General features: G+C 39.9%; 2 protein-coding genes and 1 non-coding gene across 3 annotated transcripts; 2 read left to right on the forward strand and 1 right to left on the reverse strand.

The window, feature by feature from the left end:
• Window positions 1-3,844: 3,844 nt before the first annotated feature.
• Window positions 3,845-11,476, forward strand: LOC143618008 (uncharacterized). Its single transcript, XM_077090367.1, has 7 exons — window positions 3,845-4,264; window positions 4,897-4,994; window positions 5,073-5,334; window positions 7,044-7,170; window positions 7,253-7,277; window positions 7,339-7,390; window positions 11,351-11,476. The coding sequence occupies exons 1-7, from the start codon at window positions 4,121-4,123 to the stop codon at window positions 11,474-11,476; spliced, it is 834 nt and encodes a 277-aa protein (XP_076946482.1). The 5' UTR covers window positions 3,845-4,120.
• Window positions 11,477-17,644: 6,168 nt separating this feature from the next.
• Window positions 17,645-17,751, reverse strand: LOC143618010 (small nucleolar RNA R71). The gene has a single exon (XR_013150935.1). It is a non-coding gene; the product is annotated as a small nucleolar RNA R71 (small nucleolar RNA).
• Window positions 17,752-33,468: 15,717 nt separating this feature from the next.
• Window positions 33,469-33,976, forward strand: LOC143618009 (secreted RxLR effector protein 161-like). The gene is made up of 2 exons (XM_077090369.1): window positions 33,469-33,542; window positions 33,640-33,976. Exons 1-2 carry the CDS (start codon window positions 33,469-33,471, stop codon window positions 33,974-33,976), a joined length of 411 nt encoding a protein of 136 aa, XP_076946484.1.
• Window positions 33,977-72,089: the final 38,113 nt, after the last annotated feature.

Genomic DNA, 72,089 nt, shown 5'->3' on the forward strand with positions numbered 1-72,089 from the left:
TAGTTTCTTTTGAAAATATTTTCTTTGAAAAATATTTCATGCGATTCCCCAACGGTTATAGTCTAGGTTAAAACTTCTTTTCCTAGTTCGCTATAACCAGTGCTCTGATACCAATCTGTCACACCCGGCCCTGAGCGGCGGAAACAGCCGGGCGTGCACGAGTGGGGATTGATAATTAAGCACGGGCCATTGCAAAACATTCAAAGATTTTCATTGCGCATGAAATGTTTAATACAAATACATTACATTGTTTAAAGATTACATAAAAACATCCAAGTATAAAAACTGTTGAAGATTTCCACGCCATATCCCCTTTGCGCGGCGGGTACAACCACGCGCATCGAAGGGATAGAACTAAAATCTTCCAAAAAGCTAGTTTTAGATGTTCAGCGTGAGGTGCTCTAAGTGTGACTCCATGCGCTACCTAGTTATCTCCTGAAAGACACGTAAAAATATTTGAATCAGTATAAACTGAGTGAGTTCACAAGTTTTAGTAACTTGATAAATCGTATTGCATCATAATCTTGGTACAAATCATTCTGAAACATAATTCTGATAGCATTATTAAACACATGCTTGGTAAAACATAGTTCTATCAACATATTCTGATAAACTCGTTGCGCGGTTTACGCGCGAACATTTCTGGGAACTGTGCTCGTCTGTGTAAGTGGCGCTGCCACTACGAGCTAAAATAATGTAATACCGTCCCGCGGGTTACGCGCGGACACTTCTGGAAAACTGTGCTCGTCTGTGTAAGTGGCGCTGCCACTACGAGCGAATATTACTGTAATACCGTCCCGCGGGTTACGCGCGGACGTTGTGCCGGAAAACAAGGCGCTCGTCTGCGTAAGAGGAGCGACCTCTACGAGCGGGCTCAAACCCATAGTACTGCCCCATGACCATACTAGGCACTCGTCTGTGTAAGAGGCGCGACCCCTACGAGTGGGCGGATCAAACCAGCAGTCCCTACCCTTAGAGTTCCAATGGTAGAGTGATCACTTACTCGAATCTGGTGCACTAACATTGAAATACCATAGATAACTGTTCGCATTGCTCATCATGAAACATAACTTAAACACGTAATCGTTTGCATAGCTTGTAAGTATACCATGATAAAACATTATTTAAGTACGTGTCCCTCGCCCCGAAAGTAGTTTAAAAACAGTGAAAACAGTGAAAATAGGGGCTGTGAGACTCACCTGAGGTTCTTGTTAAGGGATTTAGTCGAGATTCGGGTTTTCTTGGTGTTGGTCTTTGAATTTGAAGGTCTAGAATACGATGAAATAGCAAGAAGTATATAAGAAATAGGAGAATATAAGGTTTGGAAAGTAGATCTCAAGTTTATAACCTCGGCTTACCTAGTAACTGGAACGGAATCGAAAATAATGGATGCTTGGGAGATGATTAGTGCAAGTTTGCAGTTCTTTGAAGTGTGTTTTGAGTGATGATTTAGGTTACATATTTATAGGCAAACTCAAGGGAACACAGTCCCTTGCTTTAGGGGATTGAAATCTTTTCATATCTAAATGTAATGATGATAAAGTATGGAAGTTATTATTATTTACTTAAGAGTGGAGTGGTGGTTAAAAGATTTTGATTTGATTTGGACAGAACATGCAGGTCTGGGGTTGGTGAGAATAGGGTGGCTGACAGTTGACTTTTCATGTTACAGTGTGCTTTTGTCAGTGTACAGTAAAAAGTGGAAAATCTCTGAAACACGCTACTGTTTCCTTTTCGGGCGGGAGTAATCTCCTTATAACTGGAGAATAGACTAAGTGTTCTGCGCGTATAACTTTGTGCGCATAGCTTTCTGTGTGTAGGACATTTCTTTGCTGCGGGTAGATACGTAACCTTCTCGCAGTTAGGGACATTTGAGTTTCATTTGTAGATTCTCCAGGTGGTCTTGGTATTTCAACATAGTGATCAGTCATGTTGAAGTCAATTCCATCTTGGAGCTTCAGACAAACTAGCTCTCAACGTTCCCGCCATGCGGGTAGGTTAGTTCCCCTCCCGCACGCGCATAATTGGTTTTGGGATGCACCCGCCTTAGCCTTATGCGTGACGGTCAACCCATTTAGACAACATAAAGTTTCATGAAAACATAAGGCCAAAACGTTCACGCATGGCGCATATAACATATGCTCACGCTGGTTCTTAACATGGTGCGCTCGCGCAGGTTGCACATAACAACTGCACGCGCTGACTAACATGGCGCGCTCGCGCAGGGCGCACATAACAAATGCACGCGCTGACTAACATGGCGCGCTCGCGCAGGGCGCACATAACAAATGCACGCGCTTAATATTTACAATTACCTAATTATTAGGTTGATTACTTGGCTTATGGGTTTGGGAATTTACCGGTTGTCACACCTTATCACTAAAACCGCCTATATCAAGGTTCGGGAGAGTTGTTCCAATATTACCAAGTGCAAAAGAGTGGTCCTGCAATTTCCACGATTGAGACCTGGAAGCCACAAATGCATATGCGGAGACATCCTCAGCCGAGAAAATTCCTAAGCCTCCGCAACGCATAGGGAAGGAAGCCAACCTCCACTGGAGGTCCCCAAAATGCGGTCCTCCACACACGACAATATCTTCAATTGCCCCCGCAGGCCCGCATCAAAGATGGACACAGCCTCTTTGACATGTTCAGGTTGACAGGTCCGGAGCCCAAACACTAACTTAGCAACCCCCATGCACGAGCGTAACAAAAGGAGCTCACTTTGGGGGTCCCTCAGGTCCGGCAGACGTTTCATAAGTTCAACCGCCCTCAAAGCTCTTTTAGTTGCCAAAGACCGAATAAACCCTGCATCCCGACTAACCGCTCCCCCCCAAGAGTTTAACTCCCATCGCAGGCCTGCTAATCTCTCCAGGGAATAAACCCGACACTTTCTTCGAATTATCACATGACGGCCAAAAAACCTCTGTTTTTCGAATATTAAGCCTAAGCCCTAGAGACGCCCCCTCTGAGCGAATAATGCCCAACGCTCTAGCGACCTCCTCAGCCTTACCAATAATAGTGCCATCGTCTAAATACCAAGCATGGAAGGGCAAGGAACAGGTCCCCTACACCCTAAGGATGAGCGGATGAAGGACCAACGCAAAAAGAAGAGGGCCAAGGGGGTCCCCTTGCTGCACCCTAGTAAAAGCCCCGATATGAGTATCCCCCACATATAAACGGGCGGGGCGGGCATATAAAAACTGGACCCATGGGAAGATTGATGGACATATGCAGCTAACTTCCCTGAGAAGGGTCGTCCGATCCACCTCGTTGAAGGCGTTAGAAAAATCAACAGTGAACATAGCCAGGGGCTCGTCAGAATGAAACGCGCTCAAAAATCTGTTAGCACTATGCAATACCGCTTCTGCCCCGTTAGGGATCCCAACCCCGAATTGGAAATCCCCTAGATAAGCAGCCACCTTTTTCCCTATTTTACGCATAGCGACTTTCGACACCGATCTTCTCCAAATGGCCCCCACTGCGATGGGTCTAATTCCATTGTCAGGCTTCAACAGGGGGGTTAACGGTGCCGAAGCAATGAACTCCGCTAGAACTTTTGGACAAAGCCCCCCAAGCCACAAGTTGACAACATCAGTGATGGCCTTGTTTTTAGATCGGTTTAAGTCCAAAATCGATCCATACACGAGGGTGTCAGTCATATCATGTTGGCTTGTTGGATTTTTGAACCCGAGCACGACCCATATATATATATATATATATATATATATATATATATATATATATATATATATATATATTCCTATTAAAGACATCAACCCTATTTTGGTCACACTTAATATCGTGCAACTCCAAACTCGACCCGTTTATCTAAATAGGTTGGAAGCTTGCAATAAACGGGTTAAACGTAAAAGGGCAGGCGGTGTTTACTTAAATGGGTTGACAGGTCGACCCGTTTAATAAACGGTTTAAATAGGTCATCTAAAAAACGATCCTTTATTAAACGTGTTTGATATGAAAACCAAAAACCTATTTATTTTCATACCATTCTTAAGATTGACACTCTTAGATTTAGGTGGAACAAGTGCACAAGATATTCAAGTTATGTGGGTCCCCACCGGACGCGTACTGGAAGAACTCAAAGCTTCCTCTTGCACCAATGTTTAAATCACAATGTTGTTATGAAAGCAGTTTAAGACAAAGATTTGAAGAGCTTCCCAAAACCGTGGCGGACCTAATCAATGTACTTCTTTCTGTAGAACCCGAGAACCGTCTCACTGCCAGATCAGCACTTCAAGCCGAGGTACCTAATAATACAAAGGGGCAATTTCACAATTTCACATAATAGTAACCAAATTTCAAAAGTGTTCCAATTAGATGACTCATGATTAAAAAGTGTTCCAATTAAGTCACTATGCTTTATATATAGTATAGATTAATGGTTTTAACATGTTTTTTTTAGCATTTTTCTTTTTTGTTACATAGGAAATCTTTTATATTTTTTTGATGTTGACGTTAAATGAAGACGTGAATTTTATTTTTTATTTTTAAAATTTAATATAATTAACGTTTTTTATAATTCTTAAACTTTACCTACATATATTGCAAATTCCTACCCCCACATATTATCCTAAATTTTTTCCCGAAGCATAAAAATCGGTGAGACTCGATTTGAAGATTTAGTGACCCGATTTGGAGAAAAATTGCACAAGTGATCTAATTGGAACATTTTGCAACTTGGTTACTATTCAATTATATAAAAATTTTATGTTTAGTTTGTAGAATAATGATAACTGTGTATGATATTATGGAAAGATACAACACAATAATTATTAATTACAACGGAAAGAAAATCAAATAATATCAACTAATTTTGAAAGAAATATTTATAATTAACTCTGACTAATATATTCTATGTGATATTTTTATTATCAGTACTTTTATACAAAACCGTATCAATGTGATCCCTCGAGCATGCCTACATACCCGCCCAACAAAGAGATCGATGCAAAGTTCCGTGAGGCAACACGGAGGTCCGCATGTTTTTTTTTTAACTAAAATTTTATGAAAACGATCATCATATGGTTTTTGTTCTGGATAAGTGGTTTCAGAAAACTGGGTCGGGCATGTGAAGGATCAAGGAACACGAGAAAAGTGAATAGTTATAAGCCGGTTGTGGAGGATATGTACTCGTATTTTCTTGGATCCAGAGACACGGTCAACTCAGAAATAGTGACTCCACCAGCCAGGGCATCATTTAGTAGGTTTATGTGGGAGAAAAGAAGGAAAGAGCATTTGCAAAGACATCAACGTCTCATGCAACCAGATTATTTGAATTCTAGTCATGTATACAAGCCCAAGGTTTTATCATATGTAAGTCATTGTTTTATGTTATGCCTACTCTAATAGGAAAAATTAATAATTAGGGACCGAAACCGTAGTATGAGCAAACCACAAGGACTGTTCATGTATTTACTCTTTCGTAGAAATAAAAACCCACCGATTAGGGACAAAACCCGTAATATGAATAAACCACAGGCACTATCCATGTATTTAATACTTTTATAGAATAAAAATAATTAGGGACTAAAACCCATAGGTAGCGTTTGTTATGCAGTAATGACAAGCGAAATGGAATGATTCATTACGTGGAAATGAATTAAGAGGTGTTTGGTTGCACAATGGAATGGAATCATCCATTACACATGAAATCTCATTCTATCAAACCATTCCTTCCTACCTCCCTTTCATTTTTTCATTCAATTCCTCCTTCAACCTACTTTCTCAACAACACTATCATTTAACAACAACCACCGCCAACACCACCACAACCACTACCATAGCCACCACCATCATCTGACCACCACCGCCACCATCACCACCACCACCACCTCCGCCGCCACCACCATCATCTGACCACCACCGCCACCGTCACCACCACCACCACCTCCGCCGCCACCACCGTCGCCGCCACCACCACCTGACCGCCACCGTCGCCATCACCACCACCACCACCACCACCACCTTACCACCCAAGCTACCACCGCCACCATCGTCGCCATAACCACAACAACCATTGTCACCGTCTTCACCCGACCATAACCGCCACCACCACTATCACTGCCTGGCCACCACCACCGTCATCACCACCCTACCACCGCTATCACTACTAATGCTACCATCGCTTGACCACCCTCCCTCCCCCCGCCTGACCGCCACCACCACCACCATTTTCATCTCCAGAGCTACCACCACCGTCGTCATTTCAGGGTTTTTTTTTTTTTTTTTTTTGTAAAAAATTTATATATTTTGAGATAGGAATATTTTAATTATTTATGTTTCATTCATAAATTTTTTTTCAGATACCAAACAACATAACATAATTATTCATTTCATTTTCATATATTAACCAAACAAGACAAAGGAATGGTAATGATCCATTTTATTATCTTGTCCATTTCATTCATTCTCCCATTCCATTCCCCCTTCATTCAATTCCTTTCAACCAAACATACCCATAGTATGACCGAATTCTTTGTGTCCACTTTAATTTAAAGATGGATAGCCCATTTAATAGCAAAGTTGACGTCCATCTAATTCAAGGACCAAGCGTGTTACATTTTTTTTCAAACTAATGGTCTAAATATGTGCTTTCTCAAAATTAGGGGCCAAAACCGTAATATGACCGAAACTGTTATGCAACATTTTAAATAAAGACGGATAGTCGATTTAACAACAAATGTTAACGTTCATCCATTTCACGGGCCAAACGTCTTACGTTTTGTCAAACTAAGAGTCTGAAAATGTACTTTCTCAAGTTAGGGATCAAAACCGTAATAGGGACTATACATGCATTAAAAATATTTATATAATACATAATTGCATATTCCAAAAAGCGAAAAATATGTTATTATTATTATTATTATTATTATTATTATTATTTTTTAAAGGGCCGGTTCAAAGTTTCAAACTACCAAAACCGAAACGTATAAATCTCAAACCAACCAAACCGACTGACTCACTGTTTGTTATGATCAATGTATACTTGCGTGAGATGATATATTGATCTGAACATATGACAGGACCATCAAGAACGAGATATTTCCGGACACACGATACTGTTAGATCAATTGGGTAGTGCTGATGTGAGGCAACTTGAGTATTACATTCGTTCGGGTGTTCATCGATCTCATTCTTCTAATTCTAAAGGTAATTATAAGAATATTGTCTTTTAATTGTTTTAAGGAAAATAAAATGAGGATAGAATCTTAATTCATTTTTGTGTATAAAGATGTAGCAGCCCATGAAAGAGGAGGGTAAGAAGATAAAGGTAGAAGAGACATTTCAATTGAAGGCAAAATACATGAAAATATACAGGGTTGGGTTGATGGTTAAATGCAAAGATGAAATATATGACTCTAGATTTCATGTAAGACTCCAATATACCCCTATTCTTTCGAGCCCCCTGATTTGTTTATCATATGTATTTTTCTTTCTTTTTATAAGTTTTGTATATCTACCTATTTTAATTAAATAAAATAATTATGACACGTATCAGTTTATTATTATACTTTCACAACCTTTTTCCCTTTAAAATTAATAGTATCTTAATTGACCTTAATACATGTCTATATTCACTTTCCTTTTACATTTTATTTATATTATATTTATACATTTTTATAAAAATAAATATTAACATATTATTTTTACTATATATTCCAAATTACTTGGTGAAATTATATTTATACATTTTTATAAAATAAATATTAACATATCTATATCTATACTATATATAATACATAACTTATGGGCAAATTAAGACACTTAGATTTTAAATAATTTACAACTTAACTAACAAATGATACAACTCACATAGCATATTAAATAAGAGTAAAATAGTAAATTTCAATTCTTTAAACATAGTTACAATATTGCTCCATCAACTTTAATAAACTTTTGTAAATTTAAGTAATAATTACAATCTTAGCCCTTTAACTTTTAACTATATATATTCTTTTTAATTTCTCATTTAACCCAACTTCCACCCACGACTTTTAAACAGTGATAATTTTTTTCATTCGTTAATATATATTTTTTTAAAACCGGCACAATAAAAACGAGAATTTTATTCTCTTTAATTTGAGTATGATATTGTCTTAGTTTTCTTAGTTAAAAAAAATTAACATTTACGTAACGGTGTTTACGATCCGGTTTTGATGGTTTTAAATAAACAAATAGTAGCGGTTTTTGATCATATAAATCGAAACGGAACCGTTAAAAATTGAAAACTAACCATTATCAATGTTGGTGTTCTCGCCGCATCGCGCAGGCACCCGTCTAGTTATTTTATTATATATTTCAAACTACTTGGTGAAATCCAAAAATTAACAACAAACCATGATTTTTAAAGATTGAAAAGAATATATAATTTCAAATGTTATCATTAAATATTTTAATACTGTATATTGTTAAATATTATAAAAGAAAAAAACAAAACTTGAATATGATTTCATTTACAAAGTAATTTATTTAATTATTAAATCATAAATCTATTTTTAAAAGTTGATTCATGTTTTTAAAAATCAATCAATTTACCTGTTTTTATTATTATTGTAAATTGTCATATCAATTTATAAATTTAAATATAAGCTTGATATCGATCAATTTATTTTTTCGATTAATTTAGTAAACTATAAATTTTTTCGGTTAATTTAGTAAATATATACCAATCACTTTCATATATAACAAAGTTTATTATATTATATTTTTTTCTTTTTTTATCAAGGATTGTTTCGGGTTTTGTGGAACATAAATTTAGTTTTTACAGTAAAAAATTGGCAAATAGATTATTTGGTACAAGTTAACTACATTTGGGTCAAAATTTGTTATGAGATCAAAAATGAGAAATCTGAGTATTTTTAAAAGTTTGAGAATGCAAATAGATTTATCGTCAAATTTTGATTACGGGTTCAAAGTGTTACTTGAAATGTCATACGGATGAAAGTTATAATTTTAAACATTATTTGGATTTCAAATTTATTTTCAAGAACAATTTTGGAAAAAATCATAAGGTTTGGGATTTGATAAATTGATTATTTTTCCCTCGACTATTAAAATTTAAAAATAGATGTGAACATTTATGACATGCCATCCCCAGGCCTACTAGTGCTTCTAACTTGTATCAATTTTGAAACATTTGTGTCAGCATTAACTTTTTATTCAATGGTGATCCGAACGTTTTATGGGAAGCATGTCATGCAGAACTATGCTCAAACGAAGCAAAGATTAACAAAATTAAATGGGTTAACATGTGATTTTTATGTTATCAAACTTTTCAGAATCTTTTTTATGGTTTATCTCAGAAAAACATAGTTCCTGAAGAACATCCTTCGTTATAATTTAATGTTCTTCTTTTCTTCTATGGGCCGTAAATTCATAAATATATCAATAAAGATAACACTTCTTCGGTATATAGGCTGAATGGTCAGAAATATTATTGTATGACTATTCTATGAGAAGTCTTCTTCCTGAATTCTTTCAATTATACATATATGATATTGACAATGAAAGTTTCTATAAAAGCAGCGTTTTCGGGTAGGTTTTTGCACGTGCATTTTTTTATTAGGTTTATTTAAAAAAAATCATTTTGTGATACAAATAAAATCAATTTATATACACATACTATAGACACAAACATAGATGTAATACATTTTTTCATATACATTATGTCATTACTTTCATTACTTGTAATTTTATAATTTGGATAATCCCGTGTACTACACGGGCTCTAAAACAAGTTTTGTATAATATAAAAAAAAAAAGATGTTCCAGTTAGTTGAGCTTGAGCTCAAAATAAAAACTCAGTTTAGAATTTGAGCTTGAGCCAAATCAACTCGCTTTAAGTTCGAGCCAAGCTCACACTGGTCTTGAATCAAGTTCGGTCCAGCTCATGAATAACCTAATCATGTCCCCATTCCCTTCATAGTGAATTCCTATCCATCTCCAAACCACCCGCACGAATTTGTGTCCGATAGATAAAAAGGGCGAAGATGAGACGCGTTCAGGATTTCCATTATGAGTAAAATATATTCCTGTTGCACCCAAATCATTAAATTATCCATGTGATGTTCATTAAACTGAAATGTAAGATTTATTGGGTTCATTTGTGAGCATATATACAAATTTGATGTTCATTCACCTCAATTATATCAACGGGTTGATAGCGTTAGGTCATAATAGAATCTGAACTCATATAGTTTAGCGATACCAATGTATGTAGTAAAAATATTTCTCAAGTGGTTGATGGCGTTAGGTCATAATAAAATTTATTATATATTTAGGAGTAGGTTTAGAAGAGCGTGAGTTGTTATGAATTTAAATACCAAGTTATAAATTTGATTATAGTATCTAAGGTTCTTGACACCAATTGTAAAGTCAAATTCAAATGAAAAACTAGTTTCACAAACAAGTTTTGGATTTTTTTAAAAAGCATTCCATCTTCGAAAACAATAAATATTTTTGGTTGTAAGAAACATTGCATGTAAATTGGGTTTATATATAGGGTATTGGTTTTTAATGCCCTCGAGTTTCACCCGTTGGATGATAACATTTTCAATTTTTATTTTGGTACTCACCATTTCCAACTTTGACCTTATTTGTTTCTGGCATTCCCGAACATAACGGACCTTAACTCCGTTAATTTTCTTGCTAACATGGTATCTTTTAACACACGTGGCATGCTTATGTGGAAATTAAATACTCATTAAAAGAAACTAACTCCATATAATATACCATCAACCATCTCCACGACCTATGGCCGACCACCACCAACCACCATCGGCCTCCACCGCCACTATTCAAATGTAAATAATTCAATTCAGTTTCCAACATTCAAATGTAATTCCTTATTCTTATCAAAGCATCATTCTCTGATTTAACACCTCACTATCAAGTTTCTTCAACCCACCCCATCATCAACCACCACCACCAATTTCAATTCTACATACTTCAAATTCAAATCCTTGTTAGAACCTTCCAGGACATATGAGGCAGTGCAACAATTTCAGAAACCAATCGAGGCCAGAGCAATAGTTTCAAAAACCGATCGAGGTTGGAGCAACCAGATCCACGTTAATCATGGTCGTTAGATACGTCTGCATATGGAGGTAACACCATTATATCGTTGCAAGGTATTACTTGGTTAATCTGGAATTGATACCTCAACATGAAATTGATTAACAGAATAAGCCCAAACCATATAGTAAATCATCGATTGATCATCATATTTTCTTCAATTTTGATAATTATCTTCAATGTTGAATGTACATCCGATTGTCATCTTGTTGTTGCAATCTATGTACCTATAGATCTAAAATTTGTGTACTTGTAGTTGGTGGTGGAGGCTGTCAATGGTGGAGTCTGGCAGTGGCAGAGGCTGTCGGTGGTGGAGGATGGTGTTGGTGATGAAGGTGGTGGTGAAACTAGGGCTTTCAAAATAAGTGGTATACGAAACTGATGATTGAACTTAGGTCAAGTGGTGGTGGTTGGTGGATGTGGTGGAGGTAGGTGGTAGCCAACCATAGGTGGTGGTTTATATATGGAATTAGTTTCTTTTAAGAGGTATTTAATTTTCACATAAGCATGCCACGTGTGTTAAAAAATGGCACGTCAGCAAGAAAACTAACGAAGTTAGGGTCCGTTAAGTTTGGGAGTGCTAGAAACAAATAAGATCAAAGTTGGGAGTGGTGGGTATCAAAGTGAAAGTTAGAAGTGTTATCATCCAACGAGTGAAACCCCTTATATCTATGTTGGTTAACTCTACAAAACCATACTCGTGACTCCTTTTTGTTTTGTTTGACCAAGAATCTTACCCTAAAACATGTGAAGGAATCTTGGGGTGTAGGATTTGTTTTGTGACTTTTGTCAACTTCAAGTGATATATGCAGGGAATCAAAACATGGGGAATCTTCGAGAATGATTTGATATATCCAAACCTCGTTTCTCCCCAACCCCACCCCACCCCCACTCCCTCGAGTTTACGTTTAGTGGTTAAAGCCCGCAACAGGGTGTTGCAAGTTATATACTTTTACACACAATTAAACAAACGACCTACAAACACAAAATCGTCCCCTAAGCCACCTAAATGTAAAAAAACTTCCAAGTGTAATGTAGTGTATACTGTGTTTTAAATGAAACTTATAATTACTTATTAAGCACTCATGTGGTGTATACTCCTTGTACAATAGCAATTATCAAAAGTTAAAAGTCTACCGAATCTGGTTAGTATGCTTATTTTGAGAACAATTACAATTGAGTGAACATTATTTTTAGATTCCACATGATTAATTTGTTGGAAATAATGGACCAGTTCGAGTAAGTTAACGCGCCCGACCGAGTTATGACTCGTAAGAGTTACACCTTGGACAACGAACATAAAACCACTTAACGAGATTAACTGGTATACACGAACCATTAACGAAACGGATTATGATTATATAATTATCTTTTATATATATATATATATATATATATATATATATATATATATATATATATATATATATATATATATATATAAGACGGTTTATTAATTATAAAAGGTACGAGCTTTTAAACGTGTACTGAAGAGTTTGGACTTTGCGGGCTGAGAAGAAGTTAAGAGGTTATTATATTGATTTAGGTTAATAGTTAATCTAATCATAAGATATATATATATATATATATATATATATATATATATAAAATACTCTCTGCCTCTTTCTCTCGTGCAACACAACAAGAAGAAAAAAAAAAGGCAATAAGCCTTTTGGGAATTACCCAACAGCCACAGACCAATCTTTGTCGGACCAAGCCGTCACCACGTTAGACGCTTCCGTGCTAGTCCACCGTAATCCAGCCTTCGATGCCCCTACTGCCGTATATCACCCGGCTGCCCATTCGAACATGCAGTCTTCAGAATAAGAGTCTAATGAGTTGACCATTCCTCCACCCCACAATAAGACTCAGCGAGTGAACTAGGATTGTGATTCTCAGCGATTCGGTTGGTATGCTATTGATATAGATTAAAGACTGAACCTTTCTGTGAAAGCATGACGGAAAAGATCTACCTTTTGAATTTTGATCTTGACATGTCGGTGGTTTTAAACCGTAGCCTTCTTGCCCTAACCGAAGTCCAGGAACGGATCCTTTTTCCTGGAATGACTGAGGTCAAATGACACATTAGGGGGTAGCCATTCAAAATCCCAAGAGAGGATGCCCTAGTTCGATACCTGATGAATTGCCCTACTTTTTGTCTAAACCGGTTGATTGAATGTCTGAGGTAGGGCCTTCTTTGCCAAAGTAATGGGCCCTTCCAACAGGAAGAAGGACGCTGAGACAAGGAACTCCTCTTAAGAATCGAAGGGCTAGGCCCCCGGGAGGGCTTTCAAGGATTGGGTAGGGTGCATTGTAGAGCTAGGGGCTAAGGTTTGTCCATTGGGATTGGGCATGGACGACTGGGCCAGCATTGATGAAAAATGACAAAAGAAAAACTTCTCCCATTGCATCATTAACCGGTGTAGGATTAAAGATCAGGTCCAGGATTCGAGTCAAATCGACCTTCCCTCTCATCTCAGGGTGAGGCAAGGAATTCAAGAAAATATTCATTCTCATCCCTCGGTTGCTCAATAAGTTGGACTAGCTGCTCCTCCGACCCGGAGTGGATTCTAGTGGAAGGGCAGAGCAAAGCCTTGCAGTAAGAAGGTGTTCGTTGCTGGGACAGGTTCAAACTGGACTGAACGGAGGAGGAATTCAATAGTCCTCTCTTCCTGGGGATTCATCACTGGCTAGGGCTTTCGAAACTAAGCATGGGCATCTGCAACTAAGAGGGAGCAGTAGATCGTCGATGGAGAGCCATGTCATTAAACTTCTAGCAGCAAACTAGAATAAATGTCCCCCGTAGGAGCCGCCAGCCGGATCGACCAACAAATGATAGGCCAAAGGGATGGGCTCCTTCGACTAATCAGTGATCCCCGGACTACCTAACACAGATGTCCCTGAAATAGGGGATTGGTTGATGCTGCCTGTACACCATTGTCGCCGCTCGTTGTTTGGTTTGTGTACTAGCTTCGGTCCGTTGAACCTCGGTGTTTCAACCGGTTATTCATTAACCGAGGTAAAATTAAATATTGTCGATCAAGATTTATATTTAATTTTGGTTGTTTTGATTTGTACTCGTATTGTTTGTAACCGGATCTTGTACAGTTTCGCTAAATGGTGATTACTCGATTTTATTCCACTGCATTTTTGTCAATTGTTAATATGATTAATAACTACGAAACAATTATTAAAACAAGGTTTAATTGTTAAACCATTGACTGATCACCACTGGAACCCAACAGTGGTATCAGAGCCTTGGTTACAACTTACGAGTCGAATCCGGTCTTTTCACCGGATCCACATCATAAACTTCAAGCTAGTTGAAGTTTTTGACCTAGATAAGTTTTGAGGGAAATTTTGGTTTGGTCAAAATTTTATTTATTTTATTTGACCAAAATATAGCCCGATTTTATTTTAATTTTTGTTGAATATGTAAATCGGGCCTGACCTTGTGTGATTGGTTGTTTGCATTTTGGTTTCGGCCATATGGATGGTTCAAAGTTGTATTTTATTTTTCGGTTTTACTTTATGGTTTTTTGGCCACTTTGATGGTTAGTTGTAATAGATATGGTTTGGTTTTTCATTATATGTATTTTACAATATTTAATGAAGATGACCCCTAGTAAAAACGAGGATGAGCTCGCAGAGTTCTTGAAGTTAGTGGGAGTTAACAAAGATGACGGGATGCACCAATAGTCCATCCTTTTGGTTGTTTTGTGTTATGACCTCTTGACCCGATTGGTCTTGCTAATAGGCTCTAGTAAGATCAATCACCTATTTTGGCCATTTAAGATTTACATATTCTTGTTTGCTATCGTGGTTGCTTGCTTTATTATAATAGGTTATAATACCACTAACCTAATACCAAATATATTAAAATAAATTTTAATTAACCAATTATGTTTTGCAAACTTAAACGTTATTTAATTTCCAAAGACTTAAATTTAATAGATTTTCTATTAACTTAAAACTGGTTAGATATATCACGACAAACTTAGTTTTAATAGGTTATTTAAAAGTAAGTGCCCTGAGAGATGAAAGGGTTCATCATGTTGTCCCGATTAATATAGTAAAATGGACTTTTACTCTATTCGGTAAATTCTAAAATTAATCCCAGTGATGTGTTGTAAAACATACTTATTTTTCGCACATTTTATTATCATTTTAACCACTTAATTATCTAATAAATAATGATTTTTAACTTGTTTTGACGTGATCTTACGAAGTTATATTTCGTTCGTAGGTTGCGGGTTTTAAAGAGAAAAAGAGCTGGGCTTTTGAAGACTTAAAATGCTTTTATGATCAATTTTTGAAGAACCAGGTTAAAGCCTGGCCCGAGTCCATTTGTATGAAGCCTAGCATGTGTGATACTATATTATAACATAAACTTTAAAAACACTAGCATCTAAATTTTGTTCTTCCGTGCGGCAAGAGTAGAATCAAGAAAACAAAAAACCTATTAACTTCTTGGTTGGTGGTCCAAGTTGGCGGCTCATAAAGATATTAAATAAGAATATACAATTTAGATCTTTGGGCTGCATAGGAGATAACGGCCAGCAGGAAATCAAAGGAAAATAATAAAAAAGCTTGGGAAGCACCTCAAAACAAAAAGTTCCGATCGAACAACAAGCATAGAAAATATTTTTTTTTGGTTTCTTTTGAAGCTAAGGAAAAAGAAGGCAGCTAGGGGGTGTCGGGACAACAACCGCAACAGGGAACATTATTTTTCTTCAAAGTGGTTTGCATTATTTATTTTATAAGTTCATCTCTATATTTCTTGATATGATGATTATGACTTTTGAATCTGTTACGTTTTCGTTTGTCATGATTATTGGCTAAATCCTTTGTACTACCTAGGTTGAGATGATTATTGACATTGTTTGACGGTTTATTTGGTTTTGATTAATCACATGACGTATTATTATTGAAAGACTTTATTTAATTTGATCTTTGGTGTGTTAAAATATTGTTTTTATATAATTTTTGCATGTGATTCCCCTTATTGCCTTGATTGGTTGGTTTTGTGTCATTCGATTAGGGGTTATTCAGTTAGGTCTTAGAATTGGTGTTTTTGATCTATTTGTGGTTAGCACGGCCATAGGAATCTTGAGTGCGATTAATTATTAAAATTCAATAGGTTCACCTTCCTTGTGGACGAGAGGTAATAGGGAGTCGGTTTGTCTCGCGTCTTTATTCGGTTAGGTTAGAATTGTGCGAGAGCGAGTTTTGGTCGTATCCGGTTAGTTTTGCGTGCAAATATGTGTCTTAGATCGAGTTAGATTTTGTTACCTCTTTATCCCTAGAATTGCTAGTACCAATTTTAAGCGGGTTTTGTGTCGTTGAGTCTAAGAGGAGATGCGCCATTAGGGTACCTTAGTAATCTTTATCCCGGTGCATTTATTCAATATTCTTAGATTTGTGAGGGTTAGTTGGTGAGACCGATTGGTGATCTAGCGAACTTTAATGAGCCTTAGTTGATTATTTTAAGATCCCGGTGTCGTGTGATTAGTTAATCCGTTAGCCGTTGAACTGTCAATAGGATTCTTGCCTAAGTAGTCGTTTCTCCATATTCGTTGAACACCGTTAAGTTTTCCAGTTAGTTTCATTAAGTTAAGTTAAGTTAACTTAAGTTAAATTAAGTTAGTTTAAATTAATTCAAAAGAAAATAAAATAAAATCAATTAATATTATTAGGTAAGACTTGGATTAGGGTTTATAATCTGAGCCGTTCTCACGTGTCTTCGAGTTCGATATCCGGAATTTCCTTTTCTTTGCTATACGCGACCGGTACACTTGTCGTTTGTGTGAACTAGGATAGGTTGTTTGGTTTTTTAAAGCTTAGTTGTGATTCGTGTTTTATTTATATATATATATTTTTGCACGTCAAGTTTTTGGCGCCGTTGCCGGGACACGGTTTTAGGCGATTAGAGAACGACCCGAGTTTGGGGACTTACCTGTTTCTTTTTTACTTGCTTATTTTTTTTTATTATCTTTAGTTTAATTTTAGTCTAGTTAATTTTAGTTTTTATTTTTTTGTCGTATGCGTTATACCCGCTCACAAGGACCTCCGAAGCTTGAAACGTCTGACGATAACGAGAAAGTCCAGCCCGAGAGAGAGCGTTCTGTATCACCGACAGGTTCTGATTCTTCTTCTTATTCTGTTTCTTCCGTGTCTTCTAGGGATAGAAACATGGGTGACCAACCGCCTAGGAGAGTAGTAGCTGACTATGGTAGACCGACTCCGAATCCTCATTCCAGCATCACTTTATCGAACGGTGCCGTCGCTGGCAACTGGTCCACACCTACCCACGTTATGCAACTCATCAAAAACGCACTCCAAATCCAAGGGCTAGAGAGAGAATATCCTTCAAACCACATCGACATGTTTGTTCAAATCTGCGAAAATTTCAATATCGGGAACATAAACGATGAAGCCATCTATCTCCGTCTTTTTCCCTTCGCACTTGTCGGAAAAGCCTACAAATGGTTGAAGTTACTACCTGTTGGATAAATTCATGACCAAATTCTTTCCGCCATATAAATTTGCTCAACTCCGTGAGGAGATTTGTTTCTTCCGCATGAGGTCTGACGAGTATTTCGGGGAAGTTTGGGAAAGACTCAAGGACCTCCTTCTTAGTTGTCCTCATCATGGTTTAGATAAGTGGATGTTTATGGAGAAATTCTATCATAGAGCCACACAACACATGAGAGATATGTTGAACCAGACTGCTAACGGGAACCTCCTCAAGAACAAAGATCCCGATGAGTGCGTCGTCCTTTTTGATGATCTAGCAGCGAGCTAAGAGGGGCACGGGGGTAGAAATTCTTCCACGTCATCGAGAGGAGTACTTCAGGTCGATTCGAACACTAGCATGTAGGCGCAGATTGATGCTTTGAACAATCTCGTTAGAGATCTTACCGTTAACAGAGTCGCGAAGTGTGAGGTTTGCTGAGGAGGTCACGAAACCATTGTCTGTCCTGTTAAGCCGATAGCAATCAGGAGGAGGTTGACTTCGTCAACAACCCCTTGAGATATAAAAAGCCCGCCTTCGGCGGGAACACTATCTGGAGAAATCAGAATAACTATCTAGGGGGACAAGCCAGTGGCTACCAAGCCCAATACCAAACCAGCGTCGAGAGAATCAATTCGAGAAGGGGAGTTCAGGTCAGGAAAGTTCGGAACAAGTGGGGAGAGAGGAGAATAAAGCCTCACTGAAGGAAATGATGGCTGAGATGCTGAAGCAAGATGAGAGGAACCGAGTGACAAATGAGGCGAAATTTGCGGAACACGATGCTATGCTGAAGAACCAAGCCACTTCTCTAGCTAATCTCGAGCGTCACGTTAGAGAGATCGCCAGCCAGCTATCCGAGAGATCGCCAGGCATTAATCCGAGAGAGCGCCAGGTTCACTACCGAGTAATTAAGAGAAAAATCCGAGAGGGTTCGCCAAAGCAATGACTACTAGAAGCGGCGCAATAAGAGAAAGAGAGGCTGATCCTTCGAGAGTTATCTCACCTGCGGTCGATGAAGAGGAACAGGTGGACGAGGAGATCCAGATGGAGCCTCCTCAGGCCGAGGCACACCAAAATACTATTCCAGCAAGTATGAAGCCGGCCTATATACCTTCATCATCATCAAACCCACCTCTCAGAGTCTATAAACCTAAATTGCCTTATCCTGGTAGACTCCGATCGGACAGAGACGATGAGCAAAACTCCAAGTCCCTCGAACTTCTCAAGCAGCTTCACCTGAACATTCCTTTCCTTGAGGCGCTTACTCAAATGCCCAAATATGCCAAATTCTTCAAGGACATTCTTTCCAATAAGGAGAAGTTAGCTGAGGTCTATTATATCCCGTTGAGTGCTGGGTGCTCTGCAGTATTGCAGAGCAAGTTGCCTGAAAAGATGGCCGATCCTGGGAGTTTCACAAATCCCTGCATCTTAGGCGACGATACGGTTCGACATGCTTTGGCCGACCTTGGGGCCAACATCAATCTCATGCCGTATTCTGTGTTCAGTAAGTTGGGTCTTGGCGAACCGAGGCCTACCCGAATGAGTATCCAACTTGCTAATCATTCCATGAAATACCCATGAGGGGTGGTCGAGAACATGCTTGTTCGTATCGACAAGTTCATATTCCCGGTGGACTTTGTCATTCTGGACACGAATGAGGATGATAGTGTCCCGCTCATTTTAGGCCAACCATTCCTTGCCACCGCACATGCGTTGATCGACGTCCGTGAGGGAAAATTGATTCTAAAAGTTAGGGATGATAACGTCACCTTTGATGTAAAACAGTCACTTAAGCACCCCAAGTTGGCGGACGACTCCCTGTATTTCGTTGACACCATCGTATCGCATGTGCTGGAATTTTTCACTGCCATCTGTGGAGGACCTACCTTGGACCCACAGATTCTCGATAGGGAGATTTCAGAGGTCGAGATGGTTGCCATGACTGCTCTACCATTAATGGATGACACCGTGTCACCACCCCTAGATTCAGAGTCATCTGTTGAGATCGTGCGAGACGATCCGAGAGACCGACCTTCCTTTGAGAGCCCTCCTCCTTCCTTAGAACTTAAGGATCTACCTGATCATTTGGAGTATGCATTTCTGGACGAAGAGAGGAAGCTACCCGTCATCATCACGTCTTCCTTGACGGAGGTCTTGAAGTTGAAGTTGTTGAAGGTGCTGAAAGCGCACAAGGAGGCGATATCATGGAAGACTATTGACATCAAAGGGATTAATCCCTCATTCTACACTCATAAAATCCTCATAGAGGATTATTTCAAATCTGTCATTCAGCCTCAACGGAGGCTTAATCCAAAAATGCTAGAGGTCGTTAAGAAAGAAATCATCAAACTCCTTGATGCTGGAATCATTTTTCCCATCTCTAATAGCGCCTGGGTGAGTCCGGTCCAAGTGGTCCCGAAGAAGAGTGCCATGACTGTCGTCACCAATGAAAGGAACGAGCTTATTCCCACTAGGACCGTGATCGGTTGGAGAGTCTGCATCAACTACCGCATACTGAACGATGCCACTAGGAAAGATCACTTTCCTCTACCCTTTATTGATTAGATGCTAGAGCGTTTGGCAGGTCAGCAGTACTATTGTTTTCTGGATGGTTTCTACGGGTATTTCCAAATCCCGATCTCTCCCGATTATGACAAACTGAAAATTTTTCTTACTTTTTCAGACACTCATCGCGACTTGACTCAAATTTTCGAGACGAAAATTCTTTAACATGGGAATGATGTGACACTCGTCAATTTCAGGTTAACTCCGTTAACTCAAACTCCGTCAATTCAAACTTAAGATCACTTGATCTATAACGCACATCTCATTTTATTTAAAATAGAGTTTTAAATGACGCTTGACAATTACTACATGTGTAGTCTTTCGGGATTGCACTGAAACGCAAACGAGTTGACGCAAACCATTGATGAATAAACGAAAAACATCCAAACAATAATTATGTGATAATTATGTGTTAGGCTTATGTGTTATTTGATAATATCATTTAGAACACTAACTCAAGATGCAAACAAGTTATTTTATGCTAGGAAGTTGAGGGGCCTTGATGTAACATATTATTATTTAATAATAACAAACCCTAACTCTCTTTCTCCCTCTCTCTAACCCGATCGGCAGCCCCCCCTCCCCTCTCTCTTGCGATCGGCAGCCACACCCACACCATATCACCTTCGTTTTGATCTTGTTCTTCATAATCGGAGCATCCCACACTCGTTTATAAGCATCTCTCACGTTTCTCTTGGTTGTTTCTGCGTTTTTAAGGTATAAACATGAAACCCTAACTTTGTAAATTATTTATTAAGTGTTTATGTGCTTGATTTTGATTAGAGGATGATTGATTATGCGTTAGTTATTGATTTTGATGATCATATGTGATTTTGAACGGTGAAAGAATGTTAAATCATTGATTACTTGTAAACCCTATAGGGTTACTACTGATTTGTATGATTAATGATGTTTATTGCATGTTGGAGTTATGTCGTATGCTTAGGATGCATGTTAGACGATTGTTTGTGCTTGCTGAGTTTTGACAGCAGAGATTGTTAAACTTGAACGACATGTAACTTGTTAAATATAAAAGCAAAATGAGCTATTTATGAGTCTAAGAGGTAGTACTCTGAGTCTAGTTTCCAGAAAACCCAACCACGCCTAATTTGGAGGTGTTTTGGTTGCTCAAACTATTTAAATGTGATTAAAGGTCAAAACTGGTACTGGACAGATTGTAAGTTATGTTTAGAAAACTGTAACTAAATGTTAATGTGGAAATTGGTCGAGGTTGTTAACACTACAGGGTACTATGTTGAGTCTAGTTTCTATAAAGTCCAAGTTTGTAATTTTTGGTCGAGTAAAAGTTAACTTTTATTATTTTACAAAACTGAAGTGCAAATCTGAATTGTGAGACCTGCTGTTAAGTTGTTTTGTAATTGTCATATCTCATGAACTACAAGGCCAAATGGGTTGTTTCCACTTCTGGAAGTTAACATATTGAGTTAAGAACCTAACCCAATTGGTCTTGCATTAGTTGGATTTTTCATTTAACGGAAATAACAAATAAAATTCGGTTGCGCATGATTTTGACTGCTGTGAGTTTGCTGTAATGTTTTGATCATTGTCAGAAATCTATGTGGAATAAAAATACAATAAAATATGTTCTGGAAACCTAACTCATGTATGCTTTTGTGACGATTTTTGGTGAATTAATTGAGATGCTATGATCTGTTGAATAGAGTAATATTTCAAGTAGAATTCTGTCTTGCTGAAACTAGCTGCTGAACTTTGTGAAAATACATGAAACGTGCTAAGTGCTAGATAATTGTTATGTTTTGACCAAATTGCCCTTGCGGGGAATAATTGTTTGAAATGTACACTATTAATACTTGACACGTAAATAGTTGCTCACACATGTAACGTATCACGAATGTGTTTGTTGAGACACACACAATTCACAAACGAAACACGAAACAAATTTTTATGCATAGGTATTATGTGCCGAGTCTAGAGACTCGATAATAGTTCCAACACTTAGAAAATCTCATTTTTTGTTTTAGAACGCTAGTGAGGATTTTTTTTGTGACGCGCATCTTTTGGTTTACTCGTTTTTTGAATTCTTCGCAAACAGTGAGTTTCACGTTCCCCTTTTAACTCTTTTAAAACGCTTTTCACTTGGGGGAGAATACATACTCCGAAACGCTTTTAGATTTTGTTATTAAATTATATATCACTTGTAAAGGCTAAGTGGCAAACGAAACAACTGAAGTCCTTCAAACATCGAACTGTTTAGTATTGGATAATAGCGAATCACTGTTGAGTTGTACTACTGGGTTTGATAAACCCCACCCAACGCTAAGCTCGACTGAAGGTCGAGTGGGTGTAATTTTGGCTAACACATTACCATGGTCGGGATAGACCTGGTGGCAAGGCACATGATAAACAGTCAGCTTCGGTGTCGAACACTTAGTAATACTTGCTTTATAGGCTAGCTACCTATAGATATATAATTGATTTAACACAATCTGGTAACGCAAAACGCTAAACGCAAAACGCTAAACGCAAACGTAAACGCAAACGCTTTATTGTATATACACTTGTGAACTCACCAACCCCGTGTTGACACTTTTAGTATGTTATTCTCAAGTAGCCGAGGCGGGCGCAGTATAGGATCATGCATTACTTTGAACGCTATTGGTTATGCAAACTGTTTTAATCTATTATTATTTGGGTTTATAAGTCGTCCTGCGTGACGCATCTTTTGGTTAAAGGTTTTACGCTTCCGCATTTATTTACACTCAAATGTTTTCGTGGTTTGAAAACTTTAATTATGGTTTGATTATAACTAATGATTCCGATCCTGGTAGTTCACACCCTCTGACGGTAAAACTCCGTTAGTGGATTTGAGGGTGTGACACCGATGATCAGCAGAAAACCACATTCACCTACCCCTACGACACGTTTGCCTATAAACATATGCCCTTTGGACTCTGTAATGCTCCAGCTATTTTCCAGTGATGTATGGTGGCAATCTTTCACGACATGATCGAGGATTCCATGGAGGTCTTCATGGACGATTTTTCTTTCTTCAGAAATTCTTTCGATCATTGTCTCTCCAACCTTGATAGGATGATGGCTCGTTGTCTCGATACCAACCTAGTCATCAACTGGGAGAAGTGTCACTTTATGGTACGCGGGGGCATCGTTTTAGGACATATAATCTAGAGTGTGGAGATCGAGGTTGATCCAGATAAAATTGAAACCATTTCTAATCTTCCCCCGCCTATTTTATGAGATCCATCCGTAGCTTCTTAGGTCATGCTGGTTTCTATCGCCGATTCATCAAAGATTTCTCGATAATTGCGAGACCGATGACCAAGCTACTTGAGAAAGATGCTCCATTTGTCTTCTCTAAACAATGTATCGAGGCATTTGATCTTCTAAAAGACAAACTCGTTAAAGCCCCTATCATGATTGCTCCCGACTGGTCTTTTCCATTCGAATTGATGTGCGACGCTAGCGACTATGCCGTAGGAGCAGTGCTTGGACAGCGGAAGGAGAAGCACTGCTCAGGAGAATTACACCACCACCGAGAAAGAGTTGTTAGCTGTGGTGTTTGCATTTGATTGATAAGTTTAGGTCCTATCTTGTTCTGTCCAAAATAGTCGTCTACACGAATCATGCAGCCATTCATTATCTTTTCAGCAAGTAGGATGCTAAGCCTCGTTTTATCCGTTGGATCCTGCTATTTCAGGATTTTGATATTGAAATCCATGATAAAAAAGGGGCTGATAATGTAGCGGCCGATCACTTGTCACGTCTTGAGAGAGCCGAGATTGAAGATGCTGGGGTCATCATCAATGACCATTTCCCGATAGAGAATCATGTTTGTCAAAGCTCAGGATGACGGCTACTCGTGGTTTTCTGATATCGCAAACTTCCTCGTCGATGGTTCCCTCCCTAGGAGGATGTCTCACCAGAAAAAGAAGAAATTCTTTCTTGACGTAAAGTTCTACATCTGGAACGACTCTTTTCTTTTTCGTACAGGTGCTGATCAGCTTGTGAGGAGATGTGTGGATGTTGAAGAAGGGTGACGGATTTTTAGCCACTGTCATGAGGGACCGACAGGAGGTCACTATGGTGCTATTCTTACTGATAAGAAGGTCTTCGATTCAGGATTTTATTGGCCTTCGATTTTCAAAGATGCTCATGCGTTCGTTAAAAGCTGTGACCGATGACAGCGTGTCGGTAACATCTCATCCCGAAATGAGATGCCTCAAAATGCTATTCAGGTTTGCGAGGTTTTTGACATTTGGGGTATTGATTTTATGGGCTCGTTCTCGTTATCTAGAGGAACAAGTACATACTTGTGGAAGTTGACTACGTCTCCAAGTGGGTCGAGGCCAGATCCTTGCCCACTAATGACGCCCGAGTTGTAGTGAGATTTCTGAAAAATCTTTTCTCTCGTTTTGGTGTACCGAAAGCCCTGATCAGTGATCGAGGTACTCATTTCTGCAACGCGCAGATGGAGAAGGCGTTGCAAGGCTATGGAGTCACCCATCGACTTGCGACTGCCTACCACCCACAGACTAGTGGACAGGTAGAGGTGAGTAACTGAGGCATAAAATGCATTCTCGAGAAAACGCTCGGAATTAATCGAAAGGATTGGTCCGAAAAATTAGATGATCCTTTGTGAGCTTTTCGTATAGTGTACAAAACTCCGACCGGTTCCACACTGTTTCAGATGATTTATGGGAAAGCCTATCATCTGCCTGTTGAGTTGGAGCATCGTGCTTCTTGGGTGCTTCAAAAGGTTAACCTTGATCTTTCGTCTACTAGAGTTCATCGTTTCCATCAGATACATGAGTTAGAGGAAATTTGCGATCATTCCTATTCACACTCGTACAATTATAAGCAGCGGACAAAGTAACTGCACGATCGCAAGTTGAAAGGAAATAAGCAGTTAAAGTGTGGGGATCGTGTTTTGCTATATAATTCCCAATTACGGTTATTTGCGGGAAAGCTGAATTCCCGATGGTCAGGCCCGTTCACCATTACTGAGGTATTCCCGTATTGCACAATTGAGATTGAAGACGAAAGTGGGAAGTTCAAGGTGAACGGTCATAGGTTGAAGCACTACATAGGAGAGAAGGTTGCAGAGCAGACAGCTGATCAATTCCTTTACTGATGAATAGGCGTGTTGGAGGGGTCGGGCTTAGGACCCGTTAATCCAAGCACTCTCAGGAGGCAGCCCGAGTTTTCGTTTATCTGTTATTATTTTTTGTTACTAAGGATCCTCCCGATTGAAGCTGCTCGTACTCAAACTCTATTCGAGCAGCTGATTTCTGATTTTAAGGGTATTCTATTTTTCTTTATTTATAATATATATATATATATATATATATATATATATATATATATATATAAACCCCAACATAATCCAAAGAAAATTAAAAATCATAAAAATACAAAAATATGTTTATTACTTAACTTTGTTTTAGTTGTGTACTCCGCTATATGTGAGCGATCTTGCAAAGTACATGTTATATCTTTGCACATGGTAGATCTTATGGCGTTTTGGAACTGGTTCTCCCGAGGTTGCGGCCGCGAATGAAATGCTATACAGTCATTCGGTTGATACATGGCTAGTGAAGATTCTACGTATAAACCAGGGGAGTAACTCGTTCTCTGCTTTATTGCTGAAAATTCTAAGTTTTATTTTTATTTTATTTTATTTATTTTTCTTGTTTTCGTCGAGGACGATTTCGTTTTAAGAGTGGGGATGGAAGTTTATTTTACTTAGTTGTAGAAGAAAAAAATATACTCAATTTTTTTTAAATATATTTTTTTCTTTCGTGGAAAATTATGTTGGTTACTCAAGTTTGAGGGACATATACTTTTATATGTTTGATTCTGTTATCTACTTGTAGACATATGAGATAGCCATTTACCTGAAAACTGAAAGTGACTGGGGCGACTATTGTATGTTTTGTTCTTTCGCTGAAAATTATGTCGGCTACTTAAGTTCGAGGGACAAATACTTGTATATGTTTGGTCCCGTTATCTACCTGTAGACATACGGGATAGCCATTGACTTGAAAATTGAAAGTGACTGGGGCGACTGAATTTGAAAAAAAAAGTAAAACGTTTTAAAGAAAAATGTCCCTTAAAATTTGTTTTTCTTCTACGTTAAGCAAGAAATGATATTATTACCGTTGTGTTAACAAGCTCTCAGAACCTTTGAAAAATATAATAATAATAAAAGAAGAGATGGTTTGCATATCTGATTTGGGATGTGTCGGTAGGCCCAACTAGCTTTGATAGTTCTCTTTAATAAATTTTATATATCTAATAATTTGAAAAAGGGTGAAACTGAATTTCGATGCTTAGGGAGGATTACCATAATCTAAAAACTTTGAAATGAAAAGATTTAAATGCACTCAAACCAACACACCACCACATGTCCATCTTTTTACGAGCTTAGAAAATAGTTATACTTATTTAGGTGCAAAAAAAAAAATCTCGCAAAAGCATAAAAAAAGATAAAAAAAGAAAGTACAAATAAAAGATGTAAATAAGCATCCAAAAATAGTAAAAGAGGCTAAAGATGCACCTACTAGACGGGGCTGAGAGTTTACGCGTTGCTAAGGGGATTGTGACTCTAAGGTTATCGCTATTGGGGCTCGAGGTTCTTAGTCAATAAATATCAAATTAAGGATTTATAGGACAAAGTCCAATAATATTTAGGAATAGCTCGTACGGACTCCAAAAGATCATTCATCCATCAATTTTCACCGAGTGCATCTACTTAGTACCATAAACAAGTCCTTGGCTTATAGTGATTTGTCAAATCAGCCTGCTTTGACTCTAGTTTTTCTAGCTCTCTTTGTCTGAGATGGGGTAGGTGTAGCCGTGGATTTTGAACTTAAAACACTTATTGCGATGGGGGGCTTGATCGGTTAGTGGCTGGGTTTAAAGTGGAAAAATATATCGACAATCGCAGTTGATATGTCGAGTTGTTTCTATTGTTTTAATAATGTTTAATAATCTGGGAGTTTGTTACTTTCACTTGGTATGATCCTGTGTAGATTTCTTTTTCAGGGTAGAAAAAGTCTTAAGTGTGAGGATGTTTGATGTGTTGTAAAATACACTTATTTTCCGCACCTTTTATTATCATTTTAACCACTTAATTATCTAATAAATAATGATTTTTAACTTGTTTTGACATGATCTTACAAAGTTATATGTCGTTCGTAGGTTAGAATTTTAAAGAGAAAAAGAACTGTGAATTTCAAGACTTAAAATGCTTTTATGATCAATTTTTGAAGAACCAAGTTAAAGCCCAGACCGAGCCTATTTGTATGAAGCCTAGCATGTGTTATACTATATTATAACATAAACTTTAAAAACCTTAGCAGCTAAATTTTGTTCTTCCGTGCGGCAAGAGTAGAATCAAGAAAACAAAAAACTATTAAATTCTTGATTGGTGGTCCAAGTTGGCGGCTCATAAAGAAATCAAATAAGAATATACAATTTTGATCTTTGGACTGCATAGGAGAGAACGGCCAGCAGGAAATCGAAGGAAAATAATAAAAAAAAGCTTTGGAAGCACCTCAACACAAAATGTTCCGATCAGACAACAAGTATAGAACTTTTTTTTTTTTTGGTTTCTTTTGAAGCTAAGGAAAAGAAGGAAACCAAGGGGAGTCGGGACAAAAACCACAACAGGGAACATTATTTTTTTTCAAAGTGGTTTGCATTATTTATTTTATAAATTCATCTCTATATTTCTTGATATGATGATTATGACTTTTGAATCTGTTAAGTTTTCGTTTGTCATGATTACTGGCTAAATCCTTTGTACTACCTAGGTTGAGATGATTATTTACATTGTTTGACGGTTTATTTGGTTTTGATTAATCACATGACGTATTATTATTGAAAGGATTTATTTATTGATCTTTGGTGTGTTAAAATATTGTTTTTATATAATTTTTGCATGTGATTCCCTTTATTGCCTTGATTGATTGGTTTTGTGTCATTCGGTTAGGGGTTATTCGATTAAGTCTTAGACTTGGTGTTTTTGATCTATTTGTGGCTAGCGCGGCCATAGGAATCTTGAGTGCGATTAATTATTAAAATTCAATAGGTTTACTTTCCTTGTGACCGAGAGGTAATAGGGAGTCGGTTTGTCCCGCGTCATTATTCGGTTAGGTAAGAATTGCGCGAGAGAGAGTTTTGGTCTTATCCGGTTTAGTTTTGCGTGAAAATATGTGTCTTAGATCGAGTTAGATTTTGTTACCCCTTTATCCCTAGAATTGCTAGTACCAATTTTAAGTGGGTTTTGTGCCGTTGAGTCCGAGAGGAGATGCGTTATTAGGGTACCTTAGCAATCTTTATCCCGGTGCATTTATTCAATCTTCTTAGATTTGTGAGTGTTAGTTAGTGAGACCGAGAGGTGATCTAGAGAACTTTAATGAGCCTTAGTTAAATATTTTAAGATGCCGGTGTCGTGTGATCTATTAATACCGTTATCCGTTGAACTGTCAATTGGATTCTTGCCTAGGTAGTTGTTTCTCCATATTCGTTAAAACACCGTTAAGTTTTCCAGTTACTTTCATTACGTTAAGTTAAGTTTAGTTAGTTTAAATTAATTACAAAGTAAATAAAATAAAATCAATTAAATATTATTAGGTAGGACTTGGATTAGGGTTTATAATTTGAGCCATTCTTACGTGTCTTTGAGTTCGATATCTGGACTTTCATTTTGTTTGCTATACGCGACCGATACACTTGTCGTTTGTGTGAACTAGGATAGGTTGTTTGGTTTTTTAAAGCTTAGTTGCGATTCGTGTTTTATTTATATATATTTTTTTCGCACATCACCCATTTTTTAAAATCAATAGTCTATGCCATCCTACTATAAGTCACACTTAAGGCATACTGCGAAACTTTAAGTGTTTGGAGCTACAACACAACACTTGTTTTCAAGCCTATCCCTTCAAGGTGAAAGGTTTCGTTGACACATCCGGCCCTTTCACATGTGACTGTACTTGGGCGACTATTACTGTTACGTACTACATCTGTCTGAAGACTAAAGTGGGCATAAATGAAGCTAAACGTATCTACTTAGGCAATTGTTGTCTTACTAGGCCTCATAACCGAGAGTTGTGCTTTATTCACAATTTGCAATCGTTATCAGTCTGCCTAACAACTTACTAATGTTGTGTGCTACAGCTGCCATTACTAACTGGAAGCCAGATTCTCAAGTCCCTATATTACTAAGGTAAATTGGGTCATTGATAATAGGATTATAACATCGAAAATACTAATTAATTTACTTTTGCTTATTTAGCATATGTCAACTGATAATAACTCCTTATTCACCCTCAAGACTATTCTTGAGAAATAAAAGCTGAATAGCACTAAGGTTGTGTTTGTTTTTGCTTCAAAGGTCTGCAGGAGGGTTATGTCTGCGGGCGCGCAGACATAAGTTCATGAAGACAGTTTGTTTAAAAAAAAGAAAAAGATCTGAAAACTGCTTATATGGTCTTAAATAGAAGCAAATATCCAACATCTTCACACTTCTTATCATCCTACCAACATCCAATGTCCACCACAACCACCACCCACCGTGCGCCACCACCACCACCACCACCCACCGTCCACCACACCACAACCCACCACCTACCGTCCACCACACCACCACCCACCACCTACTGTCCATCGCCACCACCACCACCCACCGTCTGATGCCACCACCACCACCCACCGTCCAACGCCACCACCGTAAACCACCCACCACCACCTACCTTCCGCCACCACCACCGTCAACCACCCACCGTCGACCACAACCCATTACCACCAACCACTTTCTGCAACCACCACCACCACCATCCACCTACACCACCTTCCTCCACCCACACCACCACCGGTCATCACCACCGCAGGCCACAACCACCGTCCACCACCACCACCACCACCACCACCACAGTCCACCACCCACCACCACCGTCCATCACCACCACTACCCACCATCGGCTACCAAAACCTGTCTACTACCACCGTCCACCACCCACCACAACCATCCTTCACCACCGTTCACCGCCTACCATAATCGTCTACCACCAATCATCAACCACCACCCACTTCCATAGTTCGTACACCACCACCCACTTCCATAGTCCATAAACCACCAATTATTTTAGCAGTCTACAAACGTTAAATGACTTCTATCTATTGTGATATATATATGATAGGTTACTAATTTTCAGCTTATGCAGACGATATCCAGTTTATAAAAAAGACAGTATTATATTTTCAGAATGCAGACCTTCAGACCACATCTTCAGTTGCAGACATAAAATCAGTTGAAATCAGATTGTAGACAGTTTTTGTCTTAAAAAACAAACAACACCTAATTTTCTTGAATGGCACCGCAATTTGAGACTTTTTCTCAAAATGGAAAAGAAGATCTATGTTCTTGATGGAACGGTTCCATTAGAGCCATATGTTCCAAAAACAAGCCCGTCAAGAACGCTATGAAACCATGAAACAACTTATCAGCTGCAAAATGGAAAAGGGATCCCCTGTTAGTGCGCATGTTGTCAAGATGAAAGAGTGCATCGACCAACTGAAGAAACTTGATTATCCCCTATCAGATGAAATGGTAGCGGAATTCATCTTGTACTCTCTCCCCAGCTCTTACGACCACTTCGTAATAAATTTCAATATGAATGCCTGGGTGAAGACAGTGTCGGAGCTTCGTGGTACGCTCAAGATGGCTGAGATAAACATTCCTACTAAAAGTAATCAAGTTCTGATGGTTCGATCTGTTGGTATCAAGAAGCCTAAACCAAAGAACCGGGGTTATAACGGTACATGCAAGAAGAAGGTTACTGTTGCTGCCAAGCATGCCACCATCACTAACAAGAGTGTTGCAAATGTACCTCCGCCGCCTCCTAACGAGCGCCAGTGCTACAAGTGCAACAATATTGAGCATTGGAAGTGTAACTGCCCTGAGCATCTAGATAAGCTAGCAAAGAAGAGGGCCAATGGTGAAGGCTCCTCTTAAGGTATTTCCATATATGTTATTGAACTTTTCACCGTTTCTAGCAACACATGGGGATTTGATACCAGATGTGGTTACCACATTGTTAATGTCTCGCAGGAGCCTGAAAACTGGAAGAAACTGAAACACGGCAACATGGAACTCATCGTTGGTGATGGGAAGAAAGTCCCGGTTCTTGCAACTGGAACATATTGTTTTTCTTGTCCGTCTGGCCTTGTAGTTACTTTGAATAATTGTTTGTTTGCACCTGGTTTGACCAAAAACATTATTTTAGTTTTATTACTTTTTGAACAAAGATTTAAGTACGCTTTTAATGGTATTGCTATTTCTGCCTACTTGAATGATGTCTTTTATTTTGAGGCTAAACCTCGAAATGGTATTTATGAGATTGATGTTCAAGTTAACAATAATGTATTTAATCTTTCTAAACATATCAGATCTGGCATCAATGATGCGTTTCTATGGCATTGCCGACTTGGTCACATAAGAAAGGCACGAGTTAAATTCTTGAATCCACAGGACCAGACTCTTTTGACGACCGTGAGTCTTGTTTAGCTGGAAAACTCGCCAAGGACTCATTTAATCATAAAAGTGAAAGAGCAATGGATGTGTTAGGACTTATACATACTGATGTATGCGGCCCTTTCAGAACTATGTCTAGAAATCATGAAAGATACTTAGTTTCTTTTATTGACAATTATAGTCGATATGCTTATGGGTATCTTATGAAACAAAAACCTAAAACTTTTGAAAAGCTCAAAGAGTTTCAAAACGAAGTCGAAACCAACTCAGAAAAACTATTAAAATGCTTCGATCAGATCGAGGTGGAGAGTATCTCAGCTCAGAGTTCATCAATCATCTAAAAGAGCGTGGAATTATTTCACAGCTTACTCCACCCGACACACCCCACCATAATGGTGTGAGCGAGAGGAGAAATCGAACCTTGCTAAAAATGGTCTGATCGATGATGTGTATAACTAACTAACTTTCCTCACTCCTTTTGGAGCTTTGCCCTTATGACCGCCGCTCGCATTGTTAATCTGGCTCCAACTAAAAAGGTTAACAAAACCCCATATGAGATATGGCATGGGCGTAAACCCCACTTGTATTTCCTTAGAGTATAGGGATGTGATGCATATATCACTAGTGATTCTGATGACAAACTCGATCCCCGCGGCATAAAAGTTATTTTCGTCGGGTACTATAACCAAAGCGGATATTATTTCTTCCACCCTGATATAAATCTGATTTCTATCAAATGGAAGGGCCACTTCCTCAAGAAAGAAATTCTCGATCGAGGAACTGGAAATAATATTGTCGATCTTGAAGAAATTCAAGAACCACAATCAACTGCTGTGGAATTTGGAGCGTCTAATCAACAAGATGTTATTGCTGATACATCAGACATAAACACGAGCGTTTGAAGAAGTAGCAGGGATCGCGTACCAATTACTAATTACCTATGGCATTTAGATGGTCCCGAAGTCCTATTAGTAGCTGAGTCAAATGACGAACCTACTAACTATAAATGTGTTGTCTTAGACCTGGAATCTAAGAAATGGCAAGAATCCATAACGCCGAGATGCAATCTATGCATGACAATCAAGTCTGGAACTTGGTTGAGCTAACCCTCGAAGGTCGGGCAGTAGAGAGCAAATGGATTTTCAAAAGAAAAACCGACATGCAGGGAAATGTGCAGACCTATAAAGCACGGCTAGTAGCGAAAGGTTTTACTCAAACTCAAGGGGTTGACTATGATGAAACCTTCTCGTTCGTTGCTATGACTAAGTCAATAAGGATGTTACTTTCCATAGCCACGTATTATGACTACGAGATATGGCAAACGGATGTCAAAACCGCTTTTCTTAATGGAAACCTTTCGGAAGATGTCTATATGGTTCAGCCTGAAGGTTTTCTCGATCCTAAATATCCTAATAGGGTGTGCACACTGCATAAGTCCATTTATGAACACAAACAAGCATCTCTCAGCTGGAATCTACATTTTGATGAGTAAATCAAAGAGTTTGGTTTTATAAAAAATGAGGATGAGCCTTGTGTTTACAGAAAGGCTAGTGGGAGCACTATATCATTCCTCATCCTGTATGTGGATGATATACTGATAATTGGAAACAACATTCCTATGCTTAAGGAAGTTAAGCACTGGTTAGGATCTTGTTTCGCAATGAAAGATCTTGCTGAAGCTGCTTATATTTTGGGGATCTATCGAGATAGGTCTAAGTGGCTTCTAGGGCTAAGTCAAAGTACATACATAGACAAGGTCATGGCATGCTTCTCAATGGACAATTCCAAGAAAGGAGCTATTCCCATTGTTAAAGGAATTGTGCTAAGAAAATCGTAATTTCCGACAACGGACATTGAGACAAAGCACATGCAAGCAATTCCATATGCTTCAGTGATTGGCCTCTATCATGTACGCTATGTTATGCACTAGACTTGAAGTCTCGTATGCTTTAAGCATGACTAGCCGTTTCCAGAAAATTCCTGGTGTTTCCTATTGGACTACAGTAAAGAACATTCAAAGGTACCTGAAAAGGACCAAGGACTTGCTCTTGGTGTTTGGAGGATTGGAAGAAGAGCTCACTGTAAGGTGTTACACTGATGCTAGCTTTCAGACTAACCGATATGATTCTCACTCACTAATAGGATTTGTATTCACTCTCAATGGAGGAGGTATTTACTGGAAAAGTTCCAAGCATAGTGTGGTGGCGGATTCCACCATTGAATCTGAATACATAGCTGCATCAGATGCTGCTAAGGAGGCTGCTTGAATGAAGAATTTCATCACTGACCTCGATGTGGTTTCGAGTATTCATAAACCAATCGATGTGTTCTGATAACACAAGTGCTATTGCTCAGGCCAAAGATCCCATATCTCATCACAGAGCCAAGCACATTCTAAGGAAGTTCCACCTTATACGGGAAATATTGGAACGATGTGACATCATAATAAGAAAAGTAGACACAGATCAAAACCTAGCAGACCGGTTCACTAAGCCGATGACTCAGGACAAGCATGACCAACATAGTGATGCTATCGGTCTTAGATTAGCCTGTCGTTTTTTTATTTAGTATTTGGATGCATGAATATTTAAACAGTTATACTTTGGAATTCACTTTTGATTTAATGGTTAAATGCAAACATTGAATACCAAAACTGGGTTCATTTTTAATACGTTTAATCCATGAATATTGTATTCTAAATTATACGTAGTCGGTCAGACTCGTGGGAATGATTCTGAATTAAGACTATTCTGACTTTAGACTCAAGGAGTTGACTTCCAAAATCATAGGCCTCATTATGAATGACGTTGGATGTAACTCGCATCAAATCATCTTCATGGATCTTAATCATAAGATGTTTTGATATTGGTACACTCATTTAATATCCTTAGACCTGAGATACATATTGGAACTTTCTTTTACTAAAGGCTATTCTTTGATCAGTGTCAACCATTGTCGCATAACTTCCGGATATAAAGGCATTGGTTGGGAATATTCTGAATTTCAATGGGAGTTGTATGTAATCAATATGGTATTGTGTACTCTTACATGATATGTAACAGTTAGATATCTTGGCGCCCTCGTTGATTCAAACTGGTGAAGTGTGAGGCCTCACCCCAACTTATTGTGTGTTTGATTGGACCACTTTGATTCTAGATCGAGAACAGTAATGATTGAACGCCATATGAGATTGGATCTGATACATGTCTCATTGTTCAATTGGTGTCTTATACAAACAGGATATATGGCAATGATTACCATAAGCTCATTATCTTGCAATAGGGTATTCCAATATGTTTTGGTTAATGACTTTAAAATATCATACCTTGTTGGGGGCAGCCATGTGTAGCTCGAGCACCGCTGGCTGTCAACGTTAAGGAGCTTAATCGAAAGTCGTCCAAGTGGAAGACTGTTGGAAATAATGGACCAGTTCGAGTAAGTTAACGCGGCCGACCGAGTTATGACCCGTAAGAGTTACACCTTGGACAAAGAATATAAAACCACTTAACGAGACTAATAGGTATACACGAACCATTAACGAAACGAATTATGATTATATAATTATATTGTATAATTATATATATAAGACGGTTTATTAATTATAAAAGGTAAGGGATTTTAAACGTGTGCTGAAGAGTTTGAACTTTGCGGGCTAAGAAGAAGTTAAGAGGTTATTATCATGATTTAAGTTAATAGTTAACCTAATCATAAGATATATATAAAAACAAAATACTCTCTGCCTCTTTCTCTCATGCAGCACAACAAGAAGAAAAGAAAAAAATGGCAACAAGCCTTTTGGGAATTACCCAACAGCCACAGACCAATCTTCGTCGGACCAAGCCGTCACCGCGTTAGTCGCTGCCACGCAAGTCAGCCGTAGTCCAGCCTCGCTGCCCCTACTGCCGCCGCTACTGCCCGTACGCCACCGTCGCTGCTCGTTGTTCGTTTTGTGTACTAGCTTCGGTTCGTTGAACCTCGGTGTCTCAACCGGTTATTCATTAACCGAGGTAAAATTAAATATTGTTGGTTGAGATTTATATTTAATTTTGGTTGTTTCGATTTTTACTCGTATTGTTTGTAACCGGATCCTCTACGGTTCCGCTAAATGGTGATTACTCGATTTTATTCCGCTGCGTTTTTGTCAATTGTTAATATGATTAATAATTATGAAACGATTATTAAACCGGGTTTAATTGTTAAACCGTTGACTGATCACCACTGGAACCCAACATAATTCAACTCTACTTATTCAAAATCAAGTACTTGCATCCATTTGATTATGTTTAAAGTGAATTATATCTTGCTACTTAGTTTCATCCCTACTCAGACATGTTAATTTCGAAATCCATTCAAACAAGTTTGAACATGGACGTAGCCTTGATCATCTAAAACCAGTTCTACTCAATCACTCGAAACTCTCAAAACAAGCTATGAAACCATGTATAGATGATAAAAGACTGAATGATTGATTAATTAATTCAATAACAATTATAATATATGGAGAGAATCGGGGCTCGATACTAAACCATAAATAGTATAGGCTCCAATATTTTACTCAATTTAAAATAATAATGAATTCACTAAACACTTTCAAACATATAACCCATCATATCTAGTGTTTACTCACTAAGGGGCTGTTTGGTAGCCTCTTTAATAGTCATTAAGAGGCTATCTTTTAATGAGTCATAACCTCTTAATGGTTAAGAAGTAGCCTTAAGTCTGAATGGTTAAGAGGTAACTATTAAGAGGTAACCTCTTAACCATTCAGACTTAAGGTTGTCTCTTAACCATTCGGAGGTTATGGCCCATTAAGAGGTAGCCTCTTAATGACTGTTAAGAGGCTACCTAACAGCCCCTAACCAATTTTAGACTTAGAAGAAAGCTCAATTTCATCCTTTTTCAACCCATAGTTTGGCACCAAAACAATATGAAATTTTAAACAAAAAAGGATGATATATTCAAACAGAAATAATTAGCATCTACTTTTTCAAACACGTTATGGCCCTAAAATCTTACAAAATAATTTGACTAAAATGTTGACAAGTTAACATGACCCGATTTTGACCGTTGTACGATGACCCAACAACCATCAATGTGGTTAGGGCTTTATCATTCATTATGTATATACAAGCGAACGTAAATGGGCCCACCATTACACCTAGTAGCACGGGATGGCTGCAAAATGGAACCCTTGTGCACCCCTCCATGAATAATATGCAATTCGAGTCTCGTAAAACCCTAAACAAATAGTCATTATTAGCAAGGCTAACCCGTTTACTTATAAACGGGTCAAATAAATACGCTTCATAAACTGCTTTACTTTAAAAATAGATTATTATTATTATTGCATCGTTCAAAATTATGTAATCTTATTTAGTACATTATTTGTCTATAAAGTTAAAATAAAATTGACAAAAAAGGGTGTAAACGAGCCTAGCCGCTCGTACACTACTTGAGATTGGCTCATTAAATGTACGAAACGAGTCGGGTTTAAACGTGCTGGAGGCAAATTTACACTTCAACTATAAACATGAGTTAGAGCTAATTTGATAAATGAGGTTAAGGCCGAGCTAATTTGATATACGAGCTCGGGTTATATATTTATATAAATAAAATACTTAAATATTTAATGAGTAATAAACAAGCCGATGATCTCAAACTTGAAAATTTATTAACGATCTAAGCTAAAGCTTGTAAATCATTAGCGGGCCGGACTCAAACTAGAAAAACTATTAACGAGCTGAGCTCAAGTTTGAAAAACTATTAACCAGCCGAGCTCAAGCATGAAATATTGATTTAAGATCCGAGCTCAAGCTTGAAAAATTGATTAATGATCCAAGCTTAAGCTTGAAAATTTATTAGTGAGCCGAGCTCAAGCTTGAGAAACTACTAACGAGGCAAGCTCAAGCTTAAAAACCTACTAACTAGCCAAGCTCAAGTTTGAAAATGTATTAATGAGCCAAGCTCAAGCTTGAAAAGCCATTAACGAGCCAAGCTTAAGCATGAAAAATTATCAACGAGCCGACCCCAAGCTTAAAAGACTATTAACGAACTTCAAGCTTGAAAAACTATCAACGAGCCAAACTCAGGTTAAAAAGCTATTCACGAGCCAATCTCGAGCTTAAAAATAATTAAAGAGCAGAGCCGGGAGCATTAGACATAAAGCTCAGAATGAGGCGAAACCTCTTTTACTGTCTAAGTGCGCCACATGCTGGAACCCGTATTATCTTATGTAATCCATTACTTGTTTGAAAAATTCAAAGCAATATGAACAAACACGAGTGTTAACACCCTAACGGGCCAGTCCCCACACATTGGGGTCGTTAATCGGCCCTGTTGACTTACTGATAAAGTCAGCATAACAATTGACATACCTGGAAGAAAGGTGAGTGTCCCGAGTCCAAACAGACCATACGCTTGGGAAACGTCTCCGCCTATGTGGCCAGTGAAGATGAATAACGAAAGAAGTAAAAGCACACATCCAAACAACAGAAGGAAAAGTGCAAGCCCAACAGATTTCCATGGGATTTTATCCCATGTTTCTTCTGATAAGTCAAACCTTGGGTCAAAAGAGTTTACACTGTCTTCATCAACAGCGAGACGAGTGTAATTAAAGGTACGTCTAGACATCGTATCTTCTGAATTATAGAAAACAAGTTCCGATACACCACAAGCATCCAATGCAAACTCAAACTCACCTGAATTCAACAAATATGTGCATACAGAAACGAATAAACACATGCATATACAGAATAAAAAAAAAACATATTACACCTCTAGTGCATTTATACATACATATACAAATATGTGCATGTTTTATTGTTTTCCAATTTAATTTCTTGTATTAAGTTAGTTTACATCTTTTAGGTAATGGGTCATGTTAGTGTACTAGTGGGTCTAGTTAGTTTCATTGGTTTGTAGCCTATAAAAAGGCGTTTCATTTATGAACGAAGAAGTAGAAAATTGTGAAGTAAAATGTTTTGTTCTTTTTCTTATTTCTTTGGAGCTTGATCCACTCAGGGGATTAACTATCTTGGGAGATTAACCATCTCGAATCGGTTACTATCACAAATACATATAGGCTGTAGCTTTTGACAAGCGAAACGCACGAAGTGAAGAAAAAAGGACGCGCTGGCATTTTCGTAAATATGATGATTACACAACAACAAATTGAAATAGTTTACTTCAATTGCTGTGGTTGTGGAGTAATAGTATTACACTACAGCAAAACTAAAGTAGCGTAATTATCATTATTACATAAGTGTGTTAAGTATTCATTTGTTGAATAGTGTAATTATCATATTTCGTCTTTTTTTCTTCAACTTGTACACTTAGCACAAGAAAAAGTTAATTGTACATGAATAGTGTAATTGCTGTTTGATGTACATATATAAATACACACACAAACAATTGTTGTTTAATACAAGGTAACCGTACGTATTTGTTGTTTCCTTCACCTATATGTACCAATGTTAAATGTCAATCCGCATCAATGCAACAATTATTACGCGCGTGTTACAATTTCATCTCTATCGATGCATGTCCTTTACATACAAATCAAACGGAGGACGAATAACTGAGTAACAAAAAATTGTATGCCAACGACGTTAAACCTATAAAATATCAGGTTTATGAAATAAAAAGGGAGGGAAGGAAGGGAGAAATAGTACCTAACGAATATCGACGGATGACGAATCGAGAAGGAGTGAGATGAGTCGGCAATGGAGGTTTCAGCCTTTTAAACCTGCAAATCCGCATTCCATCGGGTCTAAAAATCTATTTCTTCTTATGCTGCAACAATGGCATCGATCCTATCGTGCTTTTTTCTTTCAGGATTTCATGTCCATATTTAGTAAGTCGTTGGTAACAACCTACTTTTTAATTCATCCTTCTCAAACATATATGTTTTACTAGATAACACATTATTTAATATTTTATTAACAAATAGGCCATGTGTTGTGTGCAGACTACAATTAGCTAGTTAACGTGTCATGTTAATACCACACAGCTAATAGGGCTTTAACTAGCCAACTATTAACTAGCGTTTCATTGGTTTACTAAAATTTAATAACAGTTGGATTGGTTGTTATGGCATAGACCCCACCTACCATTTGGTAAAGATGGCGTTAAGGGGCTACCGCCCCAGCCCTTAATGTCCTCGTTGCTTTACAAGACGTGGTGCTAAGAGCATTTCAAGATTTTCTAATTTTTTTCTCTTATTAGTGAATTTTTCGTTTACTTCATCACAATTTGATTAAACATTTACATAGTTAACATAATTGTACAAGTTATTTTAGTAACACACGTCAGTACGAAGTTTATAACTTGACTAGTTTGAGGTCCGTGTACAACACGAGTAGTTCTTGAAAATACAATATTTAATAAATAATCAGTATACAAGTAACAATAAGCCCGTAAACACTATTAATACAGCCGTTGTACAATAGTCTTTAAAACCATTTTAAAGTAAAAGATAATTATAAATATCAAATGTTTGAAAAAAAAACATGAAGTAAATATTAAATTAACAATTGAAGCATAAATTTTAAGAATGATAACTATTATTTTATTATTATAAATTGTTAAAAAAGTGAGGTTTAATGTAAAAGTGACAAGTGGCAAAACTTATAGCCTTTTATTGGAAAGTATAGATTATGTTAGTTAATTGTTTATGTTTTTCTAGAGTTTATTGTTTTCTATATAGGTCAACGATTACGAAATTGAGTCATTTTATATTTTTATAGAGTTAGCACCCACCTACGTTGGAGTTGCTAAAAAATAGACCCCTCCAATATTTACCGTTCTGTTCATGACTGTTGGGTTAATCTTGATGTTTCGGGTCGGTTCGAGTCGAGTACGGGTTAAGTCGTTTACGGGTCATGCAGATAAAATGGTTCAGCAGAATACTTGGTCCATGTTAACCGAGTTTCTTGGAAGCACACGTTTTATTGAGGTTGAATAGGTTAGGAGTTGTTACAGGTTGTTTAATTCTTTGTTTTGACTAAACATTTTGTGATGCACATTAATGTATTTATAGGCTATTTATAGCCACTAATTATATTGAAGTATAGTACCCCTTCTTTGAAAATAATATCGCATTAAGTTTTATTTTCCCTGCATTTATCTTTCATACATATTACATACATACATGTAACACTCTACTTTTGGTTATAATAATAAAATAAATTTCGTCTATTTATAGTGGGTCATTATCGGTTTAGATAATTAGAATACGAGTTGGGCTAGTGTTGGGTTAAATGGATATGGGTTATGGACTTGGGTTATGAAAGAAAGAAGGAAAGACTATGGGCTTAAGCCCATGATCCATAATTATATAAACCATTAATACCCATTAATCATTCATTTCACACATACTCCATACACCACCAAAACACACACTTGGCTCTCTCTCATCTTTTTCTCTCTCTAAGCCGAAATCACCAAGGAAACTGATCCCGATCCAAGGTAATGATAGTATGATGTTGTATGATGTTAAACCCGTTAGATCTAGTTGTGAAACGACGAGCCGACACCGTTAAACCGTTTAAGTCACGAGATCCGGGTGGAATCGGGTATAAACCAAACCTAAGGTGAGCTTAGGGGTCACCCTAGCTCAGATCTGGATCGAACGGGACGAAAAACGCTGAAAAATGGTGGAGAAACGAAGAGATCTCGTTTTTCCGGCGAGATTTCCGGTTTTCCGGCGACAACGGCGCCGGAAAGGCGGCGCCGCCGGTGAAGGGAATGTTTGAAAGGACATCTGACATTCTGTCAGATGCCCTAAACCCTAGGCGCGTGTAACGAACTGGGCACGCCCATTCGTTAAGGAAAACTAACAAATTAGCCTGATTTGTTATGCATTCGTTACGCAATTCGTCAGACAGTTTGTTACAGGAAATGACGAATGAACCCTCATTCGTTAGAAGGGTCATTCGTTATAAAAGGGGGGTCATTCGTTACCAGGTTCAATTCGTTATAAGCTCCAATTCGTTAAGGTCCAATTCGCTATAAAGACCAGTTCGTTATAAGGTCTGATTCGTTACAAAGGCAGATTCGTTATAATAGTTAATTCGTTATGAACTCCCATTCGTTAAGGACTGATTAACGAATTAGACTTTGAAAGAATTACAAAACAGTCCCTGGACTTATAAAAGAATGATTTAATTACAAAGAAGCCCTTGAAATTTTAAGTAGCAAATTAAATAATGATCCAAAATTCTAATGGAAAATGTGTTAAGATAGTTAATGAAAATAAAATTTTTCCAAGCTGACTTGGCAGCTCGACCCCAGCCAGGGGCTCTGCCCCTTGGACCCTTCTAGGGGCTGCCGCCCCTAGACCTCGCTGCCAGGGGCGCTGCCCCCGGACCCTCGTTCGTTGAGGGTACTAATTAAACTAGAAACGTGATATGGGTAGTGATAGATAATTGATACGTGTAATTGTTATACAGTTAGTCGTGCACATCTCAAGAAAGGAATAACTATAAACGGTGAACGTAACCGACTTCAGGTGAGTTTCTAGCCCCATTCCTTGTTATGTTTTCGGGGCTGTGTGCATACTCGATGCGATTAGTTAATACACTTATCCTAAGCGATAAATGTATGCCATATATGTATTATGTGAAATGTATGAATGATTGCTTGTTGGTACATGAACGATCTTCGGAATTGCATGTACTGCCAGGTAATGGTTTGATGTTATATGTATGTTTCAAGATGAAGAATGAATGATGTATGTACGTAGAAAACTTTACGATTATGTATATAGAAAGTATGCTATGGAGGTATGGAAGAAAGGGTACCAGACCCTAATAATATCCGAGGATGAAGGGTGACCGGATCCTAATAATATTTGAGGATGGAGGATACCGGACCCTAATAATATCCGAGGATGAAGGGTGACCGGACCCTAATAATATCCGAGGATGGAGGGTACCGGACCCTAATAATATCCGAGGTATGTAGGGCGAAATGCTCTTTATAACGTGAGGTTAGTTATGAACATAAATATGAAAGAATGATGGGCATGTTAAGTATGTAATGCGTACCTTCGGGCACGTATATGTGTATGTAAACTAAGTTATGTGATTAATTAGAACTCACTCAGCGTAGTTGACTTTTAGTATGCACGCATGTGAGTAGAATGAGGCAGCTGGCTTGAGCGGGGACACATGGCGGTAGAATAAAGAAGCTGGCATCTGAAGATCTATTTGTTATGTTTTGAACTAAAAGACATGTTTAAGTTATGTTTTAAAGATAAGATTATGAATGTTTGTAACGACTGTTGATGTTTTATATTATTTCGCGAAAGTTTTAATTAACGCTGATATTCAGAATTGTGTTTATGAGTAAATCCAACACAAAAGTAGGGCTACCGGTAACGGGGCCTTACAATACATGTGTGTTGTGTGTGTAATCAAAGGGTTCTGATCCAACATTTGGTATCAGAGCGGGTGAAGACGGAGAGGCCGTTTTGAGAGTCGTTTACAGAACTTGTGATGTAAGGCAACAACCTTGTGATGTAGTCGTCAGAAAGAATGAAGATAATAGGGTTTTGATTAACCCTAAGAAAGAAGGATGAAGAAAGAGACTGACGTCGGTGAAGAACTAGCGAAAGACCACCACCGGAAAGTGAATTCCGGTGGGAGAAGAGAAGACCACCACCACAAAGTGAGTTCCAGTGGGAAATAGACAAGACCGTGAACCGGAGAAGAAGAAATGAAGCCGTGACATACCAAATGCCGAGACTGAGACCGAACCCGTTTTTCTTGCCGGAATGAAAGACCGTAGGCCTGAATTGTGAACCGAAAACTGAGGTGTTCACGTTAAGAAGAGAAAAGACTCTTTATGTATCTCGCTGACGCCTCCGCAATCAAAAGCAATGAAAGAAGCTTGTGTAGATAGGCGATAAAGAAAGACATAGAAAGAAGGTCGTGAAAGAATGAATTGTTTGTTTCTCATTCGATTTAGAGGAAGAAAGAAAAATAAGAAAGTTGAAGCAAGGATCATTAACTCATAGAAAGTAAGTAGAAATTTTGGATTAAGAAAGAAAGATAGGAAGAGACCAGTGGTTTTGCAAGAAAGTAATAAGATAGCAAGCCACAAGAAAGAAAGAACGGGAGTCGATCAGAAAGTAAAAAAACGACAGCCCGAAGAAAGAAAACCAAAATTTAGCAAGTGATCGGACCAATGTGGTTCGTGTAGCTAGAACCAAGTCAGGTGTCGCTCATAACAAGTAGCAAGACAGAACCTTTGTGGTTCGAATAACAAGTCAGCAAGGAGAATATTTGAACTAAAGTAAACAAACAAGTGAGTACGAATCAAGAAAGAGTCTAGCAAGATTAGCAAGAACAAGCAAGTTCGGTACGATTCCATTGAAAAAAATAGCTAGCAAGACCACATCAAGGTTAAGGGGGTGAATGTTGGGTTAATATTGATGTTTTGGGTCGGTTCGGGTCGAGTACGGGTTAAGTCATTTACGGGTCATGCAGATAAAATGGGTTAGCAGAATACTTGGTCCATGTTGACCGAGTTTCTTGGAAGCGCACGTTTGATTGAGGTTGAATAGGTTAGGAGTTGTTACATGTTGTTTAATTCTTTGTTTTGACTCCACATTTTGTGATGCACGTTTATGTATTTGTAGGCTATTTATAGCCACTAGTTTTATTGAAGTATAGTACCCCTTCTTTAATAATAATATAACATTAAGTTTTATTTTCTCTGCATTTATCTTTCATACATATTACATACATGTGTGTGTTGTGTGTGTAATCAAAGGGGCCTGATACAACAATGACTCCTTTCCTTTAAACCATGATTTCATTTAGGATGCTTAACATTTTCGTCATATCATTAGGTAAGAAACTAAACAATACATCGTGTTGTTCATTTTATGGTAAATTGATAGGACGTTTAACTGATTTAATCATTTAAACTTGGGTAAATGATCAAAATGGCTTTTTAAGCAACTTCCTTGACTAACCCCTCAAACTAAGAATACCCAAAATGGTCCATTTTTAAACGGTAGGATCCACCGGAATAATACAATCGGGGATGACCGTTTAGTTATGGCGCCCACCGTTTATTAAACAGTCGGTCTCGCGATTTAGAAAATTTCAAACAGTCAGCCCGATTGTTTAATAAGCGGTCGGCCAACGGATCTATCCGTTAAACCTTCATATCTACACCATCGACAAACAAATCTATTCTGATGGCCTTCGTATCTATTCCGTCGGGTCTTTATGTCTATTTACTTTGGGCCTTCATATCTTTATGTTTAAATTTATTAAATAATTAATAATAAAAAAACAATGAATCCAAATAATCAAAACGCTATTTTATAATTTGTTTTTAAGGGCTAAGGGTAACAGTACATACATTTGGTGGATCGTAAAATTAGAAAGGTACATATTTGAGCGGGTTGTGACAATACGCATAACCTCAACTTGGCTAACACTCATGCCTATTGTTTGATGATATTCGTTTTCAGTTATGATTTATGCTTCATTCCATATCATGTAACCGTTGGTGAGAATGTTGTTGTAATACCTAAAAATGTTAGATGTTTTTGTTCTTATATCACGCGACTTCGTGGCAAGTTGGTGACTGGTTCGGACAACCAGTGGCGGACCCACATCAAAGGTGTAGGTGTTGGCTAACCCGGTGAATTTTTTTTAAAGGCACATATATGTTAATTCTGAATAGACCCCTATGAAACTTTGACACCGACCATCTTTCGACCCTTGTGAGATTTTTTCTGGGTCTGCCACTGCGGACAACCACTCAGTTTCATTTGCTTCTTCAACAGCAAAGTGTCGACTCTAATATGGTGTATCCTGCCATTTAGAAAGTGACCATTTTGATTATTTTAAGTTTGGGAGGCTAGTAAGGATTTTGTTCGGTCAAAAAGGCCATTTTGATCTTTTTATGCATGAATTTGATTGCATGGATTTACTATTTTTTGACTGAATCATACTTTTCTTTTAAATATTCTAAAACTCGTATGTTATCATTAAAGCTAATCTTGGGTTTTCCGTTCAGCACAACCCGATGATACTTTTAGACATGTGATTGAGACTATCAAATTAACAATAATGTGTATCGCACGCCCAAAAACTAAAGACATCAGTAAAGGTATTGTCTAGATAATAAACCAATATAACGAATGCTGACTTGGTTTGATATAGAGTTAAGATTTTGCAACATGGCACATGCTAATCTAAACAATGCCGATGAAAGCCTAAATTATGAGCTTGCTTAGGATATGGGCTCACGATGAGACCTTCAACATCATGGTCATGGTGGTGTTCTTTGTGCACATTTATTTTGCTTATTCTAGTAGACTTCTCTCAGTTGTACATTGAGTAACCCCTACGTGGCAATTCGACTACATGCGGACTATCCACCACATGTTTTATGATGAAAAGACAAGAATGATTGATATATACAAACGGGAAAATTAAGTAAATTGCATCTGCTTATACTATTAAAGCAATATGCATTTTGGATAAATGACATCTACCTATTAGTTCATCATTATAGTTTTCATATATACTAAGTCTTCTTAAATTTTCTTGGTGATTAAATAATTTTAAAGTAAATAATATTATTCAAAAGTAAACAATGCAATTCATTTTTTGATGGACCCATTTACTATATGAATCAAACTAGGTTATTGTATAACATCCTACTTTTAATAATAATAATAATAATAATAATAATAATAAATAAAGAATTTTGTTTACTTAATGGTGTGCTTATTTAGTTAAGTTAAATAATAATAATAGGGTGTGAGGTTGGACAATAAACGATGGAATAAGGGATAGTGATGAGTCTTAGGTCCTTGGGATTGGGGGTATTTAAGCACCTTTAAACCTACCTAAAACCCTAAAAACCCTCATTCCATCACATCCTCTATACACACACACTCAAAAAACACACACAAACACTCCTCCTTCCATTTCCGGATTCAAATCCAAGCTAAAGGAGAGTAGGTTTCGAGTCTTGCATCGTCGAGCAACAAGAATCATAGTCAGATTCGAGTGCCGAACCAGATCCGAAGCAAGAGGCATGTTCAAATATGAATCTAAGCTTGAACCCAAAACCAAAAGAGGTAAGTTTTAGCTTAGAGGTTGTGTATTTTATACCGTTTGGCAAATCACTTTGGTAGGGTGAGAAATCGGACTATAGGGTGTAAAAAAAACAAAAACTTTTTAATAAACAAATTGGTTGGAATGAGTCAAGACAAACTAGTGACGTTCAGATCGTATTAAAGTAAGGAAATGAAGGTGTTATGAACCATAACCCGTTATATTGGTAACACACTCATATAGGATTGAAAGAGAGCGTTTATGGCCGGAAGGCATGGAATAGCAGATTCGAATCGAGTAAGAAAACTCGATTCGTTTGGAAGATAAATTGAATCGAAAAACGAAACGAAACAAATCAAATCGAATGAAAAATCGTTTCGATTTTATGAATACTCGATTCTATTAGAATGAAACTCGATTAGAATGAATACTCGATTCGATTGGAATGAAACTTGATTAAAATGAGACTCGAGTCAATGAAACTTGATTTGACTGGTTTAGTGAAAACTCGATTAGTTTGAAGATACAGTTTTCAAATGATTTTTTAGTAAAGACTTATTAATAAAAAAAAAGTTTTTAGCTCGACCCTAGCCAGGGGCTCTTCCCCTTGGAACCCACTAGGGGCTGCTGCCCCTAGAACCCTGCTGCCAGAGGCGCTTCCCCCGAACCCCCGTTCGTTAAAGGTTTCACTTACTTAGAATGTGATCCAATTAGGAGTAGTTAATTGATACTTATAACTGTTACATAGTTATCCGTGCACAACTAAGGATAGATGTTACACTCAACTCCGAGAGAAATAGGATCCAAGTGAGCTTTTAGCCCTTTTCCTCTTATTTTTTTGGAGATGTGTGCATACTCTATGTGATAGGTTATTACACTAACTTATATATAGTAAGTGTATGATTGTGAATGCTGTATGTGTATAGGAAAGTTAAGATTATGTGATGGTATGAATATATATAGAAATGTATATATATAAATGGATGTGTGGTTGTGTGGTACGAAAAAAGGAACCGGGCCCTATTAGTATCCGAGGTATGTAGGTACCGGACCCTAATATTATCCGAGGTATGTAGGGACCGGACCCTAGTAATATCCGAGGAAGGAGGGACCGGAACCTAATAATATCCGAGGAAGTAGAGACCAGACCCTAATAACATCCGATGAAGTAGGGCAAAATGCTCTTTATAACATACAGATAATTATGTATGTATTAGTAAGTTAAACAAGAAAGTAAGAAAGTATGAAATTATGAAAGTATGAAAGTATGAAATTATGAAAGTATGAACGTACGTACGTACGTATGAATGAAAGGTAAGCAGGTAAGTATGTAATATGTATCTTTGGATGCGTGTATGTAAGTATCACTACTAGAAAACTGATAGTGTTGTGATGCCCAATTGCGTCGGAAATGCGTCACAATTGAGCGATTACGACGCATTTCCGACGCAATTTGCGAGTCAGAAAAAACCTCGTCAGAAATTCGTTTGTGACGCTTTTCTGATGCAAAATTTGACAAAATTCCGACACATCATTTTTTCATAATTTTTCGGCACTTTTTTGACACCTTTAAAAAACTTATAATAATTATAATTATTGTTATAAATATATTAATTTATGGTTATCAATACCTAATAAAGATTAGCTTTCTTTCCAAGTTTTCTTACCCTATATATACATCTCATTGTACTTCTTTGTAATATACACATAATTAATAAAATCTCTTCCTTTCTCCATACATGTCTTCTCTCATTCTTTGGCTATTAGGCTTGTTTCACAACACATTATCCGCACAAAACTTCAACCATTTATTTGTGATGGTTCCATCAAAAGTTTTGTTGTCATCATGATAATTGAAGAGACGTGGATCGACTCACTGGTAGACGATCTACTTTCCTCGGGTGTGATTAGGTTATTTCACCGATAGTTCTCTTGGATCTGTTTTCTTTCACCTACAAAATGAACAGCACCGTCAACTTACCCCTCAGAAAGGGACAGAGGGGTCCTCTTTGGGGTAACCCTCCGGTGTGAGAATAAGTATTTGTGGGAGAAGATAATAATGCGTGAGTAAGGAAATATGAAGAGTATTGCTTAATAGCTGAATACTCTGTAATTTGCTGTGATTGTGAGTGTTACTGACTGTAACTGTCTGTGAGTGAATGTAATTGAATCTGCTTGAATGTGAATGAATGAATGTCTCTCCTTGTGGAGTTGATGCTGTATTTATAGTGCTAGGGTTTCCACTGATTGGGCTCAGCCTTGTTGGCCTCCTCCAATTGCTCTGCGCCACGTGTCCTCTGGGACACCTGGTGCTTTCTCATTGGTTGTAATCACGTGGTAGCACATGTGTCATGCTGAGTTGTCCACCTTTCATTTGGCAGCTGTCAACATCAGCATATTCTTATTCCTTAAAAAGATACCTTCTGGAAGGTTGTCTGACGTGCACAATCAAGGTTGCCCTAATCCTGATTTGGATAAGGATGAGGTTGATTATGTGCATGTGTGATACGCGCCTATCCTGAGGATGCGCGAGGTCTTCTCTTTATTCTCACGCGCAGATGTTTCATGCTCAGATGTGATATGCACGAGCATGTGATATGCGCCACGCGCGGATGCGCCACGCGCATATGTGATATGCGTGAGCATATGTGATGCCTGAGCATCTGTGGTGCCTGGGCATATGATGCCTGAGCATGTGTGGTGCCTGGGCATATGATGCCTGAGCATGTGTGATATGCGCCATGCGCATAGGTTTTGGCTTTGTGCCTTCGTAATGTCTTGATTTCAAGCCTCTTGTCTATATCTTGTGGGTTGACCCGCCTTGCTCGGTGTTGAGGCGGGTACATACCTCTTCAAGCCCCCCCAGTCTAATGTGTGTCTTGTCTCGCGCGAGCAAGGCAAGATAGATGTTAGACTTAACAGTTTGCTCTTTTTAGTAGGGGTTTTGTCTTTTTCTTCTTATTAGTCGTCATTGCGCGGAATTCTATCCTTTTGGTTGAAAACGAATCGTCTATGTACGTGATGGAGACGTGTCAGACCTTTCGTGTGCTCGAGGTGCTACAGTTGCCTTTCGTGTCCCCTCACAGAGTGTCAGGAACACGTGTCGCGCTCGCATTGGTCATTCCTGCGAGTGGCGGCGCGTGAACTCTGGCAACAGCTGTATTATTTCTTTTCGTGTCCCCTCACACAGTGTGATTTACACGTGTCGCGCTTCCGTTGGCTTACACCTGCGAGTGGGGGCGCGTGAAGTCCGATCAGCACCCATATTTCTCTCTCCTGGGCCTATAAAAGCCAGCCCTTAGAGTTTTTTTTTTATCCTTCATCTTCTTGTTTATCATTCAGAGCTCTTTCTTTCATTCTATTACTTTTCTTCTGCTTCCAGATTTCTGTTGTTCAGAATCATCGTTTGTTTGTTGTCACAGTTGTATGTCTGATAGCTCAGACAACACAATCTCCCCCATCCATTGCCGTAGAAAATCGTTAGTAATGTCTACATTGAAGAAGACCGGAAAGGGGAAGAAGGCTGCTGAGGGCTCATCGGAGGAGGTAGGGAGGACCAAGGCGGTGAAGAGGTGGAATGAAATCCCCTGCAAATTGAGGCAGGCTGATCTTGACAGCCTTATCGCCTCTCAGGGGTTTCTCCCTGTGTTTGGCTCCATGTTGCCTGGGGCCGGGCAAACGGCGGCGGACCCGCCCACCGGCTATATATCCCTTTATAGCCATTTTTTCACCCACTGCAACCTTCGTCTCCCGATGACAAGGTTTGTGGGTGCACTGCTTAAATTCTATGGGATTCATATATCCCAAGTCCATCCGTTTGGACTTGTGCGCATGACTCATTTTGAGTTTATGTGCAAATCTCAGCGCGAGGAGCCCACCCCTCGGCGCTTTCAATTTTTTTACAAGCCCAAGATCCAAGACTCTTGGTTCTCCTTCATTCCTCGCAGTCAGAAGGTGAAGTGCTCCACTGTTTCATTCAAGAGCCTTCATGACTATTCTGAGAGGTTTTTTTACATCAGGGCTGGTGTGATCCCCATCCGCATGACGATGCGCGCGATCACATCTGCGCCTGCGGATGTGGGTGTCCTCAAGAACCCAACTGGCGCCTGGGTTAATAAGCTGACCGCTGAACCATCCCCCGCCAAGAACATTTGTGAGGAGGCGCTGGTGGGGGTTGGTATGAGCAAGAGGTGGGCGGACAGCGCGCTTGAGCCCGTTATCCAAGTCGACGGGTTATGTAAGTTAATCTCATCGCTTTACTTCTGCGTGAATATAATTCTTTTTGCTGATATCATTTGACTTGTTTTGTGCAGTCACCAAGGAGTATATCCATGCCGCCTATGATAAGCACATGGAGGGTGGATCCGTCGCGCTGGGCGCTGGGGAGGTTGGCTTCCCCGATCGCTTTGATGACATGTTCATCCCTGTTGATCTGGGATTTCTGTTTGACAGCGATGCGCCTGGTAAGCCTTTGTACTTATGCATTTTTCCTTATAATACCAAATTTTGCTAACACTTCTGTTGCGTGTATTATAGATGCGCTCGAAAACTACGAGCTGGAGCTCGCGGAAGAGGAGGAGGAAGAGGAGCCGCCCCAACTAAAGCGTAAAGCTAAGGGGAAAACTGGCGCAGGGGCCAGTAAGAAACAGAAGAAGGATGATGCCCCTGTTGTTCAGGATCCTCCTACCCAGGCGGGGGGATTTGGGAAAACCCAGGAATTTACCACCAAGGTTTCCTTGGCTTCCCTGCCTCAAAAAGTGGGCAGGCCTCCTGTCCACTTGAGGTATGGTGGCGCTACCTCCTCCCTTCCCGCGGCGGAAAAGGGAAGCGGTGTTGCGCCCTCGACAGGTATACTTTCCTTATCCTTTGCTTATCTTTTATGGTTCTATGAGCGCGATTCTTATAGAATTACTAATGAATCTTGTCTTGCTCAAATGTTTGTAGAGCCGGCGACAGCGCAACAAGATGCCGAGGCTGCGCCGGAGGTCGCTTCGAAGTCCCCTGTTTTACCTTCAAAGAAGGGTAGAATGGACTTCATGGCGATGTTTGCTTCGCGAACGGAGTTGCGCCAAGGTACGTATTGCGCTCTTTTTTTCTGACTTTCTTTTAGATCAAGTCATGAACCATTTGTTGTTGTTGATTTTTTCATAGAAGCCGTAGCTGGCGTACAAGCTTCTGGCGGCACTCCTGGCGCTGGCGCCAGCGCCGTTGGCTCTGCTCCTGCTCCTGCAAGCGATGAATCTCCCCTCATTGGGATTACTAAGGAGCAGGAGGCCGTTTTGTGCGCCGACCTGGCGGCGCCGAGACCTCCCTCACCTCCTCCTGCGCACAGCCCTCCTCGCGAGACCGATTTTGATTCTAGGTCGCAGGAGAAGAGGCCTATTTCAGAGGAGGATGAGGAGGTTCATGCTGAAGACTCCGATGGCGCCCGCGCCAGCCCTGCAGCGCCATGAGTTTTCGCGGCGGAGCCTTCTCGTGGGGCTGGCGCTGACTTTTCTGCTTCATCCCCACAGGTATAGGTTCTTTTTTTGTTCCGCTGCGCGGGCTTCCATCTTAGTGTTTTGATGACTTAGATAATTTCTTTGTTTTTGCAGGAAACCGATCACATATACCGCCCGAGATGGAATATAACTGAAGACAGCACCTTTCAGTCCATGGGTGTGTGTGCGGAATTCTGGGCTCATGCTGTGCCTCCATCTGAAAGGAGGTTCCAGGAGGACCGCGCTCGCGACGACCTGCTCAACGATCATATGTTTGCTGGGTCGGCCTTCTTTGCTGCCTCCCAAGAGCTTCGCTCTGATTACGTAAAAGTACGTGATGCTCTTGCGGAAGCCAAGCAAGAGGCTAAGGTGTCTGCTTGGCATCTTTCTGATGCTCGCGAGAGAGCTGAATAGCTCCAAGCCGAGCTCAGTGAGAACAGAGCAAGTGCCAACAGCGCCTTCGTGAAGCGCGGGCATGAGCTTCAGGCGGCGCGGGAGAAGCTGCAGGCGGCGGAGGCGGATGCGGCCAAGTACGCGCGCAGAGCGCGCGACTTGGAGCTGGAGGCGGAGGCGCGTGACCAAGCTCTTGTCCAGTCTATCACTGAAAAATCATCACTGGAGAGTGAGGTTGCGCGCCTGAAGAGGGAGCTGGCTGCCGCGCAGGCCGATAAAGATGAAGCCCTGGCGACGGCAGCGTCTAGCCAGGAAGCACTTGATGCTGCGCGGGCGGAAAAAGAAGAAATCTTGGCGGCAGCAGCGTCCGACAAAGAGGAGCTAAAAAAGACTAAGGAAACTGTTGAGTTATTAAACTCTCAGGTTCCTGCCCTCGAGACGTCTGTTGCTGGCCTCGCGCAGGATCACCACTGGCTAGTCTCACAGGGCATGACTCGTTGCGCTTTCGCGATGAAATACTCAGACGAGTTTCAGGCCCTTGTGATGGACTGCAACGCTGCCGCGCGCTTGGTGGGGCGAGCTGAAGGGTTTACGGATGGCTATGAATATGGCATGCTGAAGAAGAACCCATCCGAGTACCCTTATCAGAGCTCCGTTGCCTGCGCGGACATGGCCGCGATGGGGGAGAAGTATATGAATACTCCCATTCCCATCCTTGCGCAGGTATTTTAACTTTAATGAGGTTACTTTGATTTATTTTCCAAGTATCTTTGTACTCATATTTTCGCTTATGATTTGCAGATATCCGCGCTTGCTGACCAGCCCGATCTCGTCGCGCTAAAGAAATTACTTGACGAGTGCGAGGGGGCTGGCGGCGGCGATGATGGCGCGGCGAATGCTGGCGTTGCTAGCGGCTCTGGCGTGGCCAAAGGATCCGCTCCTGACACTGTTGTGCTAGAAGACTCCATTCAAGACGAAGAACTTGACTATGGTCAGTTTGGAGATGACGAGGAGCAGGATGCGCCAGATGCCAAGGGCGATGATGAGGATGATGAAGAGGCTGATGTCAACGTGGAGACTTGAGAAGCCCTTCATGTTTTTTTTTTTTTTTTTTTTTTTTTTTTTTTTTTGTAGTTTGTATCTCATCTTGTAAACTTGTAAATTTCAATGCTTTGGAATGAAATTTTGTTTTTCCCTTCTTCGCATCTTGCGCATTCCCATTCATCTCTTTATATCGCATGTTTGCTTGTCGAATATAAGATATGCTTGCACGTTGGAATAAGAACAAGGTTGTAAGGAATTGATTATACTTAACCCTTGTCATATTGTAAGTGATTTTGCCATATCTTGATTATGTTGACACGTGTCTTGGCGCTTTCATTATTCCTCTTTTGCGCGACGTTATCGCGCGTTTATGGAATTATGAGTTTTTTAGCCTTTACGCGTCAATGTGTTACTCAGATATCCACTACAATTTCATGCGCGACCCCAACCTGAGACCTTAACAACTATGTTTTGGCATATGCTTTGCCTTAGTTGTGTTTAGGTGTTTTATGGTCAGGCTGCGCAGTATGTAGGATGGATGTTGTGAGTGATTTGAGCTAAGGCTCACATTATTGGGCTAAGGCCCTAACGTTTTAGAGTTAAGACTCGTTAACGCGTTTGAGCTTGAAGCTCGCGCATGTATGTTTTACTTCGTTTTATTTCATTTTGATGTCCATATTGCTCAAAATTAATAAAGGGAAGTGTGAAACATGTATGCAAAAGGTAGTAGAATTGGGCTAAGGCCCTGACGTTTTAGAGTTAAGACTCGTTAACGCGTTTGAGCTTGAGGCTCGCGCATGTATGTTTTACTTCGTTTTATTTCATTTCGATGTCAATACAATGTTGTCATATTGCTCAAAACTTAATAAAGGGAAGTGTGAAACATGTATGCAAAAGGTAATAGAATCCACATTAAGAGAAGATAGCGCGTATCATTATTCATAATGTCTTAAAACGCCTTGATTACAAACTTGACATTTTTTACATGAAACATTTTCTAAGCTGTGCCGCGTTCCATGCGCGCGGGATCTTCTTTCCATTCAAATCTTTTAAAGCATATGCGCCTTTCCCCAATTCTTCTGAGATTTGATAAGGTCCCTCCCAATTGGGGGACATTTTTCCCGGGGGTATCGCGCGGCTAGCTTCATTATTTCGAAGGACAAAGTCATTTTTCTTGAAGTGGCATTCTTTCACGCGCTGGTTGTAATATTTTTCCAGCTTTTTCTTGTATTTGGCTTCACTGATGATAGCCGCCTCTCTGCGCCCTTCAAGTAAGTTGAGATCCAACCTTCTTTCGCGCTCGTTATCAATCTTGCTCATCATGAGCACTCTATGGGATGGGCACCCAATTTCTGCTGGAATCATTGCCTCTGTTCCATAGGTTAGGCTGAACGGGGATTCGCCATTGCTGGTTTTGCTTAATGTCCTGTGTGCCCACAGGACATTAGGTAGCTCTTCAACCCAAGAATGGGATTCTCCCTCTAACCTTTTCTTCAGTCCATTCAGCAAGCTTTGGTTAGCGCGTTCCACTTGTCCATTCCCCTGAGGGTGATAAACTGAAGTGAAAATTTGGTTGATGCGCAATTCCTTGAGCCAGCTGGATATCTTCTTGTCAGTGAATTGCTTGCCATTATCGCTCACAATTTCCATGGGCAAGCCAAAACGGCATATGATGTGGCTACAGATAAACTGCTTCATCACTTCGGCTGTGATTTTTGCTAGTGGCTTGGCTTCAACCCATTTTGTGAAATAGTCTACTGCCACTACCAAAAATTTTACTCGCCCAGGCGCTTGCGGTAGGGGACCCACAATGTCGATTGCCCATTTGTGGAAAGGCCATGCGGAGGTCACCGGAATCAAGTTGTTCTTTGGCCGCATGGTGTTTGGCGCATAGCTCTGACATGCTTTGCATTTTTGGATCTCTTTTAGAGCGTCCAAGTACATGCCAGGCCAATAGTAACCTGCGCTCATTGCCTTGGCAACCACCATGCGCGGGCCAGCATGTATTCCACAGATTCCTTCATGTATCTCTCTGATCACATAGCTTGCTTCCTCAGCATCTAGGCATTTCATGAGCGGCCCCAAGATAAGAGCGTCGATATAATGTACCATCAAGCAGTTCAAAGTTCTGCGCCTTGTGTCTTATCTTCCTTTGTTGCGCGCGATCATCTGGTACCTTTCCCTCCTTCAAGAATTCCATTATTGGAGTTATCCATGATGAAGGGGTTGTATGAGTTACCAGGACAGACTTCGCTACTACCGACGGGTTGCTCATTACTTCTACCCTGACATCTTTGCCAAAGTGATCAAAACTGGTTGATGCCATCTTACTCAGCGCGTCTGCAGATTTGTTTTCATTGCGCGGAATATGAATGATTCTGAAGCAGTCAAATTGCTCAATGAGCTTTTTCGCCTGCTCTAGATATAGAGGCATGGTGTTCTCCTTGGCATCATAAAGGCCATTGACCTGTGCTGCTACCAAGTACGAATCAACATGGGCCTCTAGCTTTTTAACTCCGAATTTTTGCGCGATGCGCAGGCCAGCCAGCAGGGCTTCATACTCAGCCTCATTGTTGGTGCTTTTGAAGTCCAACCTGATGGCGTAAGTATATTCATGATTCTCTGGATCCACCAGTTTTAGGCCTGCGCCGGACCCTTCGTTGTTTGAAGCTCCGTCAGTGAACAATCTCCACACATTTTCTTCGTCATTGGCTCGCGGAGGATCTACCTCGCGCTGAGCCTCTTCAATTTTTCCTTCGGGGACCTCGGCAATGAAATCAGCCAAGACTTGTCCCTTTATTGCTGGACGGGGCTTATAGGAGATCGTGTGCTCTCCTAATTCCAGCGCCCACTTTGTCAGCCTTCCTGAGAGCGCGGGGCGCCGCAAGACTTGCTGGATGTTGTAACCAGTCAGAACTTCAATGGGATGACCATTGAAATATCTATGAAGCTTGCGCGACGCGTGTGTTAGTGATAAAACTAACTTTTCCATGATGGAGTAGCGCGTCTCAGGATCTGTCAGCACCCGGCTCACATAGTATATTGGCGTTTGGATTCCCTTGCGATCCACCAATAATACTGCGCCGATGGCGCGCTCTCCTGCTGATAGGTATAATGTCAAAGTTTCACCAGGAAGAGGAGCTGTGAGCGCGGGCAGATTTATCAAACATTCTTTTATCTCCCTGAAAGCTTGCTCGGCCTCAGGAGTCCATTTGAATTGGCTTTTCTTTAAGCAATTCCTCAATGTGTTGACAAACGGGGTAGATTTGCTTGCATGGTTCGCTAGGAACCTGTTGATTGAAACCAATCTACCATCAGCTTCTGGACTTCTTTCATGGTGGATGGCGAGGGCATGTCAAGGATGGCCTCCACCTTCTCAGGGTTCACCTTGAAACCATCCTTGGTGACCATTACACCTAGAAATTTTCCCTCTAGTACGCCGAAAGTGCATTTGCTCGGATTGAGCTTCATGTTAACTTCCTTTAGGCGCCCAAGGGTTTCCTCGATGTCTTTGAGCATTTGCTTTTCCTCCCTGCTCTTGATCACCAAATCATCCACATAGACTTCTAGGTTTCTTCCGATTTGCTCGCTGAAAACGGCATCCATAAGTCTTTGGTAGGTGGCGCCCGCATTCTTCAAACCAAAGGGCATTTTTGTGTAACAAAAAACACCCTTGTCGGTTCTGAAGGCGGTCTTGTCCTCATCTTGTGGTGCCATTTGAATCTGGTGATAGCCTTTGTATGCATCCAGGAAACATTTTAGCTTGAATGGCGCCACGGAGTCCACCTTTGCATCGATGTTTGGTAGGGGGTAACAATCCTTTGGGCACGCTTTGTTGAGGTCCTTGAAGTCAATGCACATCCTCCATGACCCGTTACTTTTCTTTACCATCACAGGATTGGCTACCCATGTCTGGTATCGTATCGGGCGGATGATGTTTGCGCGCAATAGATCCTCAACCTGTTCATTCATGGCCCTCGCCTTTTCATCCCCCATGATTCTCTTCTTTTGAGCAATTGGCTCTACAGACTTGAAGGTGTTTAGAGAATGCTGCGCCAGGTCTCGCGGAACCCCAGTCATATCAGAGTGTTGCCACGCGAAGACCGACATATATGCTGTGAGCAACCTTTTCATTCTCAACCTCGTGTCATCTGATATCGTTGCGCCAATTGTGATTTTCTGCTCTGGGAATTTTGGGTTGAGAATCCATTCCTCTGGCGCGTTGTCTGCCATTGGAATTTTCATTCTTCCCTCCCGCGGAGTACTTGTCACTGCACACAAATGATCCCGGTATACAAAAGTTACACCTGTTGGTGTTGGGAACCCCAATGCGCCGTGCGCTGGCGACGGTATGGCGTTAAATTGGGCAATCGTTCCTCTACCCAAGATCATATTGTGGCAAGAAGTGGTGGGCAAGACCAAGAAGTTGACAACTTCGGCTCGCTTGTGTTTCTCATCCCCCATGGTTAGTTCAAATTGTATTTGACCTAGGGGATGAATGATTTCATTGGAAACACCAGAGATCAGTGCATTCACAATTTCAAGCCTTGCTTGGTCTGCCGGATCCAGTTTCCTGAAACATTGCTCATACATTATGTCTGATTCGCTGCTAGTGTCCACCAGGACTTTTGACACTTCGTAATGAGCAATGTGTGTAGTGATGACCAGAGGACTGCTGATAGAAGGGCCTCCCCTGATTCTTGGGAAGATTACTTGTTGCTCGCGCCAATCTCCTTGGATTTGCGCGCTTCTCTTTCTTGATGTTTGCCCTTGCCTTCCTCCCTCGGCTACACAGATTCTTTTGTACTTTTTGCTGGCTGATGCTCCTGATTGTTCATTTTCTGGTCTTGAGTTTTTCACCAGGTGAGCCAGCTTGCCTGATTTCACGTCCTTTTCAATTGCATCCTTCAAGTGGTGGCATGCATCAGTGTTGTGCCCTGTGGACTTGTGAAATTCACAGTACTTGCCACTGTCTGATGGTCCCTTGTAATGTAGTGGCTTGGGGCTTTTGAACTGGACATTCTCAGTGCTTAACACCTGTGAAGGCGTTTTAGTGAGGGGAGTCCATATTCTTGGCAGAGGTCTGTTAGGATCTCTGCCGCCCTCCCTCTTGTCACCCTCCCCGCGATTACGAACATCTTTTTGAGGCTGGGGTGAGCTTGGTTGCGCCTGCTTTTCTGCGGAAGAAAAACTGGTTGGTTGCAACCTGGACCATACAGAGTTCTGCTTGCCCCTCTTTTCTTTCCTGCGCGGTGACTCAGCTTGATGCGCTCTTTCTCTTGCCCTATCTTGGGCAATTTGTTTTTCATTCCTCGCGAAAACTCGCGATGCTTCCATTAACTTGGCCCACGTGGTGGGCATGCCATCTCTGCTTACGAGAGCTCGGCGGAGTTGATCACTGCGCGCGCCTTGTATAAATGCCACGCGCAGGAGTTGCTCAGTTATACCTCCGATTGCCAGATACTCCTGATTGAAACGAGTGATGTAGTCTTCAATCGTTTCATCATTCCTGCGCACGCAGTGCATGATGTCATCAGGGTCGCATGTGTGTCTGCGCTGCTGTACGAAGTGGGCTTGGAACTTTTCCATTAGTTCCTCGAACCCATCAATTTGCCCAGTCGGCAAGCTCTCGAACCAGACACGCGCCGCGCCCGTGAGGCAGCGAGCAAACATGTGACACCATGTTGGCATCGTCCAGCTCTCTAGGTTTCCCGTGTTGTAAAAACCTTGCAAGAAATCGTCTGGATCTGTTGTGCCGTCATATTTGCCCAAACCACTTGGCATCTTGGTTTTGTGCTGGATGGGAGCCTTCGCGATGCGCTCAGTGAACTTTGAATGTTTCACCAAGATGGCTGGTCTGTACGGTGTGGTTACGTCCACTTACCCTCTAACTGGTGGGCTGTACGGCATGTGCAGATCCAGATATAGGCTCTGGCTCCAGGCGCCATGTTCACAGGCGCGCGGAGCTGTGAGCCTCCTGCATGAGTATCTCGCGTCTTCCTCATGCTGTGCACTTCTTCATCACTGAACTCAGTGTGTGCAGTGTGTGCAGAATGTCCTTCTTCCGGCGCGCGCGGCCTTTTTGTTCCATGAACAGTTTGCTTATCAAGCGCTTGCCTTTGTGTTAAGTCGGCTAGCTTTTTCTGTTTGACCATCTCATTGTACTTGTCCATTAGACGCCGCTGCTCGTTTATGAGCCATTCTTTAGGATCATTTGTTTCATCTTCTGGACCCATTGGTCCTTTTTGTTTCGCGCCGGCAAGATTTTGTAACGTGAGATCGTCTGGAGGAGTTTCAGTCTGGCCGTGAGGAGTTGTGATGAAGGGACGGTTACTGGTGGTGCGCGTAGAATCACGCGGCCCCCTCAGAAACTGCTGTCCCTCATTAACATCCTCACGTTCAATATCCTCCAGAACTTGATCAACGTTATGAACGCCAGAAACCATGGTGATTTTTTTTTATATATAGATCTGATGAGATCTGATTGCCGTTGTAACAGTGGATGGCGCCAATGGCGCCAATGAAGAAACGTGGATCGACTCACTGGTAGACGATCTACTTTCCTCGGGTGTGATTAGGTTATTTCACCGATGGTTCTCTTGGATCTGTGTTCTTCCACCTACAAAATGAACAGCACCGTCAACTTACCCCTCAGAAAGGGACAGAGGGGTCCTCTTTGGGGTAACCCTCCGGTGTGAGAATAAGTATTTGTGGGAGAAGATAATAATGCGTGAGTAAGGAAATCTGAAGAGTATTGCTTAATAGCTGAATACTCTGTAATTTGCTGTGATTGTGAGTGTTACTGACTGTAACTGTCTGTGAGTGAATGTAATTCAATCTGCTTGAATGTGAATGAATGAATGTCTCTCCTTGTGGAGTTGATGCTGTATTTATAGTGCTAGGGTTTCCACTGATTGGGCTCAGCCTTGTTGGCCTCCTCCAATTGCTCTGCGCCACGTGTCCTCTGGGACACCTGGTGCTTTCTCATTGGTTGTAATCACGTGGTAGCACATGTGTCATGCTGAGTTGTCCACCTTTCATTTGGCAGCTGTCAACATCAGCATATTCTTATTACCTTCTGGAAGGTTGTCTGACGTGCACAATCAAGGTTGCCCTAATCCTGATTTGGATAAGGATGAGGTTGATTATGTGCATGTGTGATACGCGCCTATCCTGAGGATGCGCGAGGTCTTCTCTTTATTCTCACGCGCAGATGTTTCATGCGCAGATGTGATATGCACGAGCATGTGATATGCGCCACGCGCGGATGCGCCACGCGCATATGTGATATGCGTGAGCATATGTGATGCCTGAGCATCTGTGGTGCCTGGGCATATGATGCCTGAGCATGTGTGGTGCCTGGGCATATGATGCCTGAGCATGTGTGATATGCGCCATGCGCATAGGTTTTGGCTTTGTGCCTTCGTAATGTCTTGATTTCAAGCCTCTTGTCTATATCTTGTGGGTTGACCCGTCTTGCTCGGTGTTGAGGCGGGTACATACCTCTTCAAGCCCCCCCAGTCTAATGTGTGTCTTGTCTCGCGCGAGCAAGGCAAGATAGATGTTAGACTTAACAGTTTGCTCTTTTTAGTAGGGGTTTTGTCTTTTTCTTCTTATTAGTCGTCATTGCGCGGAATTCTATCCTTTTGGTTGAAAACGAATCGTCTATGTACGTGATGGAGACGTGTCAGACCTTTCGTGTGCTCGAGGTGCTACAGTTGCCTTTCGTGTCCCCTCACAGAGTGTCAGGAACACGTGTCGCGCTCGCATTGGTCATTCCTGCGAGTGGCGGCGCGTGAACTCTGGCAACAGCTGTATTATTTCTTTTCGTGTCCCCTCACACAGTGAAAATTTGGTTGATGCGCAATTCCTTGAGCCAGCTGGATATCTTCTTGTCAGTGAATTGCTTGCCATTATCGCTCACAATTTCCATGGGCAAGCCAAAACGGCATATGATGTGGCTACAGATAAACTGCTTCATCACTTCGGCTGTGATTTTTGCTAGTGGCTTGGCTTCAACCCATTTTGTGAAATAGTCTACTGCCACTACCAAAAATTTTACTCGCCCAGGCGCTTGCGGTAGGGGACCCACAATGTCGATTGCCCATTTGTGGAAAGGCCATGCGGAGGTCACCGGAATCAAGTTGTTCTTTGGCCGCATGGTGTTTGGCGCATAGCTCTGACATGCTTTGCATTTTTGGATCTCTTTTAGAGCGTCCAAGTACATGCCAGGCCAATAGTAACCTGCGCTCATTGCCTTGGCAACCACCATGCGCGGGCCAGCATGTATTCCACAGATTCCTTCATGTATCTCTCTGATCACATAGCTTGCTTCCTCAGCATCTAGGCATTTCATGAGCGGCCCAAGATAAGAGCGTCGATATAATGTACCATCAAGCAGTTCATAGTTCTGCGCCTTGTGTCTTATCTTCCTTTGTTGCGCGCGATCATCTGGTACCTTTCCCTCCTTCAAGAATTCCATTATTGGAGTTATCCATGATGAAGGGGTTGTATGAGTTACCAGGACAGACTTCGCTACTACCGACGGGTTGCTCATTACTTCTACCCTGACATCTTTGCCAAAGTGATCAAAACTGGTTGATGCCATCTTACTCAGCGCGTCTGCAGATTTGTTTTCACTGCGCGGAATATGAATGATTCTGAAGCAGTCAAATTGCTCAATGAGCTTTTTCGCCTGCTCTAGATATAGAGGCATGGTGTTCTCCTTGGCATCATAAAGGCCATTGACCTGTGCTGCTACCAAGTACGAATCAACATGGGCCTCTAGCTTTTTAACTCCGAATTTTTGCGCGATGCGCAGGCCAGCCAGCAGGGCTTCATACTCAGCCTCATTGTTGGTGCTTTTGAAGTCCAACCTGATGGCGTAAGTATATTCATGATTCTCTGGATCCACCAGTTTTAGGCCTGCGCCGGACCCTTCGTTGTTTGAAGCTCCGTCAGTGAACAATCTCCACACATTTTCTTCGTCATTGGCTCGCGGAGGATCTACCTCGCGCTGAGCCTCTTCAATTTTTCCTTCGGGGACCTCGGCAATGAAATCAGCCAAGACTTGTCCCTTTATTGCTGGACGGGGCTTATAGGAGATCGTGTGCTCTCCTAATTCCAGCGCCCACTTTGTCAGCCTTCCTGAGAGCGCGGGGCGCCGCAAGACTTGCTGGATGTTGTAACCAGTCAGAACTTCAATGGGATGACCATTGAAATATCTATGAAGCTTGCGCGACGCGTGTGTTAGTGATAAAACTAACTTTTCCATGATGGAGTAGCGCGTCTCAGGATCTGTCAGCACCCGGCTCACATAGTATATTGGCGTTTGGATTCCCTTGCGATCCACCAATAATACTGCGCCGATGGCGCGCTCTCCTGCTGATAGGTATAATGTCAAAGTTTCACCAGGAAGAGGAGCTGTGAGCGCGGGCAGATTTATCAAACATTCTTTTATCTCCCTGAAAGCTTGCTCGGCCTCAGGAGTCCATTTGAATTGGCTTTTCTTTAAGCAATTCCTCAATGTGTTGACAAACGGGGTAGATTTGCTTGCATGGTTCGCTAGGAACCTGTTGATTGAAACCAATCTACCATCAGCTTCTGGACTTCTTTCATGGTGGATGGCGAGGGCATGTCAAGGATGGCCTCCACCTTCTCAGGGTTCACCTTGAAACCATCCTTGGTGACCATTACACCTAGAAATTTTCCCTCTAGTACGCCGAAAGTGCATTTGCTCGGATTGAGCTTCATGTTAACTTCCTTTAGGCGCCCAAGGGTTTCCTCGATGTCTTTGAGCATTTGCTTTTCCTCCCTGCTCTTGATCACCAAATCATCCACATAGACTTCTAGGTTTCTTCCGATTTGCTCGCTGAAAACGGCATCCATAAGTCTTTGGTAGGTGGCGCCCGCATTCTTCAAACCAAAGGGCATTTTTGTGTAACAAAAAACACCCTTGTCGGTTCTGAAGGCGGTCTTGTCCTCATCTTGTGGTGCCATTTGAATCTGGTGATAGCCTTTGTATGCATCCAGGAAACATTTTAGCTTGAATGGCGCCACGGAGTCCACCTTTGCATCGATGTTTGGTAGGGGGTAACAATCCTTTGGGCACGCTTTGTTGAGGTCCTTGAAGTCAATGCACATCCTCCATGACCCGTTACTTTTCTTTACCATCACAGGATTGGCTACCCATGTCTGGTATCGTATCGGGCGGATGATGTTTGCGCGCAATAGATCCTCAACCTGTTCATTCATGGCCCTCGCCTTTTCATCCCCCATGATTCTCTTCTTTTGAGCAATTGGCTCTACAGACTTGAAGGTGTTTAGAGAATGCTGCGCCAGGTCTCGCGGAACCCCAGTCATATCAGAGTGTTGCCACGCGAAGACCGACATATATGCTGTGAGCAACCTTTTCATTCTCAACCTCGTGTCATCTGATATCGTTGCGCCAATTGTGATTTTCTGCTCTGGGAATTTTGGGTTGAGAATCCATTCCTCTGGCGCGTTGTCTGCCATTGGAATTTTCATTCTTCCCTCCCGCGGAGTACTTGTCACTGCACACAAATGATCCCGGTATACAAAAGTTACACCTGTTGGTGTTGGGAACCCCAATGCGCCGTGCGCTGGCGACGGTATGGCGTTAAATTGGGCAATCGTTCCTCTACCCAAGATCATATTGTGGCAAGAAGTGGTGGGCAAGACCAAGAAGTTGACAACTTCGGCTCGCTTGTGTTTCTCATCCCCCATGGTTAGTTCAAATTGTATTTGACCTAGGGGATGAATGATTTCATTGGAAACACCAGAGATCAGTGCATTCACAATTTCAAGCCTTGCTTGGTCTGCCGGATCCAGTTTCCTGAAACATTGCTCATACATTATGTCTGATTCGCTGCTAGTGTCCACCAGGACTTTTGACACTTCGTAATGAGCAATGTGTGTAGTGATGACCAGAGGACTGCTGATAGAAGGGCCTCCCCTGATTCTTGGGAAGATTACTTGTTGCTCGCGCCAATCTCCTTGGATTTGCGCGCTTCTCTTTCTTGATGTTTGCCCTTGCCTTCCTCCCTCGGCTACACAGATTCTTTTGTACTTTTTGCTGGCTGATGCTCCTGATTGTTCATTTTCTGGTCTTGAGTTTTTCACCAGGTGAGCCAGCTTGCCTGATTTCACGTCCTTTTCAATTGCATCCTTCAAGTGGTGGCATGCATCAGTGTTGTGCCCTGTGGACTTGTGAAATTCACAGTACTTGCCACTGTCTGATGGTCCCTTGTAATGTAGTGGCTTGGGGCTTTTGAACTGGACATTCTCAGTGCTTAACACCTGTGAAGGCGTTTTAGTGAGGGGAGTCCATATTCTTGGCAGAGGTCTGTTAGGATCTCTGCCGCCCTCCCTCTTGTCACCCTCCCCGCGATTACGAACATCTTTTTGAGGCTGGGGTGAGCTTGGTTGCGCCTGCTTTTCTGCGGAAGAAAAACTGGTTGGTTGCAACCTGGACCATACAGAGTTCTGCTTGCCCCTCTTTTCTTTGCTGCGCGGTGACTCAGCTTGATGCGCTCTTTCTCTTGCCCTATCTTGGGCAATTTGTTTTTCATTCTCGCGAAAACTCGCGATGCTTCCATTAACTTGGCCCACGTGGTGGGCATGCCATCTCTGCTTACGAGAGCTCGGCGGAGTTGATCACTGCGCGCGCCTTGTATAAATGCCACGCGCAGGAGTTGCTCAGTTATACCTCCGATTGCCAGATACTCCTGATTGAAACGAGTGATGTAGTCTTCAATCGTTTCATCATTCCTGCGCACGCAGTGCATGATGTCATCAGGGTCGCATGTGTGTCTGCGCTGCTGTACGAAGTGGGCTTGGAACTTTTCCATTAGTTCCTCGAACCCATCAATTTGCCCAGTCGGCAAGCTCTCGAACCAGACACGCGCCGCGCCCGTGAGGCAGCGAGCAAACATGTGACACCATGTTGGCATCGTCCAGCTCTCTAGGTTTCCCGTGTTGTAAAAACCTTGCAAGAAATCGTCTGGATCTGTTGTGCCGTCATATTTGCCCAAACCACTTGGCATCTTGGTTTTGTGCTGGATGGGAGCCTTCGCGATGCGCTCAGTGAACTTTGAATGTTTCACCAAGATGGCTGGTCTGTACGGTGTGGTTACGTCCACTTACCCTCTAACTGGTGGGCTGTACGGCATGTGCAGATCCAGATATAGGCTCTGGCTCCAGGTGCCATGTTCACAGGCGCGCGGAGCTGTGAGCCTCCTGCATGAGTATCTCGCGTCTTCCTCATGCTGTGCACTTCTTCATCACTGAACTCAGTGTGTGCAGTGTGTGCAGAATGTCCTTCTTCCGGCGCGCGCGGCCTTTTTGTTCCATGAACAGTTTGCTTATCAAGCGCTTGCCTTTGTGTTAAGTCGGCTAGCTTTTTCTGTTTGACCATCTCATTGTACTTGTCCATTAGACGCCGCTGCTCGTTTATGAGCCATTCTTTAGGATCATTTGTTTCATCTTCTGGACCCATTGGTCCTTTTTGTTTCGCGCTGGCAAGATTTTGTAACGTGAGATCGTCTGGAGGAGTTTCAGTCTGGCCGTGAGGAGTTGTGATGAAGGGACGGTTACTGGTGGTGCGCGTAGAATCACGCGGCCCCCTCAGAAACTGCTGTCCCTCATTAACATCCTCACGTTCAATATCCTCCAGAACTTGATCAACGTTATGAACGCCAGAAACCATGGTGATTTTTTTTTATATATAGATCTGATGAGATCTGATTGCCGTTGTAACAGTGGATGGCGCCAATGGCGCCAATGAAGAAACGTGGATCGACTCACTGGTAGACGATCTACTTTCCTCGGGTGTGATTAGGTTATTTCACCGATGGTTCTCTTGGATCTGTGTTCTTCCACCTACAAAATGAACAGCACCGTCAACTTACCCCTCAGAAAGGGACAGAGGGGTCCTCTTTGGGGTAACCCTCCGGTGTGAGAATAAGTATTTGTGGGAGAAGATAATAATGCGTGAGTAAGGAAATCTGAAGAGTATTGCTTAATAGCTGAATACTCTGTAATTTGCTGTGATTGTGAGTGTTACTGACTGTAACTGTCTGTGAGTGAATGTAATTCAATCTGCTTGAATGTGAATGAATGAATGTCTCTCCTTGTGGAGTTGATGCTGTATTTATAGTGCTAGGGTTTCCACTGATTGGGCTCAGCCTTGTTGGCCTCCTCCAATTGCTCTGCGCCACGTGTCCTCTGGGACACCTGGTGCTTTCTCATTGGTTGTAATCACGTGGTAGCACATGTGTCATGCTGAGTTGTCCACCTTTCATTTGGCAGCTGTCAACATCAGCATATTCTTATTACCTTCTGGAAGGTTGTCTGACGTGCACAATCAAGGTTGCCCTAATCCTGATTTGGATAAGGATGAGGTTGATTATGTGCATGTGTGATACGCGCCTATCCTGAGGATGCGCGAGGTCTTCTCTTTATTCTCACGCGCAGATGTTTCATGCGCAGATGTGATATGCACGAGCATGTGATATGCGCCACGCGCGGATGCGCCACGCGCATATGTGATATGCGTGAGCATATGTGATGCCTGAGCATCTGTGGTGCCTGGGCATATGATGCCTGGGCATATGATGCCTGAGCATGTGTGGTGCCTGGGCATATGATGCCTGAGCATGTGTGATATGCGCCATGCGCATAGGTTTTGGCTTTGTGCCTTCGTAATGTCTTGATTTCAAGCCTCTTGTCTATATCTTGTGGGTTGACCCGCCTTGCTCGGTGTTGAGGCGGGTACATACCTCTTCAATAATTTTATTAAAATGATATATTCAATTATGTATTATGTATTTATGTTATCATTAATCAATATGTTTATTATACAAATTCACATCAACCTTGCGATGGAACATCAATTTTGCGAGTCAACACCTTGAACCACTTTTGGAGCCAGATTTCATTATTAAAAGTTTATGCCCGGTCAAAATAGTGTCTTAAATTGTTGGTTTTTCTTCAATACGGTTGCCGGGAAATCCAAGAACTCCAGGTAATACATTATTTACACCGTTTGATGCATGCGTCAAAGTGTGATTTTCGACTGCTTAAGGTTTCATTGGCTCATAGAAGATAACCTTTGCAACAGTTTCAATTAATTATTTGATAAAAATATCTATTGAGTAAGCCTCCGCTCCATGGTAAATACTCCTCACTCTAACCGACAATATAACTGATTCTGTTTAAATAAAAATAATCATAATCTTAGATATACTAATTATTTTATAAGCATATAATGTTGTTTTAAAATAAGTGCTATTAACTTTTATTGATAATATGTCTAATCCAATGTTAGACATTAACTAATGTTTGGTCATCACGAAACATGATCAAATACATTTTATTCTTAAGATGAAAACAGTGAGAACCAATTTGTTGTTGTTATTATTAGGTTTATTTTTATAGGTGTTTGTTGTTATTTTTTGTTCGTATTTGCTAGTTTTCGATTATGAGACGTTATAAGTATTTACTGATTTATATTTTGTTGTTATTATTATATGTTTTCTTTTGCTGTTATAAGTATTTATTGGTATTTGCTGTTATTATTTTGTTTTTTATTTTGATTATTTTGTTGTATTTTTTAAGTTTTTTTCTTTGTTATTATAAATAATTTTTTAAGTAGATTGGTACTGTAGTTGGTATTGTTTCTTACGTTCTCATTTTTTTATAAATTATTATTATTTTCTAAGTTCTCATGTTAAGTTTAAAATGCACATGAACCTTCCCTGGTCATCACCTTGGTTTTCTCTGATAATATGGGGGAGTTAAGATGTATTTTTTAAACGAATTGAAATTTGGAGAAGATGAAACAAAAAGGCATGTAGTTGATTTAAAAACAAAGTTTATTCTCCATATAAATCTAATTTTTGATAATAGTTATATAGGATCCAGAAATCAAGTAAATTAATAAAATATCTGTAAATCGGAAATTTCCATCTATCATAATCAAGACTTGATAAATTTGGATAATAAATTTATATAGATTTCCTATTGCATCGACTACATCAAATTTATTACTGATCTTTCTGTGTTTTATGCGGTCACCTTAGTTTAACATGATATTCAAAATTAACAATTTTTTTAGATGGTAATAATAATATTTTAATGTGTTACATGTTATATAGAATTTAAATAATGATAAAAATAACGATCTGAATTACCAATGATACAAGTATTATTATCTTAAAGATATATATTTTGATTGTCCTATAATAGAGATCAATATATACAAGGTAAATCCAACTTTATATATTAAAGTTTTACTTGTTGGATAGCTGCCATAGAATTTGTCACACAAAAATTGTTGGCTAATCGAATTTGTGATAAATGGTATAATATTATTAAATGTGGAGCACTTATATATTAACAAATTAGGTTAATTGATTTTTATTCTTTCTGTGTTTTGTTAACAAATTAATTTGTATGGTGATTTTTAAATTCACACAAATGGCTCTAATCTTTGAGTTGTATCTTAGAAAGAATATGGAATTTACATGCAAATTATTTAACTGTAAGGAGATTTTTACATGTGAGATATGTTTGTGATTAGTCAATGAATTGATGAATAAACTATAAGTATATGTTCGTATTTGAAGAAAAAGAACACCCCGTTTCACAAAGTTTTATTGCAACTTGTTTTATAAGACGTCATCTTATAACATTGTATATTTGATATGTTATCATTTATTTATTTTGATAATATTTTGTAGAACAATTAAACCAAAATTGTGGTTTATTACATGTATCATGAACACGAAGTGTTATAATCATGTTCGAATTATAATAAAAGATCCACCTATTTATTAAAAATAATATGACGCATGAAGTGTCATTCTCCATAAATCTCATTATCGAAGGATATCAAATATTAGCTGATAAATCTTACATGACTCATTCATATTACTCCTCATTACTTGTTATATGATGAGAAGATTTCTTGTGTTTTAGATATATCAATCAAAAGAATATTTTGTTGGCGACTCCAACAAAATACTAAAAACTATGAAATTGTCGGTTTACTCAATTCCATGAGTTAAATGTGACAATGTATTAATCGTCGTGATAATGGACATAAGTGAGAAAATTAGAACGGTGATTTTACTGATAATGAGATCGACCATCGAAATTATAACGATGGTCATGCGAATAATGAGATCGGCCACAAGAAGTGGCGAAAAGGATTGTTCATATATGTGAACAAAATATGGAGATATAAGGTGATAGAACATAATCGTTCAAAATGATATCAAATTGGTATCTCGTATTTTCTATCGTGTGTTAAATAAGCAAAACAGATATACGATCATAAACCAAAAGTTTATGAGTCATGATTATTCAATTAGCTGGCATGACCGGTTAGACCATACCGAGTCAATTATGATGTGAAATGTGTTAAAGAACTAAAAGATTATTTATAATACTTAAACATGCATAGTTTGCCCTCAATGAAAATTACTTGTTACCAACTAAAGTAGGGTGCGAATCCCTAAGTATACAGGAAATTATAAAGGACATGAATATCCTATAAAGGCAATGATCATGAGAGAAAAGGTTCATGTTTGTATATGAGTACATATGATTTTACATGTCTTAAAATTAATTCACATCAAGCCAACATGTTATATTTACTCCCCATTAAAGTTGGTTTTGGTCAGAACCACGTACTTCCCATCAAAGATTTTGGTTGTGTGATATATAATGAAGTTGATCCACCACAACACACAAAGATTGAATCTTAAATGAGGTTGGGATTTTATGTTAGGTATGTAACATTTATATGTTATTAAATACTTATGGCTATTAACGAGATATATGTTTATGGCTTATTAGTTTTCACTATAAGTGAATTAACATTCCCAAAATAAGGGGAAGATATTAAGTAGTTGGATATATGAGCTATAATGAATTATTATTAATCCTCAAATTAAATGATTTGAACCTGAAGCTTAAAGAATAATTCATTTGCAATTATTATCGAATCAATTACCAGACATGTTCACTGACTTAAAAATAGTGACTAATTAAGTCACATAAACCAACTACTTATGCTCTAATTGATCTTAATGTTCCAGAAGGACAATCACATATTGATAATGAGTCTACGGCACGTCTAAAACATGGTAGGCCAATCGATTCCAAATGTAAAATTTCCTCGATAATTGGAGCAAATAATGAAGATGGTCAAGTCGAGGTGCAGTAAAAGGCCTGTTGAAAGAGATTAGACATGATGGTTCTTAAAGAACCTTAGGTACATGAAAACAAAGAGCTCTCAATAAACTATATTGTATCACGTCTACAAAGATATATGGAATCGAAATAAGGTTGACGTCGTTATACTATATATATATGTATAATTAGCGCTTGAAATGATGATGACGAGAATCAAGATTCTAAATCTGGCTATAAAAAATGATCAGCCAAAGTGGAAAGACGCAAACAGGGCAGAGTTGAATTCTCTAAATAACGGAAAGTTTGTTGTACCAGCAGTCCGTACCACTAAAGTTGTAAAATGTATTGGATACAAACGCGTATTTTATTTGAGTTATGAAAATTCATCAAGTGATATAAAGTAAAATTGATGGAACGGGGAATTTGCAAAGACCCATGATTAATTATGAGGAAACAGATTCTCCAATGGTGGAAGCAATGACTTTTCGATAACTAAACTGTCTGGTAATATTAAGAGATAATTGATATGCGTCTAATAAATATTGTTATTCAGTTGATACTGAAAGTTTACAAGAAAATATATGAAGTATTTGAATTATCAAATCATATAAAGTAAGTTCTCGAGAACATGTCGATTGTTGTGTATAGAAGTCCATGACGGATTGGTATATGCATGGATTTATGCTTATTACGTATGGACTAAACTATTCGAATTGAGATTGACACAGATCAGGAGATATTTTGATAAAGAGAGAGATAAGTTGGATATAATTAGCCATACTTTTATCAAAATTTCACTCTTATAAGGTCATTATAATCAAAATTTACAATTATGATGTACACATCACCGAGAGAAACTTATGACCTTTTAAAGAGAAAATTCGTTTTGAAAGACCTTGGACACGGTGTGATTGTTCGACTTAAGTTTAAGTATATGTGTAAATATATGTTTATAAATCCATCAAAGTGCATCTAGAAAAATGTTGAGACATTTTACCATGGACAAATTTAATCCTTTTAGTATGTTAAAAGATGTCTAACAATGACTTTATATCATTTCCTATCTGAATATGAAATATTATTGGTTCGGAAATACCATAATAAAATACATATGTGCATTATGTCATACTATTAGGTATATATGATTATTATTTTCT

The sequence above is a fragment of the Bidens hawaiensis genome, unplaced genomic scaffold, assembly GCF_021521415.1.
Source record: "Bidens hawaiensis isolate Kalapana, Puna unplaced genomic scaffold, B.hawaiensis_p1.1 tig00061480_1, whole genome shotgun sequence".
Classification (NCBI taxonomy): Eukaryota; Viridiplantae; Streptophyta; class Magnoliopsida; order Asterales; family Asteraceae; genus Bidens; species Bidens hawaiensis.

Coding starts and splice junctions, on each gene's coding strand:
- LOC143618009 (XM_077090369.1), top strand. CDS start 33,469: ATGGCATGCTTCTCAATGGACAATTCCAAGAAAGGAGCTATTCCCATT. Junction 33,543..33,639: donor GGAATTGTGCTAAGAAAATC/GTAATTTCCGAC, acceptor GTTATGCACTAG/ACTTGAAGTCTCGTATGCTT.
- LOC143618008 (XM_077090367.1), top strand. CDS start 4,121: ATGTTTAAATCACAATGTTGTTATGAAAGCAGTTTAAGACAAAGATTT. Junction 4,995..5,072: donor TTCCGTGAGGCAACACGGAG/GTCCGCATGTTT, acceptor AAGTGGTTTCAG/AAAACTGGGTCGGGCATGTG. Junction 7,391..11,350: donor TATATGACTCTAGATTTCAT/GTAAGACTCCAA, acceptor GTGTACTTGTAG/TTGGTGGTGGAGGCTGTCAA.